Source organism: Lepidochelys kempii, chromosome 9, assembly GCF_965140265.1.
Source record: "Lepidochelys kempii isolate rLepKem1 chromosome 9, rLepKem1.hap2, whole genome shotgun sequence".
Lineage (NCBI taxonomy): Eukaryota > Metazoa > Chordata > Testudines > Cheloniidae > Lepidochelys > Lepidochelys kempii.
The window spans coordinates 67,552,124-67,624,212 of NC_133264.1; the positions used below are offsets into that span (position 1 = coordinate 67,552,124).

The 72,089-nt window shown below is 39.2% G+C and overlaps 1 pseudogene; it reads right to left on the reverse strand.

Moving 5' to 3' along the window:
* Positions 1-13,937: 13,937 nt before the first annotated feature.
* On the reverse strand, positions 13,938-15,258 carry LOC140916818 (protein FAM200C-like; annotated as a pseudogene).
* Positions 15,259-72,089: the final 56,831 nt, after the last annotated feature.

Below are 72,089 nucleotides of genomic sequence, written 5' to 3' on the forward strand. Positions count from 1 at the left end.
ACAACCTACCCAGAGACATTACTATATACCCCAAAACAAATCAAACAAAAACCAAACACCTCCCCCTAGCCCCCACCCAATACCAATGCAACAGCAAGCAAAATGCTAAGAAGCTGAGGGGTAGAGAGCAGAATCCACTCTAATTTCTATACATAACATTGTAACTCTAAACTATAGCATTAGTTGCTAAAATATTGGCAACATTTCAGAAATCTACTAAACTGACAGATGAAGTAAAAATGAAATGTGTGCTATAAAACAATCCCACTCTACATGATCTATTAACTGTGTGTCATTTTTTGTCTGCTCTTGTAAAATAGCTTTTAAAGATTTCTGCTTACTTTACCAATGACCATATACCTGTCCAATTAGTTGCTAACTCTTATTGGGGATATGACTGACTATTTAAAAACATATCTAAAGTAAGAATTCTCAAAGTGAGTGGAGAAACCACTGATATAAAAATGTATAAGAATTAAATTCAATAAACTCTCTCCTATATGGGCAAAACAAGTGGAAGATGGAGTGTGACTACTATACTCTCAGAAATTAGATCTTGTAAATGCATCCATTATTTGAACCAATTTATGACTTTTGCAAGAATATAATGTATTCTGGGCTTAAAGTTTTTTCTTCCCTATTGATATCAACTATCAGGACAGCTGTAAGTGTTGAACCAAAGGTTATGCTTGCTGTGTGTAAGATTTTCTCTAAAGAGTTGAACTTTGATTCCTCCCCCACTCCAGACCAATACCATAACTTGGTGTTAGCTTTGATTTTTTCCTTAAACCTTCACAACTGAGATTTTATTGTTGGAACACAGTACTTTAAAGAAGATATTTTTCCCTGGGAAAGGAACACTGTCTGCTGCCCTTAATCCAAATTGCTCTTTCATTTTCTTCCTCTTTATCATCTGAGGCCAACAGTTACAAGCAGGTCTAATGGTTTTTGAAAGAACCAAATAACATCTCTTCCTTCTCTATCTTCAGGTAAGTCAGCCATTAGAAAACATTTTTCATAAAGACCTATTTCACAAGTTATAATTCAACCAAAGTTCTGGAAATGGAATCTCTTTAGTTGTAGTTGATACGTTGATGTTTTATGTTTGGTCAGCTTCACTTCCATTTGGTGAGTTCTCAACTGATGAGGACTACATCTGTGTCTCTTGATTACTTCAGCTTATGGGAAACTACTTGGATTCATTACAGTAATTTGTGGCTTATAGGTTTAAAAATGCATAAATTAAGCTACTTCCCCAGTCTCACAAAAGTTAAGATGGAACTTCTGGAGATAAATGTTCACGTTGAGATCTCTGGAGGCACATAAGGTTTAAAATCTATGGAAGGGGGAATGGCAAGGTTTTTATTTTGCCCCATCTTCTAAAACATGCTGAGTTCACACTACAGAAGAATTCTATGGCTGGAGCTAAACAGAAGCTGTTCATTGTCTATGTGGCTTAGAAGATACATCAGAAAAGGAGACCGTATTAATATTTGTTGTCTGGCATCCTCAGTGTGCACCTTTGACTGTGGTAAGGAAGCTGGGGCTTAATTTTCAAAATTTAATTTGAGATATTAAATTTTAGAGCCCCAACCTCCTGATATGGGGTAAAAGAGCTGTAGGAGGAGTTATTTATGCTGAGTAGATGGCTTCCTAAATTCTTGGAATGAAATTAAGACTGAGCACTTAGTCATTAGAAGCACATAGGCATCTCTTTTTCCAAGATCTTTGTTATGAACATCTGTTCTCATAGAAACTCAAACATCTATTTAAGTTGCTTAAATAGGCTCTATCACTGTATTATCTGAGCATCTCATCATCTTTAAATGTACCTATCCTTACAATACCCATTGAGGTTGGGAATGTGGACTGAGGTCACTCCCCAAGAAGCTCAGGTGGTATCCCTGCCTTCTGTTTGCTCAGACATGAAAGAAGTACTTTGGCAAAGGGGAGGAGTTTAATTTTGTTCCTATAAACTACTGAAACATAACACTTTGGCAATGATAACCAAACCGCATGACTATGTCATGTGACCCAGTTAGAGCTGCGGAAAGTACTAATCTTCTCCAGAGAGAAATGTTATGTCAATCTGAATTTAATACTAAGAATAAAGAGTTGCCTTGGATGCCCTAGATTGTGTGTAGCTGATGAGATGGGACTATGGCAGAATTCTGATGTCAGCCAGAATTATTTCTGTACCTCCCAGAGAGCATATGTCCATGTGGTAGCTGTTATCCATTAACTGAGTGCAGCATGCCCAGTGAGTACATGGTTCCACCCTAAACCAATCTTTACGTTTCCTGTATTTATCTTTCTACTTTTTGTGCCCAAATAGGAATGTACCAGAATCAGGTCCTAACCAAACAAAGCATCAAGAGCTCTTAAGCATTTCAGAAAAGTTAAAGAACTTTGATTTGTTTGCAAACAGTAAAGCTGATTGGAAAGTTTTCATCAGAATTTCCAACTGAAAATGGGAGAATTTTTTGTCTTTCATTTGTCATTTCCCTGTTTTTCAATATAGTCTAACAAGGTAGTTATGCAGAAAGTCTGTGGAGGTCTTTCCTCTGTAATAGCATGTACTTCAATATTTTCCACATCTTTGTGGCCTTTCAATAGATCTGTGACAAATGTTGACAACAAAACCTGAAATCACATGAAAGGGTTCGGTTTGTTCTGAACAAACTTGAGATTCAGTCCAGGTTTGTCAAAAAGTTCATTAGGTTCAAAAACCTTTTCAAGTGAATGTGGATCCAGTTTTGAGCAAACCCAAGCCAATTTAGAATTTCACATCAAAACCATGAAAAAGGAGGAGTTGAGTTTTTTTGCATGGTTATGACAGAAAATTGTTGAACTAGATGGTTTTGACTGAGTCTTTTTTGCTTTGTTTTGGAACTCATTTGAACTTGAAGTTCAAAGTAAAGCTGGAAGGAAGCAATATATAACTAGGAAAAAATGTTTGCACAAACCCCCTACAGAGAGAAACTGGCAGTTTAGCATGGCTCTTTTTTTAAAAAAAATAAAATATTTTTAAGCACCATTTAACCTAACGGTCTATACACACTATAGAGGTGCTTGGTCCATGCAGAATGGTCCACCATGTTCACACTTAGAGTAGAGTACTTGGAAGGCAAATGGATAATTTATTATTTAACATGAAACATCTAAACCAATATCATACACAAGGAGCAGTCCTGTTCCCAAGTAATTATAAAGAACCACATGTCTTGGGATCTTTTCAAATACTTTGCAGGAAGTTCAGTATCATCTAAGTTGGATCACATCTTGAGTAGTGGATTTTCCAGTTCCAGTTTGAATGCATGATTATTACTAATAATGACTATTTTAATATTAGTTCCTTATAAGATAGTATGATGGAAATGTCCTTACCATTTTGCCGCAATTTGAGAATTGCTATTGCACCATTTCCTCACTACACAACAAGCCAGTAGTACCTTGATGAGATTATGTTGCCAGAGGGAAGGTTGCAGTAATTATCCCCCCAAAGTCCAAATCAAGGTTAAATAGTGCGTTCTTTTTGTAAACATTCCATATACAATTAATATGCCTTGCTTCGGTGAAGCTTGAGATTGAAGCAGCTCCAGAGGTTTACTACTGCCTGACTTGTATTTGGTTTTCAAGTATTAGCCAATTAAATATCTGTTTGACCAGACTGTAATATTCATAATGTATCAGGTATAAAGCAATCACACATTTAGAAGATACAGTATTGATGCTTTAAGTTCTAGGTCTTGATTTAAGGTACCGTCCTGAGGAAGGCATGCACCTCCCTAAAAATATCCTTGAGACTTCATAATTTGGACATCCCTTGAAGACATCCCCATCCTGGAAGAAATGGGACCATGTTGTCTAGCTGCCCTTGGCCCCCAGGATCAGAGCTGACCCCTCATGCACCCCAGAAGCTTAAGCATCTCATCTCCCAGAATTTCAAGGTTATGTCTGCACTGCACACAATGGGTGGTGGCATGTACCATATTTATAGCTACATGCTGCAGTAAAAAAACAGCCTGCATCCACACTGTGATGTATAGCTATATGTGTCAGAGAGAGGCTCTGGCAGAGGAGAAACAGCAGGGAAAGGCTTCAGTAGCAGGGAGAAGCCCTGTAGACTTTCCTCTTTGAGGGAGTCTTTTTCTGTGGGGAGAAAAGGCTCCAGCTGCAGGGAAGTAGCAGGACACACTGCTAAGCCAGGGGAGGGGGTCTGTGCATGCAGCCAAAAAAAGTGGGCTGTGTAGATCTACCCCAGCTGTGAGGCACTCTGGGTTTTTTGTATGTGGCATATGATAGTGAAGCCAACAGACACGGTGATAGACTTTTCACAGGATTCCAAACCCATTTACTCTTTATTTAGATAGCATCAGAAACACACAAATCTAGACAAAATAATACACACCCATACATATTTCCCTGCCTTAGTTTCCTCAGCACTCTGGAGAGTTCTTTGGTCTGTGGCAGAATCCTGTGGGGTGCCCAGGATATCCCTCTCCTGCACATGGCTTCTCTTCAGAATCATGGATTTTCTTGCTCTTTAAGTCACTCTCTTGGTCATGTCTTCTGTGAGGATTTATCAGGGTGCCAAGGGGTGTGAGTCACTGGTATCTCCCTGCCTCCACCATGAGGGTCTATTTCTTGTGGTAGCTGGATGTCAGCTCCCTGCCACTGCCAGCCCTTTGGCCATTCAAGCAATTTCCTCAGGGAAATTGCCAGTCCCTACTTTGCCTTGAAAGTTAACATTTGGTGCAGCCCCCACCAAGCCAAGCCTGGTCATGTCTCTGCATATAATGTTCCTCCATTTAGCCAGTGGTTGGTTTCTAGATCAGACGGACTTTGGATACATTTTCATGATTGTCTTTGACATCCTATCATCAGTTAGTTCCCACCATTTTTGACTGCAACCGATTGTATACCCTGGTTTCACATTGTATTCTCCTAACTTCTTCATTTGGTGTAAAATCATTCCAGTTTACACAATAGATATTTCACCAAAATAATTGCTGTCAGAGGGCCTGCTACTGTGACTGGGTGCAGGACTGGGCCCATAAGCAGGTGTGACTTCATTGAAATCAGTGGAATTATGCTCACTTATTCCAGCCATGAGTTTGGCCCTGTGTCTTCACAAAACACTCAGATCCTTGGATATTTGTTTGATTTGTTTATGAAGAGTAGATCTGATTGGACAGTGCAGGAGGATAATGAAAATGTTTGAGAGAAGCAATTATCCCAGATATACCATCTTTGAAGAAAGAGACACCCTGTTGGGTCTAGTGGGCATTAGATAATTAATTATATAATTTGCCCCCACAAAAGTGTCATGGCATGAATAGCAGATCAATATGTCTGAAGGTCCAGTAAATACATTTGTCTCCCAGTGCAAGTTTAAAACTTGCTCAACAAAAATGTTAATAAATAAGGGCAACACAGCTGGCAGGACTGAAGCCAGACTAATCAATAATTAAAGGATTATCTCTATTTCTTTGTAGTACACAAAGCAATAAACTGTTACCGAGATTGATTAAATGCTTCAGCTTTGCTTCGATTATTAATCAAACCCGAAAACAGTTTGTGTGTATACTACATAGCAATAGAGATTAAGGCTAGTATACAACAGCCTTATTAACAAAAAAAGAGGAAAAATATCCTTTTCTTTCATTACATTGTGCAAAATGCTGAGCTGCCTTTTTCTGAGGCTTCTTGGTGATATGTATTGGTGGTTTTATTACTGTACCATGGATAACAAATGATTCAATGCTCAAGGATGGGTCTGAAGAGTGAATTGATGGAGGGGAGAGCTTTTTAAAGTGAATAGTTCAAAGTAGCAGTTTCATTGGCTGTATACCATTAGCAGGAGTTCAAGGCTGTACCTAGAGGGATAATTGTTTTGTTAATGACTGATTCAATTTGAAATAAGTAGAGGGAAAACACAGAAAAATGTGTATTTCTACTAGAAATAGCTGACATCTCTTTTTTACGTAACAAAGAGAATTTTATTACTTAATGGCTAGATCTTTAAAAGATTTAGGCATCCCTGTGGAGTGGTCCAATTTTCAGAAGTGGTCGGCACTCAGCAGTACCTATTTGTTCTCAGGTCCATTGAAGTCAATGGGACTACTCACATGCTTGAGACTCGGCATGTACATCGGTATATTGCTGAATTGGGGCCTCAATAGCTAACTGTTTTAATGCAGTGCTATTCAGATCTCAATAGTTCAGGAGCCAAATTAGTGATCAGCATTACCCAAAAGAGTCACAGTAGTGTGAATTCATTGTTTCATTTACTATAGTACTATGTACTCATATTTAAATAGTATGATGGGAAATGTTGAGTGTATGTATATATAGATATTATTCTCACAAAATGACTGACCACATATTATTTTATCAAATACAATTGGTTAATAACATAGTAAAAAGAATCCTGATTGGTTAATAATTAAATGACACCGTGTTTTATATTGTGTGCTGTAAAGAGCCACAGGAGACATATTAAAGAGCCACTTGCGGCTCGCAAGCCTCAGTATGAGTATCAGTGTTTTATTCTATGAAATCTACATAGCATAATATCGAGCAATAAAATTTCAAATTTGAAAGACATCTTCCCCTCACATAAAAGAAAAATATTACCCAGTAGAATGTTACCACTGTCAGGATAAAGTAAGCATAAAACCACATGTACAATGTCATAGTATAATTATAATGAATCAGTTTGCTACTCCTTACCATAATGAATGAAGAAAACCATATTCTACTTCTAATAAAAGGTACATGTGCATTTTAATTGACTAATATCCTTCTTTGATGTTAACAGGAAAGTTCTACTCCAAGTATAGAGAATTTTTTCTGCCTGCAATATATATGAATTAGACCAGTTTCATTAAAAACTGCAGATTGCTCACCTATTTATATTGCCTAAATGAATTTACTTTGCTCAGTGATAGGAGAAGGAAATAGTAATTTTAACAATGGATACGGAAAAATAATTTGAGTTAGCAGAAAATAGATTTTATGTTGTAAGCTTTATGGGTGTTTGGATTTTAGGATAACTTCATTAAATGGATTGTAACCATAGAGTCTCAACTTGCTTTCAAGCTCTTTAAAATCGTCAATCTTTTATGTTGCACAGAAACATGAGAACTGATAACCCACTCTCATTGCTGTTATCCGCCGTGATTTTTTTGAAGTACCTCAGACACAGAAAAAATATCACTTTCTGTAATATGTGCCACTGAAGGGAAAGAATACAGGCTATTATTCCATTATCTGTATGTTCAGTGTTTGTTATGAAACCTGGATGCTCTCTTGGTCAGAGATGTTTCCAACAGGAAGGTAACATGCCTTATACCCTTCCTCTCAGATTACCTTGTAGAGTGGCACTAGAGTCAGTTCATTCCTTTACGGGTGCATGTGGAAACGTGCCCTACTGCGTACTAATATGAAACCTGACTTGAATCGGTGGCTTACCATGATTCTCAACGTTTGGGTGCAGTAATTTAATTAAAATAAACATTCTCTCATGTGTCTTAAAACCCATGTCTGGATTCTAGATTAGCCAAGGTCTTTTATTTTTCTTTCCTAATAAATTAAACAGATGGTTCTCTCACTTTGAAAGACAATGCAAAAAGCCAAAATTAAATTTGCCAAAATGGCAAGCTCCTGTTTGAAAGGGGAAATCTGGGATTTCCCTTTTTTGACATCTACTATTGAAAGGCTCTAAATAGACCTGTTTTACTGAAGATTATGAATCACACTGTACAAAATGGAGAATCGCATTTAGTTAAACCTTAAGCTCTAAACAATCACTTTTCATGTGAATTGGCAGTGGTTCCATTAACAAGCTAGATTCAAGGGATTTGCAAAAGGATAAAGAAGTGTCACTTCAGAAGTCACACATCTACATTTGTTATAATCCATTCTTTCAACCTACTGTAAAAAATCCAGTTCTCTATCTGACTGCAGAAGGTGGGGCTTAAGCTTGTTTTTGTCTGTTTCTGTGGCTAAATTTGTCTTGCTGAACATTTTAATGATTAGAATAACTTAATTTCTACATTACTAGCAACCTCCCAAGCAGAATTACTTGACCAGGCGTTCTCTGATAGAAGTCTTAAAAGTAGCATAATACAAAATAAAAGTGTTTTTCTGTTAACTCCCTTGTGTTAATCAAAAAAACCAAACAATACCGAAAAAGAAAGGGAATAAATGCATGATTTCTAAATTTTGAGGGTATTGCTCAGACTCCTCCATCCACCTATAATGAAGCACCCTTGGACCAAATTTGACACCGAGATGTAAGTTAACTAAAGAAATATTTACACATTCTCCAAGAAATGTCTTCATAATACTTTAAATTCCAGTAGGAAATGGTTTTAAACAGACCAACATTCCCCTGCACTGCTTGCAACCCAAAATCTGAAGTTAGTGTCTCAGAACCTAAAAGTGAAATTCACTAAAAGTCTCTTTACACAAATGACCAGTGTGAGACCATCTCAAGCAAAGAGAGATGCAAAATGTAAATACGCAGCAAAAATGGTGAAGGTAAAGTACGTGCGATTATTTACAAAACACTTAGAAATTTAAAGGGGGCTGCCACAATGTAAAAAACATACTACAGAGAAATATGTATTTCTTCTAATGCCACCTTCTAATTCCCTTTTCACCATTTAAACTCTTGGTTTACATTCTGCGTTTTGATTTCTAACAGCATTCACTGGTACTTTTGTTTTAACAAATGCAAATTCTTCCAAAGTTTGTTTTCATATTACTTTTCAGTTCAAAATTTGGTTCAAGTTTAGTGTCCCTTTAGGCTATTTAAACTATTTTGCAACACTGATACTTTTATATTTTCACACACAAGTTTTTGATACCTGGATTGAGATCTTCTGTGCTCACAAAAACGAGCAGAAATTTATGAATTGAGGAGAACATGACCCTCAAATCCATTCATTGCCTGTTGCAGGTTTTCTATATCTCACTGGTGTCCCCAGGCAGGCAAATTTTCCCCGGAAAACATACATTGATAGTGGGCTTGGTTCTCCTCCTTTTTCTTTTTTTTTAAGAAGTACTAATGGAGCTCATAGATTGAGTGGTATTGCACCTGAATAAGGCTCCACTCTACAAAAGCACTGCACCAGGTACTTAGCTTAAAGCATTTGGAGTGATCTCATAGATTTCAGTGGGACTGATAATGTTCTCAAAGTTTAGTACTTGCAGAAATGCTTTCCTGGTTTAGGCATTACAGATCTGTAGCTTTTTCCCATTTAAAAATAAGTTTTAAACAGGAGATGAAGTTCTACAAACTCTTCCCTATGCTGCAAGACTTTGTCCCCTTTCCTGAAATCTACTTATTGGATTACTCTCATAGAGAAAACACAAGAGTGTACACATTCTCCTGTAGACTGGGCAGGTTGACTTATAGCTACTTATTGATATGTGAATGAATAAAGCCCTAAAGAACAATCAGAATTAAAGGGAAAAAATCCTACTGCAGCTTCCAACTGTGACTTGTTCCTAGATGATGATTTTTAACATGGAGTTGGGTATTCAAGTTGGTAGCAAATAAATAACAAAAAATCCTGGCAAAGTTACCATTTGACAATGTGAATTTTTTCCATCCAGCTGGTCATTAGGCCTTTCCAACTGTCAATGTCTCATGCAATCTGCTTTATAGCAGCACATAATTAGTTTTATACAGATCAGAGACATTGGGGGGTAATATTCAAACCCAACTATCAAAATCCCAAGAAAGACAACTCAAAGGGACATATGTCTAAGCCAGCCTTCATGACTCTGCCTTTAGTCCTAAAGACTGTAGATGTTGATTTATGCACATCAGCTTTGAATCCTGATATGGAAATATATCAATTAAGCACCTACAGCAGTTCTGCAAGGGAAGTCCAGAAGGTTGATATAAACAGCAATATGTCATCTATGTACATGGTTATCTTTTGGGCATGCAACCTAGTTCTCATTTCAAATATGCCAGTTGCTCTTAATGTTGAGTTGAAGGCTTCTTGGAAAAGATAACAAGAGTGGGCAGTGACCATTAATTTTCTCAGCGGGAACAAAAACTTTCCAATTATACTCTTACTTGAATTGCAAAAGTAAAATCTAAATTTGTACCTTGCACACAGATGTATGTTTTAATTATTATTAAAAGATTAACTCTGTTGGGTAGATGTGTTTTAAGTTGTAAGTGTGTGAGTAGTTGGTTCCTGCCTGCAAAAGTGCTTATATTCAGGGTTATATAACTTGGGGACTGATTGATATTATTATTGTGGGTTATTAAACAATATAGTGTTAAAATGTGATTTTATTAAGTAATGTAATAAAACCCATAGTTCCATCCTATGAATCTTACCTGAGTGTATTACTTGAACTTTTCAAAGGCTATGCATTTCTTATGGTTTGGAATACCACCTGGCTAACTGATTTGTCCGTGAGTTGGGATAACTGAGTAATTCATCTGGATCTCCCACCTGCTGAAACCCTCTGCCAACAGGAGCTCCTTCCTTGACTCTCTCCCCAGGTCAGATTTTCCCATGAATCCCTAAACCCCATGATTAGTGCCCTTAACTGACTCTACACTTCAAGTTTTCCATTTCTGCAGCATCCATTCCAATAGCAAATTCCATGTGATAGGTTGTCTTTCTAGGCATAAAAACAGATCCTTACTTAGAATCAGCCTCTTCCCAGTAGATCCCTCTCTGCCCTCAGACAGCTGCCCTGCCTTACATCCCTTCAAAATAGGACTTTAAAGGGAAAAACAGAATATAAAACACCATTCTCACTTGAATAACAATCTTTGTCCAGGAGACTCTGGTTAGCCTCACATTTCTTCAATGATCATCAGCCTTTTTTTCCATAGGAAACCATAGTCCTTCTCTGTGTTGTACAACCCTATTAGCCATTTGAGGCTCCTGCCATCACTTCTTTCAGAAACTGTATTTACGTGTTAAGAATTGCAGAAGAAAAATCAGTGCTATTGTCCTTAACTAGAGGCTCGAAACCCAAAGAACAAGGCTCCCCGTAAGAAGCTTGTTTCATGTTGCAGCAGAAAAATTAACGCTTCACAGCTATCTGCTTCAAGTAATCAGTACTGTTGGCTGCACGGATTATTTTTGGCCCAGAAACCGGATTTTCCCACTGGCTCTAGCAATACCAAATGGACTACTAAAACACATGCTACTTGTGCTTGGGTAACAGGATACCAGGAGTGAACTCAGCTCTCTAAACCAAGCCTGCACTGGCAAAGGGTGGTTTCCTTTAAAGGAACATCACCTGTCAAGATCCATTGCAAGGTCCATTACTTACCTTACATCTTTAATTTCCTGCATCATTTAACCAGTGTTTTCTGTGGCAGAACTGCTTCACATCAATGCTTCTCCTCATCTTTATTGATAAAAGGCAGCTTCTCCTAAATGCAAGGTTGTGCATATAGTGGAGAATATAATCCCCAGATTTCAGATACGTGCTAGAGACTTGATTCTCAAGCCTTTTCACAAAAACAGAGCATATAATTCATGCATAAATGTTTGAAGTTCAAATGCCAGTTTTTGCTTCCTGGAAGTTGTGTGTGTGTTGGCAACTCCTTTCTTGATTTTGGCTGGTAATGTTCCCAACACCACCAGTGTCCAGCAGCCCCAGCCCAGTTCACCCTTTCAACTTTATTTCCATAAACTCCCCCAGTACAAATCCCCTTGCAACTTTCCTACCCATGCAGTGATGATTGCTTGGCTAATGCCAGGCCAGATGACTTGCGTCAAACAACTTAAAGTACAGAGAGGATTGGAATTCATTGTCTCAAATGCATTTCTTTCTTAGAATTATTTGTTCAACACTAGGGCTGGTGGACAATTTTTTTGCTTAAACTATTTTTGGTGGAAAATTAGGTTTCCGATTAAACAATATTTTTCAAAAAGCGTTTGCTCTCTGCATACAATTCTGACTTTTTGTTAAACAAAAAAACAACCCTCCAAATTTTTTAGCTGAAATCCAAAAATTGTAATTCAGAAATGCTACCTGTGACAAAACTCTGTCCTTGCCTCCGTGGGTCCTGCATTTCTTGGCGGATTTCGCTAGCCTCAGAGGCTCACTGTGATCCTCCACATAACCCTTCTTTCTCTAGAGACAATGGTCAGTCTACTGAGCCATTTTCATCATAAGCCAGCAACGGAGGTGAGGAGAAGTTATCCTTCCTTGCACAGTCTCTGTTGTCTCCCAGTCTCAGTGATTAATCAGGGGGCAAAGGTGTGGGGGGGAGCCCAGGCCCACCCTCTATTCCAGGCTCCAGCCCAGGGACCCTAATAGTATCAGCTATGGTCTCTGACCTTTTGGAAACATGACATGTACAATTCCCTGTGCTACTTCCCCCACAGCAGCCCTCACTTCCTCAAGCTCCACTTCACCCTTACCTAAGGGCCTCCTTCCTTGTGCCTGATATGGTATGTACTACTCAGCCTCTCCAACAACACAACTTGCTCCTACAGCTCCTGACATGCACACCCACCTGACTGGCTGGGAGGCTTTTAACTTGTTTCATCTAGCCCCTGATTGGCTTCAGGTGTCCCAGTCAACCTAGCATTCTCCCTGCCTTCTGGAAAGTTCTTTATTGGCTCCAGGTGTCTTAATTGACCTGGAGCAACTTCCATTTCACTTAACTTGGTACCAGGGATTTGTTTAGCCTGGAGCTAATATATCTATCTCCCACTACTTTTCTATAGCCATCTGGCCTTGCCCTATCACATACCAAAGTGCACAGGAATTCCAATGATGTGCTGCAGTAGCCCAGGAAGAGGGTAGACTGTGGTGCATCATGGGAGATGTAGTCCAGCCATGGAACTCTACTCCCAGAGAAAGGGGGGCATGAAGCACCCACTCTGCTACTCACTCAAGGCACCATACTAGTATATTTGAATCAAAATACTCTATTTTCAACCAACAATAATCAGTTTAAAAAAATTCTCCAAAAAGTCCAAAAAGTTTTCTGGGGAGAAGGGGACATTGTCTCCTCACTCTGTTCAACATTTCATGTATTTTGACCCCTAGCTCATTCTTGATGAACTTTTATGTAATATGTTAATTTGGAGTTGTTCTGTTGTGGCACATGTGTCACAAGAAGGTATGTTTCTGGTACCTGCCTGGACAAGCACAGCTTCTGTAATCTGGTGTGAATTCTCATTATGATGCATGAGAAATCTTGCTTTCTGTGAATACTGTGCAATATTCATCCAAATCAATACCCACAAATATTACTGGCTCTAAGCTCTCAATATTTACAGGAAGTACTCAGGGCTGTGAGAAGTCACAATGAATATATTTAAAAATCTAAATTAGTGCATAGAAAATATTGTGTAATATTTCTGAGCTCTCTTCTTAGTATTGCTTAACAAATATTTAGTAACTTAACTTACAAACGTTTCTGTCCCTTGAGCTCTAGTAAGTGCAATGAGCTTCCATTAGGCAGAGGAAAAATGATCCAGGAAGCAGCTGTCACACTTGCTACTAAAAATTATCTTTGCCATTCAGTTTAAATGGCTATTCTTGGTATCTTTGCAGCCTTTCTTTATCATAAAGAGAATTTTGTTTCTCATGTGGCTTGGCTTCTATAGTTTCTCACAGACTGAAACTGCTATGCCAGAAAACTAGAGATAAGGTGTGTGAGGTTATATATAATTGGTTCCCCATCTTTTCGGCATCACACCCCCTTTTAAATTTTTGAGAAACCCTCATGCGACCCACCTCTCCTTTATCATTATTGAACCCCCCTTCTAACAAATTCAATTCTTAATTTAAAATTAAAAATAAGCACAAATAATTTTCTTGGCACAAAAATTTAATAAAAATGTAATTTAAAATAAGAAATAGCATAAATACAACAATTTTAATGTGAAGGATGATACTGCATTTTCTTCACAAGTTGGGAAATCCTAGATCTGAAAGATGAGTGCGCAACGCAAATAGTTTTCGACATCCAGTCGATTCCTTTGTTTCATTTTTATTATGACTAAATGTGAAAAGCTTTTTTCACAGAGGTACATGGACAAAAATGGAAGAATAATGCATAGTGCTTCTTCTCCAACTTTTGGGTAAATTGGGAAATATTTTATCCAAAATTCCTCCAGGCTTAAGTTTTCGAAAATATCTTTCACACTTGAATTGTATTTCATTTCAAGTGCTTGTTCTTGCAATACTTCTGGAAATGAATCAACATCAACGTTCAATGGATTACATGCTAATTTATGAATGGGGTTGCCAGAAAAGTTGTCTGGAAAATAGCGGATGAATTCATCAGCAAGGCAGTCCGGATGAAACACAATTTTGTTCTTCGCATCCTCTTTGCAAAGTTCTTGGAAACCTTCATTTTCAGCGAGTGATGAAAATGTTGGAAAAGACTAAAAGTTAGGCATCTCAGCTTGCATTCGATGTTTTCAAAGCTTGATTTTATCTGTAAACACTTTGATGGCATTATGGTGTGCTATAATGTTTATTTGCCTTTGGAAGGCCGTCGTACCTCTGTGTGAAACAAAATAATTTTATGATCCGCTCCCAAATCCGTGCAAAGAGCTGCAAAAATGCTTCATATTTAAAGTGCTGTCAATTTTGTGAAGAACAACTTTGGTGGCCAAATTCATTGAGTCACATAGGTCATCTGGAAGCATTTTAGCAGCCAATGCTTGTCTATGTATAACGCAGGTTACGGCTGGATTTTTTTCTTTCACTGATGTCACGAATCCAGAGCGAGAGCCGAGCACCGTCTGTGCATACACCAACCAGTTTTTCCCATGAAAGTCCATTTTCTTCAAAAAAGTCAGAAACCATTTTCATAACATCAGAAGCCTTTGATGTGGTCATCAATTCCTTCGCAAAAAGCAATTCTTCTTTCACAGTTCATTGTTAATTAATCAAATGTAGACCAGCAACTGACAGCATTGTGCTACATCAGTGGTATTGTCGCACTGAATTACGAAAAAAAAGAGAAGCTTTCACTGCCTCCACAACTTGAAGTTTTAGATCTTTCGCCATGTCATCAATGCAACGTTTCACAGAATTGTATGAAAGCGAAATTTCCGATATTTTTTTCTTGCTTTCCACACCAAGCACAATATCACCTGCTTTCAACAAGCAAGGCTTCACAAGAGTTTGTCCTATTATGTGCGCTTTCTTGGCCTTAGCGACGAGCAATACATAAGATGCTTCTACCACTTTGGCTGACGCTTGATGAAAAGCTCCAGTCATGTCTAGCTTCATGTGTTTTAAATTTTGAAGTTTATCAGAAAAAACTCTTTTGGTTTGTCTTTCAAAGCACTGTGGTTCTTTGTCAAGTGTCGCTCAAGATGACGAGGTCTCAAAGCATCGTTGCTGAGAACTGCGTGGCATACTACACATTGAGGATGATCGATCCTGTTTTTTTCCATGACGATGAAACCATACTTAATGTAGTCTTCATCATACTTCCTTTTCTTAATCGTGGCCATAATATATTAATAAAAAAATCTATAAAAATAATTTTCCTGATTCGTGAATAATAACAGACGCAAGTTAATCTGAGTTATTGCAAATGTTTATTTACTACTACTGTTATGTACGGATGCGTGCTGCCCTATATATACTCCACCACCAGTCTGGCAAGTAGCCAATCTTGCGCGGTGAGTGGTGGAGGTAACCCATGATAGAACAGTCTTGAACATTCTCGCGAGCGAGCTAGGAAGTTTTAAAAAGTTCCATTGCTTTCTACATCATTCTTCGGCATCCCCACCGACCAAAACAGCACTCCTGCACATCGAAAGGCAAAAAAAAAAAAATATTCGCATTTTGTGTTATGAAATTTGAAAACATTACAGTTAAATAATTTTATTTATAGTTGTATTTTTATTATTATTGTATTTTATGTTACATCTTTATTCTTGTCTACTTATATTTATAATCAAAACTGAGAAGATTGTTAGTACTTAATTGTAGTTAAATAATATAGGCCTGTAATTCGACAATGTTATGAATAATTATTATTATGTATACAGAGATGTATAATTTATTGTCTGTTGGTCTGTTATAGGGGTGGGCAAACTTTTTGGTCTGTGGGCCACATCGGGGCTGCAAAATGGTATGGAGGGCTGGGTAGGGAAGGCTGTGCCTCCCCAAACAGCCTGCCCCCCACTCCCTATCTGCCCTCTCCCACTTCCCACCTCCTGACTGCTCCACTCAGAACCTCTGACCCATCCAAACCCCCCGCTCCCTATCTCCTGACTGCCCCACCCCTGATCCACACCCCCTCCCCCTGACAGGCCCCCCCGGGACTCCCACGCCTATTCAACCCCTCTGATCCCTGTCTTCTGATCACCCCAGAAACCTCTGCCCCATCCAACTGCTCCCTGTCCCCTGACTGCCCCCCGGGACCTCCTGCCCTTATCCAACCTCCTCTCTCCCCACTCCCCGCCCCCTTACCAGGCTGCTCAGAGTGGCAGGACTGGCTTATTGGAAAGCCTGGGAGGTGGGTTGGTGCAAGCTGTGCTGGCCATGCGGCAGCATAGCTGCGGGGGGGGGGGGGACAGCAAGGGAGGGGCCGGGGGGTTCAAGGGCCGGGCAGGACGATCCCGTGGGCCAGATGTGGCCCGCAAACTGTAGTTTGCCCACCTCTGGTCTATTAAATAAATTAATTAATTAAATAAAAAATGTTTACGCTGATAAAAAATTCTTTTCGATATAAAAATTTCACAGCCTTGCGCCACCCTGAAATTTCTTCATGGCCCCTGAGCGGGGTGCACCCCCCCAGTTTGGGAACCAATGTTATATATTTATTGGACCAACTTCTGTTGGTGAGAGAGACATGCTTTTGAATTACATAGAGCTCTTCTTCAGGCCTGGAAAAGGTACTCAGAGAGTGCCACAGTTGTATACAAGATTGAACAGATAGTTTAGCATAAGTAATTAGCAAATATGCTAAGGGACTGTTCAAGGTGAAGTGGCCCATTAACACCCCTGGAGTTACAGGACAAAAAGAGGGGTTAGTGGGTTACAGATTGTTGTAATAAGCCATAAATCTAGTGTCTTTATTAAGATCACAATTTTTAGTGTCTAGCAGAGTTATGACCTTGAATGGTCTGTTAGAAAATGTGCTATTTATTCCAAACTATTTATTCCATCTTGTATTTAGCTGGGACACTCAGTTCCTTTCCCAGACCTGAAGAGCTATGTGTAGCATGAAAGCTTTTCACTTTCATCAACAGAAGTTGGTCCAATAAAAGATATTACTTCCCTCACCTTGTCTCTTAGCTACAACAACACTGCAGATACCAGAAAGCTGCAGGTATCTTTCTGGTGACTCTAGTGGTGTGGAAAGAAAAAAATCATAAGTAATTGACTCAATGCTGCCACAAAACAAAACAAATGAACAAAACAAAACAAAAACACCTCAAAAACATCCAGTGGAGACTTGATGAGGATGTTGTTATAATTCTTTACTTTTACTATGGTAGTGTCTGTTGGCCAGCCAGGATCAGGACTCCATGGTGTACTGTACAGGTATAGTTAGGCAATCCCAGCCCCAAAGAGCTTACAACTAAATAGACATAAGAAACCAAGTTGGAGGAAAGGAGAAGGATACTCAAGCAAAGCGATGGCTAGATCGCCAATTTTTCAACACATCTTTGGTCAGGGTCACTTAGAAGGGGATTAGCTCAACAGAAAGGCAAATAAAAGGAGAGGGGCTAAGTGAGGGATTGCTGGAAGGAAGGGAGCATGCTGGGCAGGTGGAGTGAAGCTGAGGTGAAGAGATGGAGGCAAGGTTTGGGAATCAATGGTCAGTCAGCACAGGGAAGAGAATTTCCAGAGTAAAAACTGTGGAAAGCAGCATGTTGATACCAGAGTCTGAGGTTTCCTACTGCAGAATGTGCTGAGGCTGTTTCTGTTTCCACTGGCTTAAGAATTTGTTCCTTGGGTCCTTGCTCTTCCCTGGAACCTATCTTCCCCAAACCTGACTGGGGGAGAGGTGGGCACTATATGTTTCCTAGTACCTGCCAGGAGTGGGGAATGGGGAGAGCATCCCTGATCAATTCTGTCTGGGGTGTGCCTTGGCTGTTATGGCCCAAGGCTTCATTTTTGCGGAAAGTTAAGTTCTACACTTGCAATCAGATGGAAGAATGAAGCACTCTGATTTAAATGAAAAGAAATTGATGGGAACGTGTTGCTTGAAGCTGTTCCTATAAGAGATGGTATATTAAATAGTTTGAGCAATTGGACCACTTGCTCCCAACTGCATGTGCAAAAGATATTAAAAGTTATGGATGCGTTAAACAATTTAAAATATATTTCACTTTAAATTATCTTCATTAACTGTGTTTTAGAGTTGAGGATCTTTTTTAGCAACTATGACTATGCTTTTCACTTCAACAGCATCTATATCTGGGATAAGAGAATGACAGCCAGGCAGACACGCTGGGAGCAAGGTAAAATACGATGAGGAGGGGGCACTTGCTTGATTCCTTTGGTCAAAGTGATAGGTTTTTAACATCAGCTTGCGGTGTGACAAGCTCTGGAACAGCAGGCTGCATGAAGCTCAATTGTTCTGTGTCACAGGATAAGGGAGTTTGCTACAGAGCCTGTGTGTAGTGGTGTCACAGTGTCTGAAAGTCAACCTATTGGCTGAATAACATGAAAACCATGCTGACTATGAGAGCTGTTGACAGATGCTGTTTTTTGGTGTCCAAGCTTGGATCAGGATGTAGAATGGCATGTGCACATTGCATCTTGACAGCCTTGGAAATGGGCCCGGTCCAGGACAGATGATCCATGCTGCCCATTCCAGGCAGCCCAATAAATACTTTTAAATAATTGATTCATGTCCCAGATGGCTAGAGATAACAGCCATAAACAGGAAAACTTTCATTAGCACAATTTAAATTTTAAGATTTCCTTTTCTTTTTTATACTGTTGTGTCATGCAATGACCTTTATTTTGCTGTGTATCTGGGTCTCGGATACTCATCAAAAGCTAACTAAAGCAATTAATCAGCCACTTATTATCCTTCTTGTAACAATTTAATAGAACACTTTCTCTGAATGGTGAAAACATTAACAAAAATGCTCACCTACATGGTTATCCCATAGTGTCAAAAATATTTAAATATGTATTTATAGAGTAGATTGGTCAGGTACTGTGGAAACTGACAAAATTTTCTATAATGACCTCTTCGACTGGTTTTCTTTATAAGCACCCACAGAGAAAAAGCAATCACAAGTGAGACTATTGGACAAAAGATGAAAATGAAAAGGGAGTTTGCAGCAGGCTTTCCAGATCTAGTTTTGCAGACATACAAAATGGGACTTTTTCTTAGTAATAAAAAAGTGTAGTATATGACACTAAGGTTAAACAATGGTTGAGTGATCTATCCTGAGATACCAGTGTGAGATTATAGGGGGTAACACAGGGAAGAACGTTGAGATAAAATATATTTAGTTCAGTGTGAAAATCTAACATTTATCTTCTTAGAAAATGGGATGATGGAGTAAGAAGGATGGAAGACACCCACATGAAGCCCAGCCTACACTGCACTTGGAGTAATTCTGAGTCCTAGTCTTGTGCAAAGGGAAAATTCAACTGCATTAAACTGACTCCATTTCCCATCCTGTGCCTGCAGATCAGCCAAGTAAACAGGTATGTAGGCTGTGCAAGGCAGGTGAGATGATGACTCTCATTATGTATATAGTGTTTCCTGTACCAATTTGCAACCTTCCTGCCTGGGGCTGGTGATAAGGAGGAGGTAGTAGTGAGTGCACAGGATTATTTGATAATGAAATTGCTTTTTTTCTGGGTTTTAAACCTTAGCTTACAGACTGGAAGCTATATTCACAGAAAAAAGAGTCAATAAAATCACATTTGTCTGGAGTTTTGCTTTTAGCTGGCATATGGAGAAGGTTATTCATCCAGTGTTTGGCAAACAGCCTCACTTAATCAACACTATCATGCTGCAGGCAGGGGTGGCTCCACCAATTTTGCCACCCCAAGCAGTCGCAGCCGAATTGCCACCACCACGCCCAGAAGAGTGGCAGAGCTGCCACCGAATTGCCACCGCGGGACACGGACTGCCGCCCCATTCTGAATGCCGCCCCAAACACCTGAGGGTGGCTGACTTATGCAGTGGGTCTAATTGTTTTTAAAGCTACAGTGCCATTTCTGGGCCAGCCCCAGCAGTTCCAGGCCCTCAACACAAATTGTTAGAGTGGTGAGCCCACCCCATCCAGCTGCAAGTGATATTGAATCTACTTCTGGGGGCAGAGCCATCCTTAGGATTTATGGGGCCCTACTCAGTATTATTAAACTGGTACCCCTATGCTCCATTGAAGGTGGTCCCCAGCTGGTGCTGCTGACCCCCGTGTGTCGAGGTGGCACAGCCATCACCCCCGCCCGCGGACTCCCAGAACCACCCCCCCCCATTGCTGACACACACCGAGTTTCGTAAGCAGCAGCTGTTGCGGCGGTGGCTCAATGCAGGCTTCGAGCTGTCACATGCAGGCTGCATCTTGCCAGAGCCCCTGGCCCTTCTGCAACCCCGCACCACTCCTGGCTCACCACGAGCATTTGACAGGAAGTACCAAGCAGTAATAACAACAATAATAATACAAGTGTGTGTGTGTGTGTTTGTGTGTGTGTGTGTGTGTGTGTGAGAGAGAGAGAGAGAGCCAGTGCGTGTGAGAGAGAAAGAGAGAAAACCACTGTGTGTGTGTGTGTGTAGCACTGTGTGACTGAGTGTGTGTTGGGGGGTGAGAGACTGTGTGTGTGTGTTTGTGACAATCTGTACTGGGGAACTGTGACTTATGAGAAGCAGAGTGTATGTGGGTGTGAGAGCCAGTCTGTGTGTGAGAGAGACTGTGTGTGTGCATATGCTGCATATGCCTAGGGACGGCCCTGTCTGGGGGTAACACTCTGCTCCCACAAAATGCGGTGTATGGTCTCTTGCACTTCTCTGCTTAGTAGCTTGACTCAGTCAGCCTTGGGCAAATTGTGGGGTTGCAATGCATTAACTCCCCAAATGAGGAACTGTATCACTTTTTTAGGGAATTTGGCAGGCACACTCTAACCTTGCAACTTTGCTGCCAGAACATGCCCCATTTAGTAATGGCCGAGGCAGAGCTGTGACATTGAGAATAGCATCTGGAGCACTTCGGGCAGGCTGCTGTTTTTCTGAGTATAAACAATCAGACTGTAGACATACACAGAAAGAGAGCAAACCCAGTTGGAAAAAAGAGTAGGACTAATTGTCCACTATGCTTATTATCCCCTCTTACCTGCTTAGTTATAGCATGGATTGCCAACTTTCCAAAATAATTCACCATTTTTTGAATGTCTTACGATTGTCCCCTTTAGCAACTCCTTGGAGATATCTGGCCAACATATCCAGTTTTGATCATATTTCCCAGAAGAAACCAAGCACAGTGAATAAAACTAAATTCACTGGGCCAAATTCCTATTGCTCCTTGAGTCCTTTGCACTGAAGATAATAGTCACAGTTCTTATTTTTCCAGCTTAGTTTTTCCAACTTAGTTTATCATGGCTCAGTTTTATGTGTGCCTATATATGTAAGATATACTGTGTTGGCCCTTTAAAATTATTCCTGTAGTACAGGAAAGGAGTGGATGGTTTTCTATTTTTACAGATGCTCAATTATTCAAGGGAATTCACCTTGTGGGGGAGGAATGCTTTGCAAATGGCTGGTGAAGTTTTACGCCTCCAGGACTGTGTTTATGTAATGTATATCCCTCCCAATGGATTTACTATATCACAGCATTTATTTCCAGTTTACAAGAGGTAATATAAAATTTAATTGGATTCAAGTTATCTATCTAAAAACTTCAAATAAAATAATTACTTAACATTTTGCCTGCCAGATTTTATCAACATGAAATGATTAAATATTATTTTCACGTTTAAAAAAAGTTTAACATTTATCAGCAATTATGGATATAAAAAGAAATCTAATGATATCATAAAATCTAGTACATTAAAAACTTCAGAAATAAAAAACGGCAGTTTAATTAAAGGAGAAAGCCCATAGGTCAGAATAGTGTCACAGGATAATTGTCTTTTGGCCTAATAATGTATACGTGAAACCACTTCCTTTAAGGCTATATCTATATTTGTGTGCATATGTGAGTAATAGCTTGTGTTCATCTTGGTGTGGGCCAACCCAATCTGCACCAAGAGTCCACAGCTGTTGTGCTGTATGCGCATAGAACCCTGTGTACTCGCATCTATCTGCATCCTTACTGCTGTTCTCGGTACACCAGATTAGGGCTACCATTCCAGGGGGTGTATCCCAGGGTTCTTTGAGTCACACGGAGACACTCTAGAAACTGCTTTTTGGTGTTTTATTGTGACTGTTCCCTGCCTTTGCATGTTTGCTGCTGCTACTTCCTGATTAAGTTGCCTCTCCCTTTTATCCCTTTTGTGCAAAACTGGGTTGAAGTCCTGGATTAATGGGTGATGTGGTTCAGTTCCTTGTTGCGGGACAAATATTTATGCAGTGGAGTAGGCACATGTTGAGACCCTGGACTGCATTTTGCCAGCATCAAAGCAATCGTTATGGAGTACTTACAGTGTATTTACAACTTGGGCTGGGGTTTCTGCTGTTGATGGTTGGTGTGAAGGTGGTGTGAGGTGTTTATCATTCAATTTGTTTGTGCTTCTCAGTATTGATACTTGTGAGTAACCCATCATATCAACTGTTGTGTACTGTTAATAAGTCTTGGGGCAGGTCTGCAGAGGGCATCAGCTGCAGTCATAGTTATGTAGCATTGCTCTTCATTTTGTGTCTTTTTATTGCTGTTTACAGGTGTATGGAGCCCTACATCCCAAAACGTAGAGTGATTTTCTGTTTTGTTTATGAGCTCCTGTTTTATACAACTACTGGGTTCTGAAGTACTCTACTGAGCATAATTAACAGTTGAATGGAAACCTCTTCTCTGCCTTTGTGACAGCTGTTTAAGGTCGGGGCATATCTGGTACTTGCTACAATTCATACCACTTTAGAAGCCCACTGTTATCAGGATCACTTCAATGCTTGTAAGGTGTTGGTGAGTGATTCCTGAGGGGGAAAAGCGAAGCCATTATGTTGATTTTTAAGTTGATCGATGTCCCCATTACTAAAAGAAATTCAGAGCTGTTTTGGACCTCTTTTCACTGGTCTGCTGCACAGGTTTTCGGGTGATGGTAAGGTTTTGCTACAGTAGAGTGGCCGTGTGATTGCTAGCGTATTCTGTGGGATTCTTTTACATTTAATTCAACATGTTTCTTAATGCCAATATTGAACAAGAAAATCTGCCCTTTCATGCCTAGGTGTATGACATCTGCTATGTTGGAAAGTGGTAGAGGGTTTCTTACCATGGAGAACGTACCTGCAACTCTCTCCATCCCTGCTGTATATCCCTGAAACCCCCAATATTTGTGAATTTTGCGGGAGATTAGAAACCATTTCCAAAGTCATCCCAGCAACATTTTGCACTTGAGGTAGAAAAACTTTCCATGACTTGAGGTGAAAATTTCTCATGGTACTACAGGTGAAAATCTGAGGCATCTGCTTCAGGATTTTCAGTGTGGACAATGGCCAGCGGTAAGGGGTGGTGGTGGTGTTATGGCATAGTAAGGTCCCCAGTGTAGACATACCCTTAGTAAATCAGGAGAAAAATCACCTGGAAACATCTTCCTTTTCTAGACTATTGGTGTTAGAATATATTACTGGTGGGTTTAGTAAAGTAGCAACAGTTAATCACTTGACCAAAAAAGCAGAAATCTTCCTGTTGGAAGAGGGGCTCAGGACATGGCAGAACCACCATACTTCCAATGGACAGAGAAAGTCACATTTCAGAAAGATTGCTGTATGTGGGAGCCTGGCCAGTGGAATTGCAAATTTTGGTTTCATTGGCCCCAGATTCTTACTGCCTGTAAACTGCTGCTTCTTCCTTGCTAATTTATTCTGTTCAGCAATCCCCATTTGTCCCCTCAGCAGTAACCATCCAGGACATTTGGACCTAATCCTGCTACAACTTTGTCACACAAGACTTTGTTGTTTTCATACATACCCTCATTGCAGTCATTGACACTACTCTTTAGGTAAGTCTCCTTAAACATAGACAGTTTTTTTTTTAAACCCAACCCTTCAGTTTTTGCATGCCAAGTTTACCCACAAGGGTTAAATTTCATTACAGAGCTTGAAATTAAAGTAAGAATTTCAATTTTGAAGCCTTGATATAACCTGTTTATGTCATCCATCAAACCTTACTCGTGCAAGTAGTTCTTGCTTGCATGCATTCAAATCAATGGCATGACTCAAGGGGGTAAGGTCTAGTTGAATGAGTAAGAGTTGCCCTAAAGCTCAAACCTCTTAAAATTTCTATTCATAGCTACCTTTTTATTTTCTTTTTTGTCCAGGCTGATTAAGTATCCTAACTGGTAATGAAAGATAATGGTTAAAATAATGTTAGCACAGTAACTAGAGAGCATTGTGATCTGAATTCATTGTAAATATATTGTTGGTAAAAGTAACAGGAAGAAAAGGCAAGGGAGAAAATAAATGTAAATATTAGTGGGCTCCCTGTGGCAGTATTTTTCCCTGTGGCATTTTCCCTGTGGCAGTATTGATTTAATTCATCTTACTTGATAGATAGGATGACTAAGCAAAAAGTCCAACTTCAAAAGCATCACTAGAACAAGAAATGGGAGTGTAGCAGGGGAGATGGAAAATGATGAATGCTACTTTGTTAGAGAGGAGAAAAAAAATCTCAATCCTTCTTCATGAGAGATTCATCATTTTCCTTCTTGTTCTACAGCTATCTTAATAAGTGTTTGATAAATGCCCATTTAGCTATAACAGAAAAATCATGTTTAAAATCTTGGTTCATAGGTCATCTTTCAAAACATTCCATCTTAATAGCAAAAAACTTTATCAGGTTCTCTATGCAAATGCTTAATGTCTTCTGTTTCAAACAATTCCCAGGGGAAAGCAGTGAGGAAATTAATCATGCCACAGAATATTTATGGCAAAATAGGGAGTAATATGTATATATTCACATCAATGTCTAACTGTTTATATGAAAATTCCACTGGAGAAATTGGTCTCAGTGGAACTGCACAGTACTCCACATGCATATATTCAGGCAAAAGATTAAACGCCCCTCAGAGGGACTCTGTGATATTATATATGGGGGTTGTGAATGTTGTCAAAATGTGTGAAGGAGGGAGAGAATGCAAATATTTTTCTCTGTTAGTTCACAAGCCAACTGTAATGCTTAACCATATGGAGGTTTGAAAAGGAAAACAAAGCGGGAGTCGGGGGGCAGGAATGGTAAATGTAACTGTGTTCATTCCACATGCAATGAAACTTAATTTCTCTCATTTCAGTAGGCTAGAACTACACTACACCGGGGGGGGGGGGGGGTCAACGGGAGAGCTCTTCTTGTTGCGGGTAGAGTACAGGGGTTGACTGGAAAGCAATCTGCAGTTGATTTGGTGGGTCTTTACTAGACCCACTAAATCGACTGCCGGTGGCTCGATCTCAGAGCATTGATCCCCACTGTAGTGTAGACCTGCCCTCAGTTACCACCTGGGAGAACCATTCAAGAGACAACACTTGAAGAAGTAGTGCATCTTTCACAGGACAATTGTAAAACATGTAATCAGATGATTCTAAGACCAATCACATAAGAAGGAGTTCATTTAGGGCACAATCATAAGAGGCACTGAGTGCCAACAACACCATTATTGTTCAAACAAATGAAACAAACATAAATTGTTTTCTTTTATAATTAATAATTTCTCCATAAACACTTGTACAAGCTCATATTTTTAACAATAATGAATATTAACAGGTTGCAATGTAAATGCGGAAGGTGCTACTTAATTAAATGTAGCTAGTGACCTTGTACATAGAGATTTGTTAGAAGCATTCTCTAGAATCTAGATCATGTATATAATCTGGGGTAAACTTCACTGTGGCTGTTAGCTCCCTGAATCTCAGTTTTTCAGCTGCCTGTGCTTCAGAGGCTGTGCTCTCCTGGATATCTCCTTCTACTTCTGACCAGGCTCAAGGCACCCTTTTGGAGGGAAGGTCCTTTTCTTTGTCCTCCTTCCTGTACTCTAATGATGTCCCTCAGATAATGTCCTTGGTTTTCTGCCTTATTTTCTGCAAACAAGTTTAGTCAGGCAGCCCCACCTCATCCATTAAAATTGTTCCTAGGGTCCTCCTCATCATAGCATCTGACTCCAAAATACAGTAAATTTCATAAACACTATGAATTAAGATTAAAATAAACATCTCTTCACCTGTGACCTGTTCTAATTCCTGACCTCTCATCTTACATTCTGTCTTGCAGTCTGACTCCCGGTCTGACACACTATACTGTATGCCATGCAGTCAGCTCAGACTTAGTTGTGAAAACTAACTCCCCCTTTTACCTCCTAATGCCCCACTTCATATTTTTAATAGATTGGACAGTTACAAAACCTTCCCTGTTCTGCATACTCACAAATAAGCAGTCATCATCTACTTACCTCTTTCCACCAGTCTTCTGCCTCTCCCCAAAATGAGACATGCATATACACTTGTATAGCGAGCCTGTCACTAAATAATGTTGGAGACAAGGTTGGTCCAATAAAAGGCATTACCTCACCAATCTTGTCTCTCTCATATCCTGGGATCAACATGACTACAGCACTACCAACAATAAATCATATTGAAATTTTCCTTTCTAAAGCTCCAGAATCAGTGTGATCCCATTCTCCTTGTGATAAACTTCAGACCTTTATTTCTTCCATAGACGACTGGAACTACACCCTTTCTGGCTTCCTGGGTTCCCACATCAATTCCAACCTGAATCTATTGGTTGGATAGAAATGCATTTGCAAAAATGATCTCTCATGCTCAATGTTCTCACCATTAACAGCCCACCCCAAAACCCTTACACTGACTTCCCTGTGACTTCTGTATAACATTTAGACCTCCTGTCTTCAAGGCCCTGTATAAACTAGTTCTCAGCTACTCTTCTGCTCTTCTCTTCTTGTCCACAGCTAACAATCTCCTTACTATCTTCCCCATTTTCTTCTCCTTGCTTCCTTCCACTTGTATACTTCCTTCATACAATCTGCTGTGCCTCCAGCCTTTCCTCTTTAGAATAAATTTCTTCTAAAAGGTCAATTGCCCCTAGTTTCCCTGTCAGCTAAGTGTTGAGGAATTTGATGACAAAAATCAAATTATGGATCCAGCTTAACATGCTAACCCTCATTGCTCAGACACATGAGTTTTATTGATGCTTCAACACCCCTTCTTCATTTATACTTTGTCTATTTTGACTGTATGCTATTCAGGGAAAAGGTCTTGTGGTAGTGGTATTATACAACAAATAATCTGTGTTTAATATAAATCATTGGTTCACTGCCAGGTCCCCTACATCAGGATTCCCCAATTATGAACAGTCACTCTGGTTTTTAATAAGCCTTTCTTAATAAAGCTCTCAGCATGGGATTTCTGACTGCTTGCGATGAGCCTCGTTTCTTTCAGAGGTACCACTGATAGCACCATGTATATTAACTTATAGAAAGCTGGAAGACTTTCAGAAAAAGGTTATCATTAGGGATAGTTGTAGTGATTTGGCTAGGAAAAGGGCAGACAACATGTCTCCCATTTTAGTTTACGTTTGATTCAAGGGACTGTTATGATAATTGGGCCAACAAATTTACCCTAATTATAAGTTCAGCTGTAAAAAGTGAGTGTGACAATTTATGAACTTTCAATGACCTGTTACATAAAATTGTTTAAGAAAAGATGTAAGAAGGAGACAGACTTCATTCAGTTCATTTAAACAGAAAAACTTTTACTGCTACCACTCAAGGACTGTGTTAAGATTATGACTGGTAAGAGGAGTAGAAGACTAGAAATCAAAGAACCAAAAATATTGTGTTGGAAATTAGACCTATTGGTAGACAAAATAATGAGAGGATGGATTATTCCATCCCCACTGCTTTTTGGGTTTCTTAAAAATAAAATAAAAGACTTGTAGGAAAAATTAGCAGAAGCAGCAGCTGTCTGCCAACAACAGTTACAGCGAGCTTTATCATCTTGGGTGCAATCCCCACTGTCTCTTGGCACCTCAGACTTCCTTTATTCTAATCCTAAGAGATATCCTGACAAGACTGGGCCATAGAGAGGGATCCAGATGAAATTGCCACCTCCACTGGCTACAGTTAAATCCAGATCAACACCTGGGATACTAGAATAAGCAATACTTCATTATCTTTCCCGCATCTTTCTTCACCTCATGAGGGCTACACAACAGGCATTAATGTTGATACTGGTCCTGGTCTCTCAACCAGGCAAAGTTGCAGCTAGGACAAGTGTAAGAATGGGATTTGGGGCGGAGGGGTGTTGGCTAATTCACTGTGTAAATAATAATACTCCCCCACCAAATACAATGCAAACAGTGGAGGGACATCTCCAATCTAAAATCCATTGCTGCGGTGGATGCTTCCTCATTTCCTCCATGTCCATGGTTAAAGGATTTCTAGACCAGATTTCCACTTTGAGCACTGAGGCTTCAGACCACATGGGCTTCAGACCACATGGCATCTACTACGGTCTTTCTCTGATAGATGTTTGAATGTGTGGAATTCTATTTTCACGAGGTGAGGCACCGAAATTGTGCTCATTGGTTTGCCCAGCATGATATAAGAGCCTGATTACCTGACCCTCCTAACACCTCTGTCCATGACCTGTGAGACTTAGTACAGGAGTTAGACTCTGGAATGTTTTACTCATTGGCATCTGTCTAGAGGTTGAGAGAGTCTTGTCTCTTATAAGATGTGTGTATGTAATTATCCACCACAACTTAAAAATGTATTCTTAAAAACAAGATTATTAAAAAAAATCTACAAAACAAAACAATCCCTCTGAGTAAATGGTGGTAAAAACCAAAACTGATGGTACAATGTAGCTCATCAGAACATTCTGTACACCTCACTGAGCTAGGCTTCCCATAGTATAGTTACAAAGAAAAGCCAAGAAAATCTTACATCAAATCACTGGGCTACAGAAATTTTCTCTCTTTCTGGCGCATGACTTATAAGAAGTGCAGTAGCTTCAACAGGAGAGAAGCTAGAGACTCACACCAGAATGGCCAATAGCCCAGTGATTAAGATATTCACCAGGAACAGTTGACCTTGATTGAAGTACCTGCTCCAGAATGGGGAAGGTATTTATGAACCTCGGTCTCCCACATCTAGCCTCCCACCACTGGACTACTGAATATAAGGGATGCACTTACCCCATCACTTCCTAGCTTTTCCCCTTAGATATCTAGCCTAGAAAACTGAAATGTTTCATTTTGATAATGTTGTCATGATTAGTTTTGACATTTACAATTCTTTTCTTTTTTCATTTTGACTGAAACAATTTACTGATATTGACATGAATTTACAACCCAAATCTGTATTGTTTTAGGCAACAATAACAACAACAAAACAAAAAAAAATCAGCAGAAAAGTTGTTCCTAGTTCTAGATTTGGAACATACTTTAGTAAAGAGTCCATAGAAGAGCAACAAAAATGATAAAATGTTGAGAATACTTTGCTTACTATGAGAAAAGGTTCAAATAACGGGCGTGTTACGTCTTGCGTAAAAGAAGACTAACAACAGTCTTCAAATATGTTAAAGGCTATTATAAAGAGGATGGTGATCTACTATTTTCCATGTCCAATGAAGGTAGAACATGAAGTAATGGGCTCAATCTGCAGCAAGGGAGATTTAGGTTAGATATTAGGAAAAACTTTCTAACTATAAAGATAGTTAAATTCTGGAATGGGCTTCCAAGAGAGGTTGTGGAATCCCCGTCATTGGAGATTTTTAAGAAAAGGGTTGGCTACACACCTGTCACAGATGGTCTAGGTATACTTCATCCTGTCTCAGCACAGGGGGTTGGACTTGACCTCTTAAGGTCCCTTCTAGCCCTACTGTTCTATGATTCTATATTATCAGCATATGAAACCGGGTCTGTTGGTTAAAAAATACTTTGGTATTAATATCTTCTTTAAAGTGTACTTTGTGGGGAGAAAATACATCTTTTCTTTCAAATGGTATGTTAAGAAAAGAGAAACAGCTGCAAAAGTATATGGTACAGTGAGTCCTAAAATACTTGATCTATCTTTGCCCTAATAGCTAACTGTTTATCGACCATATGTATAATTTTCTCAGCAATTCAGTAGAGTGCTAATCTCACTGGTTTTAGACTGCAGAATTGGCTCATTCATAAATTCATTTTCTGGAAATAAACACAACTCATATAGTTATATATCTATAAACCCCTAATTGAAACTATTTATATCTAATTTGTCTTCAAATAGCTAAGCACTTGTATTTATCTTCTAGCTGCATTATTACTGACCTGGAAGATAACAAAGGCAAAAGACATTCACATCCCTTAATTGCTGGTATTAACACAATTCTTTCTTTGTTCAGTCAGGACAATATGTAGTGTCTGCCTGAACAATATCTGGATGGCATAGCTCTGATTCAAGCCAAATGTTAAGACAGGTAGAGCTGAATAAATGAGCTCTCTTCTGGAGCGTCACTAATCTATCAAAGCCTGAAGCAAGCTTTGCTGATTTTAGCATTCTGTCATTCTTTCTCATTGTCAACACATTTTCCATGAGCAAAGTTCCCTGCTCTCTGCAGAGTTCAAACTCCAGGTTTCTTATCTGCTTTTTGTGTAGAATTGATGACATTTGCTATGCTACTTTGCCTAGTCGCAGCTATGTATGCCCAAGAAATGTCAAGAAGGTATTTTTTTCTGTAAAGAGTATTTTCCAGTGGTAAAGATGGTTTTAGATAGCAGAGCAGATACCTATAAAATATAGTACTTAACTATTATGTGTTCTTTTCTTAACCTTTTTATTCATAATATAAAGAAATGCATGTAGCAAATGTATGTGTCTTCATTAACAGTCCTCTCTGTCAACTTATCTGTTTCCCCCAGGACTTGTGCTAATATCCCTACTACCTCAGAAGCTTTAAATAGCCAACAACAACCAAAAAAAAAAAGGATTGCCTTCCCTCAACCATCCAAATGTGGAATTTTCCCCTTTCCCACCATTGATTCTTGCCCGATACCCAGGGCAGTCAAGTTGGACCAGTGTTAGTTTTAAATGTCGCATCTTAAATCTAATGACACATAGTCCTGAATGCTAGAAATGGGAGCTTTGTCCCACTGGTGATTGGAGATTCCACTAGCTCTCCATTTGAGCTCTGAAAGGATTGGAAATACTGGACCTTAAACTGCTAACTACAAAACAGTGGTTTTCAGCTTGTTTTTCATTTGCAGACTCCTAAAAAATGTCAAATGGAGGTGCGGACCTGTTTGGAAATTCAACCTCTGGTCCACGGACTCCTACTATAGAAGTCTTAGGCTGAAAACTGACTGAATAGAATTCAACTATAAATTTTGCACATTTTTGGCATAGCATTTGACGCAGTATGAGAAAGGGCACTAAATTGCGGGTTTCTATGGTAATGACAATACTTCTGGGTTTTGACCTGTAGGTGAGGGTATTCACATACTTTTGGTCAGAAAAATGGAATGTCTCTTCTGGGATATGAAACTTTATTTTCTTAGTCACCTTTCGTGGACTTCCAGGGGTCTGCTGACCACAGGTTGAAAGCTACTGGTATAGAAAATGTTAATAGATTACTTTTTAGACATTGTGCAGCTCCCTGTAAGCCCTGCTATGGTACCTAGGTTCATAGACTGATACAAGAATTAGTTCCAGTTAAAACAAAACAAAACAAAAATTACAACACTCCAAAATTTTTCTGGGATACTATTTGCAACATATATGTGGCAAGTGCATATTATATGCTGGTGAGTTTTAAAGGTTTTCTTTGCTCCCCTTTGGGATGATCTGTATAAGTTATCTATAGAGCTAGGCAAATAACATATTTTTTAGGTCACTGGCAATTCCAAAAAAATTGAATGAAAAAATTGTTTGGGGTCAAACAAAACATCTCATTTGACCTGAAAGGAAACATTTCATTTTGATTTTGAGCATTTTTTTTTCACATTTAAAAAAATAAATAAAATTCAAGGAAATTTGGAAGTGAAATTGTTTTGAATTGAAACACGTTTCATTTTGAAAATGTTGAAACAAAGTTTGAATTTACAGCATTTATTTTAGTTTTTTATTGAAACAAATTGAGACAAATATGCAAAAGTTTTAGTGTAACCAAATCTGCATTTTCATCTAAAAATATTTTTAGTTGAAAATTTTTGTCCCGATCTACTCATTTGGCCTTCTCTCATCCAGATGAAACTTTTCTATCATGCTTCTCCAGGAAGCATTTGTTTATGCATGTAAAATAGATTAATGATGGGTAGATCATTGTCTTTTCCATACAAAAATATAAGTACTATGTTTCCTTACATGTGGTTCAACAATCTTTCAGTAAACCTGGCTTTTGACCTCTAAATTTACTAATTTATTTATATAAACAAGTCTTCCCAAGTAATACTTCTAAAATAAATTGACAGACTGTATTTGAAAGCATGAAAATTGAAACTGAAAAAAATGACATATTAAAATCATCAATTTATTCTGCTAAAAAGGTAAAGCTTATCTGTGGGTTATATATCCAGCATATCTGAGGCTTTCTTAGACTCTATATTTGTTATTAAGAGACTATTAAACTTCTTTTTAGTAATTCAATTACTTTATTGTTTTTTTTGTACAGAATAAGTTGAACAAAAAATGTAATGAGGAATAGTCATGCACTGAAGAAAAATTTCCATAGCAGTTAGCGATATCTAAACTCTAAGTTTCTGCAATGAAACTACTGTGCTAATTTGCAATTTGGCTTTTACACTTTATTTTTGTGGATCTATAACATAATTAAAACATGGTTTAGTTCCAGATACTTTGGCAAGATCAATTCATTTTGAAACTGAGGCACCAAAATATTATTTCCTATCCAGTGTATTGGACTTTAGTAGAAGTGGAACTATAGATTTGTGTATTAATATTAAATTTATGTTGCCTTATTGGTGATTACAATAATTTTTAAAAATTATGTATTCCAATATTTTTGGGGTGAAACCATGGAAAATAATAAATTGGGAAGAATGGCTTGGATGATATTGGCAAATTTTCAGAAGTTGGGCAGTATATTTAAATGTTTTGATATAAACCCCCAAAAGTCCCTATGATAGGGTGTGTACCCCACACAGTTGCTGAAGGGATTAATGTGGGCCTGAGAGGCCAATTAACATACCTGGAAACACCTGCAAGTGACAGAGAAAATCAGGCTTAATTGATAATGAGGTCCCGCTGAGGTGGGACTGGATAGTGATTATAAAGTTGGGACGTGTTTAGCGATAAGGGATTATCACTTTCTGAGGGACAGAAGAGGTAGGAAGCAATCCAGGGAGGAAGTAAGGAGTCTGGGGGAGCCAGCTGTCAGTTACAGGGGACTTGGGCTGGAGCCCAGAGCTGAAGGAGGGTTCCCCTACAAGCTGCCAAGGAAGTTGGGATGAAACCCCCTGAGGTAAGGAGTATAAGGCCCATGGAGCCCTGAGACAGATGGAAGGACTGGCTGTAAGGTCATTGGGCTATAGATTGAACTCTGTGTTATCCCAGAAGGGATGGACTAAAGTGTGACCTGGCCAGGAGGGCAAGTTGCAGGAAGAGAGACCACCAGAGCGACATAGCAGAGCAGCCATTGGCAGGGTGGCAACATAGGGGGAGACAGCTGCTACACCGGGCCTGGCTATAAGGAAGTGCTCCTGCAATGGGTGAACCCCCTCACAGTCCCTAAGCCCCTCTATGAATGTATTAGTTATTTCTTTTGTTGGCAATTCTCTCATACGAAACTGCTTCAGTTAAACCTCATAGCCATTTGTTTTCTTCAGGCTTTGTTTCAACTGACCAATGACTGAGCAAGATTTCCCCCCCACCCCACCCCATCTTTATGCCTAAAGTTAATCCCAGGAATATTCCCCTTGATTATATTTTGATACCTGTATTAATTATGCAGAAGAAATACTCTGCTATAAGTACAAGCCATACTATGCTGCTGATGTATTATGGATTACTTGAATTATGTGTTCTCAAAAAGATAAAGTAAAAGGTCTGGTTCTGATTGTTTCATCAGAAGACACTGCTTGAGTTTCCACCAATACATTTTAGTGATAAGGCTTCAAACTAAATTCCATTTGTTTTTGCAAGATAACATGCTGGTCATCTGATCTTATCAGCCAATCAAGGGACATGTTTACTTACAGTTTATATATTTCATCATGTGATAATTGAATTTTATCATTTGTGCCCTTCAGCTGCAATATAACAAGGTTTGATGTCTACAAAGAAGTGTTTTGGCTCTGCCATGTGTAAAAGTGATAAATGATCAAAACAAACAAACAACCCCCCCCAGGTTGGGGGGGGATTTTTTTTTTAATTCTTCAGAAGACCGAGTTATAAATATTGCTTTGGGGTCATATGAAACTTACAAATTTGTTGAATTTGAGTGTCTGTTTATGAAGGTGACTAATACCTAGAGCCAGTAGAGGCATGTGATTTGAAATCTTCCAGATCTACCAGCACACCTCTGTCTTGCAGCTAGGTCCAGATCTTTGTGAAAATGGTTTAAACCTGGGACAGTTCTGCTGAAATAATCTGAATTACTTCAAATGTATAGTTTTGTTGTAATCATGTTGGTCCAGGGTATATGAGACAGAAGATGGATGAGATTATATCTTTTTATTGAACCAACTTCTATTGGTGGAAAGTACAAGATTTTGAGCTATCAATAAAAGATATTATATCACCTACCTTGTCTCTTTCAAATTTACACTGGTGTAATGAGATGTGGTTCTCTAATTTTCAGCACTTCTGCTAATCTAATGTTGTGGACTCCTTGAACAGCAAATGTAGCTTCTTAAGCTATGTGGTTATTTTGATGTAAAAGAGTATTGATTGAGAGACCTAGAAATTAATTTTGGTGTTATCTAATTAGGATCTGCACATGTGAATCATAAGGATAAAAAACAGCAATAGTTCATTCCTCTAGCCTGGTCTAATTTAAAATTTTCTTTCTCTGCATCTACATAGCCTATTCAAATATGTAGTTTTACTTGTATCATTTACATCACTGAATTTATTTTGCATAACAGAAGAAGATATAAAATCCTTGGTTGAACAATGTCATTCAATACTTATGTACGTAAGAGGTACCAATATCTTTCATACCTCAGTAATATTAAAATCCTTAATATAATATCTTCATAGGCCAGAAAGCAGCCAGGGGAGTTGTACTGATGTCAGTCACCACATGTAATCAGTATATCATGAACCACTGTCGACTTCATCAGCAGAAGGGGTAGTCAAGCTGGTGCCAATGGTCCAAATATCAATTTGTGATTGGTGAATTATGACAGAACAGAACATTTTTGTATGTTGCTGCATATGCAAATGATTGGTTAGTTGTATTCATGGACTACAAAGCAGACCTTAAGTTATTTAATGGATGCTGAATGAGCCAGACCCTGTAGTTTATGCTTTGTATTCATTTCAGCTCTCAGTTTAATCAACTTTTATGTTGTTTCTATCAGATTGGAATCACTGAGAATTTTGGGAGTATATATTATATTTTGGATTGGAAACTGGGTTCATGACATACTTGCTAGGTACACTACAGAAACTTTGATCACAACCTTTGGAGCAGAAATAAATTGACATAATTCAGCAGAAGGTACTGAGAAACTCTGTGGCATCATGTGACATTGATTGTAACAAGTATTGACTGGTTACTTTCGGCTCATGAGTTATCCACTGCTGATGTGCTCTGTATTGCATTTTTCAAAAGTCCCTTCCTATAAGCAAACAGACTGGTGACATGCATCTGTTGCAGCAGTACAGGACTTACTACTTAGGACTGCCCTGTGTGTGTTAGGAATGGAGTCCAGGATAAATGTAGGGAGGCAAGGTGAGTGAGGCAAAATATTTTATTGGATCAGCTTCCTGAATATAGTATAAATCTACTCCTTTAAGGTAAAGAGTTCAGGTGTAGCAACTGTCTGTGCTCAGCAGGCTCAGTTTACTTTTGCAAATGAATAGTAATTCTGCTGAAGAGAGAACAGCTAAGCAATAGCCTTCCCAAAAAGGAGATGAATGTGGTTGATACTCATTTTCATGTTCTTCTACGGATACTTTAGACTATATCACAAAGTAAGTCTTCACTATTTCCTGAAATCCTGGATAACTTTAAAAGAGAAAATAAAACAAAAATTCTTAATTTTTCTTGATGAAGTTGAGAGTGTACGTGTTTGTCATGTTCCACTGTCCTTCAGTGGTTACCTTGTACATTAGATGCTGATTTGTCACTTCCAGAAGAGCAGTAATCTGACAATCCATACCCAGTTGACTTTGTTCATTTGGCTGTGTTCTCACACTGTTGCAGCTGGCTGCCTGCTCTGTACAATACGTATGTATTCATAAGGACAAAAATGGCCAGAATGTACCATTTGATAATCTACTGTGAGCACCTATGTATTAGAGGCCATTAAGTTTCCCCCAGTTACCTCCAGATTGAGCCTAATAACTGATGTCTGATTAAAGTATATCTTCAGCTATGCTTCTGGCCTTGATTTTCAGACTTCAAGAAATGAATAATCTACTACTTTCCTCGGTAGTTTGTTCCAATGGTTAATCATCCTCTGTGTTAAAAATTTGTGCCTGATATTTAATTTGAATTTATCTGGCTTTAGCTTCCCACCTTTGGTTCTTGTTATGCCTTTCTTTGCTAGTTTAAAGAACTCCTTAGTATCCAGTATCTCTTCCCGTGAAGGTTCTTATACAATGTAATCAAGTGACCCCTAAATCTTCTTTTTCATGAGCTAAACTTATAGATTTAAGTTTCTTCTTGTAAGGCATTTTCTCCAGCCCTCAAATAATTTTTGTCTCTTTTCTGCGTCTTCTCCATTTTTCAACTTCCTTTAAAAACGTGACCACCAGAAATATGCACAATATTCAAGTGTCAGTCCCACCAATGAGGTATACACAGGTAAAAGGACCTCACTACTCCTACTCACTACTTACTTATTCTTACATTTGAAGGATTGCATTAGCCCTTCTTGCTCCATTACCACACTGGGAGCCCATGTTGAGTTGCTTGTCCATTATGACCCCTAAATCCCTTTCGGAGTCATTGCTTTCCAGGACACAGTCCCCATTCTGTAGGTATGGCGTGAATTCCTTTTTCCTACATACATAACACTGCATTTGATTGAATTGAAACACATTTTGTATGAATGGTCCCATTTTACTAAATCATCCAGATCACTCTGTATTACTGTCATTATTTATCACTCCACCAATCTTTGTATCATCTGCAAATTTTCTCACTAGTGGTTTTAGATTTACCTCTAGATCATTGAATCAAAAGTTTTGTAGTGTTGGGTCTACTACACATCTCTCTAAAACCCCACTAGAAACACCTCCATGCAATGATGATTTCCCATTAACAACTGCTTTTTATGATCTGCCAGTTAGCTGGTTCTTAATTCATTAATGTGAGTTTTATTTGTATTGTATCGTGCTAATTTTTTAATCAGAGGATCATGCCATATTAACTCAAATGCCTTAAAGTCTAAGTATAGTACATCTAGAGAGACTAGGAGGGCAAGGTAATATCTTTTATAGTACATCTATATAGTTACTTTTATCAACAATTTTTAATCTCTAAGAATGAAATCAGGTTTGTTTGTCTGGCATTTTTCCATAGAACATATTGAGTGGCATTAAATATATTCCCATCCTTCAATTATTTATTAATTGAGTTCTGTGTCAGCTTTTCCATTATTTTGTCTTGGATGGATATCAGGCTAACAGGCCTATAATTATCTTGGTCATCCCTCTTACCCTCTTTGAATATTGGCTCAGTATTATCATTCTTCCACTTTTCATGATTTGTGTGTATAAAAACAAGCATCTGTATTTTCCACAGTATGCATCCGATGAAGTGAGCTGTAGCTCACGAAAGCTTATGCTCAAATAAATTGGTTAGTCTGTAAGGTGCCACAAGTACTCCTTTTTCTTTTTGCGAATACAACTAACACGGCTGTTACTCTGAAACCTGTCTTCTGAAAGAGTTGTCTGAGAGAAATTCCAGGACTCCTGCGCATAAGTTACCCAGGCCTGTTGATTTAAAAATGTTTATCCCTAGTAAGTGCTGTTGAACATCCTCCCTTCATTATTAATGGACTTAGTTACAAACGTCCTCAATTAATATGACTATATCATCCTATTTCTTTCCAAATACAGAACAGAAATATTTATTAAACACTTCTGCCTTTTCTGCCTCTGTACATGGTGGTTCTAAGAAGAGTCTTAGAATGTGTCAACTTATTTGCACATCCTTACACTCAAGATAAAAAAATATTGTGTGTACAAAGTCATGGATAATTATTGGTTTTTAAAAACAAGAGATGTGTGGAATTCTTGATTTGTATCATAAAAGTAAATCAGTATCCATTTCTGTGTGATAACAAACCTTTTTGCAGTCATGCTGCCCCAAAACACTACTGTGATGAAGTGATCCATTTTGATACCCATGAAATTTTGTATGGCTATCCCTTAAAAAGAAAACCAAGAGAGACTGGTCTCAATGAAAACTCTGTGTTCATGCCAAAAAGGATTTTGCATTCACTTGACCAGTCAGAAAACTTGGCCCAATTTTTGTGTTTCGAAAAAAAAAAAACAGTTTAAACTATAAGTTCACTGGGTTAAAAATTATAATTATTGAAGTTATTTTATGTGCAAAACAGTCCCTTTTAATATGGATTTAAAATAAATACACAATTGTGACCCATATATGCCAACTGGTAAATAATATTTTGGGGGAGATTTTGGAAGGATCAACTGGGAGTTCAGCACCCAAATTCCACTGACTTTCAATAGCTTGTGTGGAGTTGGGATTTTATTTACAGTGTGTCAGGCACCTAAGTGCCTTGTGTGCCTTTTGAAAATCTCCCCTTTGTTCCAGTATCCTCTCAAAAAAACAATCAACCAAACAAAAAAACCCCAGTTATGTCCAAGTGACACTATGAACCTATCAAATAATACTTACGATAAGTTCAGAATAATTGAGTTGACAGTTCAAAAGAACTCAAAGTTCTGGGTTTCAGCATAACCTAGATCACTCGGAACAGAAGTGGGAAGGAGAATTCAATAATCAAACCTGACAAGATGATTGGAAAGACATAATTAACATGCACAGGAACCACAAGTGCCCTCTCTGAAAGATATTGGGCCAGATCTTTAGCTGCTTTAAACTGGCATAGCTCCACTGACTTATGGTTGAGATGCATTGATATCAGCAGCGGATGTTGCCAAGTACCCAGGGGAGAAAAAAAATACAGATATTTTGCTTAACTGCTTTGCAGAACAGATCATTTGGAATTTTGCAGTTGAGTGCTGGAGAAAAAGCTATCACTCAGGAAATAACTTGCATGTTTTCTACATTGTCCTAAATTAATTTTGTTTTGATATTTTTTTCAAGACAAAATGTGTTTAAAAGCTTTATTCCATTGTATCTAAGGTCTTGGGTGCTGGACAGTTGCCCAGAAACTCTGAAAATACATAAATAAATAAATAAATATACCTTTCCTGGAACTGCAGCAAATAGATGTATTTCAGTCATTGTCTCTGTCTCTGTATGCAGGTTCACTTTGTGCAGATCATGCAGCCTTGGCTTAAACCCATGAATATTTTCTGCTTCCACTTGTGCTTTCAGCAGACAGTTCCAAATTCTAATAAGTCTCCTTGTATCTATATTCAAAACTATCCATGTTCTTGCTAGGCACAGCCATTTCCTAAGGTGGTGAAGGCTAGCAGATTTCAATATAACATTGTGGACAGTGTCTTAACTATAAGGATATATTTCAATCAAGCATCTTTGCTACTATCATAAATCTTAGAGCACATCTTCTACAAATAATGGCAGCAGAAGATTGAATTGCAACCTTGGTATTTATTTGTTATTGATTGTAAAGGAATCATCCATTTATGGAAAAGATTTGCTGGAAAATCTGGCAAGTTCAGTGCAATGCTTTTGTGGAAGGCATTACTATTTTTCATCACATACATTTTAAATGTTTTCTGCCTAGAAAGCTGAATGGTGCTATTCTGTAAATCTTATCAAAATGCTAGAGGATTTGTTTGGAGAAGGTGGAGGGTGGGTATCATGGTCAACAGAAACTTTACTTTTTACCAAACCACAGCAGAGCTGAATAATTGGTATCTGACATTAATCTTTCTTTATTTGTTCAGAAATTTAATTGACCAAAGAAGCTCAGCTAGCTATTCAGTTTTAAGCCAGATGGTTGACAATGAAAATTGAAGGAGCAGGTGAAAAACAGCACAAACACAGCTTCCCCACTCCCCTTCAAAACAGAAAGATGCACATATCCGTTAACACAATAGTACTTTCAGGGGCTAATTGCCATGCTATTAAACGTAACAAATGCAACTTTGTTCATGTAGGGAAAAATCATCACTGGGAGACCATTTTTCATGACTTGTTCGATTCTGGATACTTTACCTTAGAGTTGGGATTTTATTTACAGTGTGTCAAGCTCTCTAACTGTTCTGTTGTACATAATGTTGAATAGGGGCAGGTGTAAAATGTTGTGTGAAACTTTCAAACAATATTTTTGAGCTAGCAATCTACCTTGAATTCGCAAACCTTCCTTGCACAGACTTTCCAACCTAAGGAGTATGCTTCTTAGTATAGAATAAACATTCTCCCCAAAAGCTAGTTTGGGGCCAGTGAGTGTCCCGTATATGGTACAACATGCACTGTACTGTTTTTTCCCCCTTAACGTTTGCTCTATTTTTAATCTTACTTTACTTCTTCTTGTACTCTACCTCTCCTCTGTTTGATTTTTTTTTATTACGTTTCCAAGTGGGTCTTTCTTTTTGCCCTCTCCTCTCACGCTCTCTGGAAGTAGAACAGACCCCATGGAAATAGACTCCAAGTCAGAAATTCATGATGTTTCCTTGGGCTTGAAACTGAGTGAAGGACTTGGCCTATATCTAATGTAATTTACTGCTGTCTCTATTTAATATTATTTAACCTTAGGCAGAAGTGACTATGCCAGGAGTTGACAGGCAAGTTACAGATAGAAACTCTCTCTGCTCTTTCAGTGTGTGTATTACATAAATAAAGAGTTTTGGAATTTTGGATAATTTTGTAGTAAGTATCTTTGGCCTGCTTCCTTTGGTTGGAAGACCTGAGCACTTGCAGTACAGCAGTGGTGATGCAATACAGCAGCTGTAACTTGTTTTTCTTTCCTTCTAGATTCCTATTTCTATGGTGACCATGCTGTCACTGGTTCCTGCAGTGTTAAACTTTCTAATTTTTGTGACAAATTCAGCTGATCTGGTACAGCAGGATTTTCAAGACAAATGATCAGAATTTAACCCCTTGGTGCAGTGAGAAGTAGTGTTGGAAAGCTATATACATGAAAGGTATACACATGGAAAGCTGGATGCATGAAATGTATTATTGTCTGAGAAAATGCAAGATATTCTTCTGACACAGGAAATGTTGTCTTTTCTCGACAATGTGGCATTCTTTTATGTTAATTTCTACCTGTACAGCAAGAGAGAGATTAAAAAAGTCTTAAAGGCATAATTGTTCCTAATTCTGTGTATATAAGTACATAATGCTTATGAAGGAAGTTACTGTAATATATCATGGGTGTTGTAAAATTTAATTAATACTTTTAATGTGTGAGATCCTAACACAAACATGTTATCAGTGCTCGTTACTGCTCCTATTAAAATGGTTGATGGAAGGGCTCTATTCTGCTCTATTTAAAGCATAAATTAATATTAGATTATCAATAAAACTGTGTGTAATACAACATCTAGCTCTGAAGAAGTCTCTGGTGTTTTTAGAGAGTGATAATATGTACACAGCTCTATAGATTCTGTAACACCCTGTTCCTAGAATTTTCCATTCTCCTATGGGAGCTGAAAATCAGTCTTTTGATTTCTCAAACCGTTGGCAATAGGCACCCCTGCATTAATTTGCTGAGTCGATATGTAGCTTTCTGATTTGACTCTCTGCTATTGAGGAGGGAGCTGTTTTTTGTGAAACTATTCTGTAACAGACCTGATTGCCTTTCTCAATTAATGACTGGTTGTTTTGTATCTAATATTTTAAAAATTTCATGGGGGACAATCCTTCCACATTACATAGACATAACTTGTTTGGGTTGCTCATATCCTTGCCAGGGCTATTACTTTTCTATAGTTATCTGACTACAACTATTCACTGTATAGACACTAGACGTATAAAAACACGTCCACCTGACACACAAACTAAAATCCAGCTGACTGTAAGATCGTAAATCTATTCCTTATAAATATCTTTAGCCTTTATAACATATAGAGCAAAACCAGAATTAGTATAACTTATGAACAGCACAAAGTAGGGAAGCTTCCCACAGGCAAATTAGAAGTGGTCTAGAGATTAAATGTGACATGCATATTCTTACCTGGGCTTGTGGAGGTAGCATTTATCACCTAATAGATATAACAGAAATACAGTAACAAACTCTCAACATGGAATGTATTCATTCTGTGTGCACAAACAGTACGCTTACTTACAAATTTCATCCTGCAGGAGCCCTGGCCAGTTTACCAAGTGTGGCATATCTACTGTTTTCTGCATGGAGGGCATGAAACACATGGAAATGCTACCCAAATTCTGTCTTGGAGGACATGAGAAAAGGTGGAGGAGAGAGGAACTATACTAACTTTTTCCCCGACTGTGCAACTGTCACAAACAGCTCTACATCACTTTAAATTATAGAGCTGGTGTGTAGCCTGGCCATTGGGGTGGAAGAACTAGTTTCTGAACGTAACTACTTTCACTTCACGATGTCCTTAAGTGAAATTATGTCAGACTGCAGTAACTCTCCTTCCATAGCTTTGAGACTGCATGAAGTGGCCTTGGGTACACATCAGTTTGAAGGTCAACTAATGACATCTCCACAGGCTAAACAGCCATGCTGTGGCGTGTCTGGGAGGAGTATGGACAGTGAGATGGGACCTAGGTAGTGGTACTTTTGTTACTCTGTTTGGGTAGCTTGTTGGGAACAGAGCCAAAATCCCTTTCTTTTGGAGATGCTGATCCATCTAAACCAAAGGTTTGTGCTCTAATGTACCAGTTTTGACAAAACTGTCAGGGAAGGTTTCTCAGTCAAGAATGAACTTTTTGGTTAAAATCAGAGTGCACGAGAGAATCATTCCTGAAGAGCAGATAGCCCAGGGGTTTGGACGTAAATCTGGGATTTAGGTGACTCACATTCAAGTCTCAGGACTGACTCAGGCAGAGCAGGGATATTAGCTATTCTGGGGCCTTGATAGTTTTTTTTAGTCCAAATGATTTAAAAGGACTTGGGTTTGTCCTGCTTTAGAATGGGAACCTTTTTGAAATCTCAGAACCCTTTTGCACCCAGCTGTAGTTGGGAACTCCCTGCCAGTTCTCTCTAGTAGCTTTGCCTTAAAGAAGACAGTATTTTGTGGATTTTGCCAGTCCCAAAAGCCATGCATTTTCATATGCAAGTCCTTCCTTTGCATGTGAAGGGGAAGGAGTATATAGAACAATACATATAGTTTGCAGACCGCTGAAGCAGCACAACTGGAACTCCAATCCTGATGAGGTCTCCAGGTACTACTGTATTATTAAGTTACTGCAACCACCACTGAAATAAAACAGTTGAGGTAAAATGCAGTCTTACTACATAGCAAATTCGGGTAGGAAACAATATCTACATAGTGGACAGATGCACTATTTTTTAATTTTTAAAATCTTTACCTTGCATAATAGATAAATTGGAAATATACTGATAAACTAAGGACCATATGATGTCCTAATGTGAGAATATTGATCCGTGATTAAAGCTAAGCAATTTGAAACATTTGGAATTACCTGTATGCCCACATCTATGATTTTTCCCCTAGCATCTCATTAAACTTTTATGTATGTAATTTGAACAGTACTCCCAGGTTCCCCATAATGTAGCCCTTGCAAGGTTAGTCCTAATTACTGGCTGTCTCTCTGCTTCCCTTGAGCTGCTACTGTGCTTCTGCTTTTTAGTACTATGGTTTATCTCCACAGTGTTAATATGTGACTATGCTGTGCACTCAAACTTGGGTGTTTCCAGTTCCATCGACCAGTTTCATATTCCAAGTACTACTAAGGTAACTGATCTGCCCATGTTAGGGAAAATCTCCCTTTGTTGCACCAGTTATATGAAGCCTCCTGTTTGTGTGTGCAAGACACACATGCGTGTGTGCAAGACAAGTTCATATTGTGTGTCATCCATCATGTTTAGTGTTCCATTTCATGTCAAGATTAAACAAGAAAAAGTTGATGCTAAACCTGTCTGATGAGCTATTACTGTTTATTTCCAAGATGTCTCCTGGTTTTGATTAATCTTTTGAGCAGTTATGTTCTATTTTTCACTATCCATATACTGAATGTGAGCTACTAAGATTAAGACTTAGAATTGTGAATACTGTTTTAGTATCACAGGAAGATTTCAGATGTTTATACCAGAAGCTGACCTTAAATTTACCTCTATTTTATTGGGTTAGTAAAAGGGCATGAAGATGAGAAGCTTTTTCTCCAGTAGTCTACATTCAGCAACACACAGTATTTAAGGGTTGTATTTCTGTATATTGTTAGCTATTACATCATTTGTAATGTTACAGTAAAGTAAATTTGGATTGTTGCTATCAAATTTATGAAAAAGATTATATATACTTTTCCCTTTCAATAAGCACAGAATTATAATTGTATTTACTATCTATTTTTTGACATATAACCAACAAGGGGGAAAGCCTTTACAACTGCATTTCTGGTAACATCATAAATTGTAAATTGTAAATATGGCCCTGCTTATTCAAACAAACTATAAATTCTCTTTCCAAATCTAATGCTAAAAGGTCAAGCAGCATTACTGGTTGCATATGAAATAAAATATTCAAGGCTTTTGAAAAAATGTCCTGTTTATGGGTCAAGCCCAGGCTAATGCTGTCTGGAGCTGTAAATATTTACTCAGATAATCATAAACATTATTATATACTAATACAAGCTTCTAGTATGTTTGTTTATTCCCATAGGTGTAAACTAGAAATCTAGCTGAACTAATGCGAAGTCCCGCTTCTTTCACGATAGGAATTAATTTACCTTTAAACTAACCCACTCTTTCCTACTTCTGGTTCTCGGCCTCTGCATCAGTCTCTGAGACATAATTTGACTTCTCTCTTCCCACAAATAATGGAGGCAAGTCAAACGTGTCCTGTGGAATTTTGGGCCCTCGACCACATTCTGCCTGTCCTTACGCCAGCTTCTGTCTTCCAGCAGCGTAAATGCAGCAGTGTTTGGTGATTCCATTTTATCCATCAACAACTTCAGTTTGAAAGCTTCATTTCAGACAAAATAGCAAAATTTCTGTGTTTCAGTCCCATAAATGGGACTATTTGCCAAGCTCACCTTTTGCCACCTCCTCCACCATGGCAGATTAGGCTATTAAGAGCATGCTCAAGGCCAGCCTTCCTCATCCCAGTAATCTGAGTAAAATGTTACTGCTTAGATTTATCTGTTAATATGAACTGAGTGTATCTATACAGCTTTGGACATACTCATTTGGCAACAGCAGAAGCGCATGGTAGAAGGGTAAGCCACCTGCCATATTTGCAGACAAACCATCTCCAAAAGCCCATATGTCTCTCTTTTGGAGTAGCGCTCAGGCCAAGAAAGGAAATCAGCAGGTTATAACTCTTCCATTGAGTTCTTACATTTCAGAAACACCGATATAGATGTGACAGGAAAAACTAAAGTCAGATAATGCAGAACATGAATGTTTTCTTTAAGATTAGGATGGTATTAGTTTTCAGAAAGAGAACACTTCACAATTAATATGTACCCTACATCAGAGAAGATGATGATGAAATAATTGATAAACTCTAAACTTGCTAGTACCATGGCAACTATAATTTACATTTGCTGCACACTGATAGACATATTAAATTAATTATTCTGTCTGAGTATTTCCGAAAGACTGTAAGCCTGATCCCACTGCAGTGTAATGTGCAATTCATTGTGTGATAGCAACCTCTGGATTAGAATTTAGGCAGACCCTGTTAAGCCCCTCAGTTTATGAGCTTAGACTGGGAACTACTGGGCCTGTGAGATATATTGTAAATAATGTCTACCCAGCATTTACTGTGTACCCCAAACTCTTGTAGAGTTCAGTGAATGTCTTTTGTGGGTGCAAATAATGAATAATCTCCAAAAGACTTTCATTTAGAAAGGTATTTGAACTCATCTGTCTAAGCACATGAGTAGTCCCATTGAACTCTTCATGACCCAGGCAGTAGTAAAAACAAAATTCAGGGTATTGTGAAAAATGTATTTAGATTCCTTTCACTTCTAAGTTTGTTAGAACCTTCAACATTCAGTGCTCCTTGTTTCCACTCATTTAGTTCCTTTCATTGTAATATGCAACACAATTACAAATTGACAGTTTCATTTTGTAATTTAGTTTCTATTGGCTTGTATTAACAGAATTTTCTCTTCACATCATAGATTGTTTGCAACAGTGGCCCCCATAGACGTGTGCTGACTTTCTCATGAGATTGCTATGCATTATTTATGTTGTAAAGCTTGAAATGACACTCTCCTCATGTACTACTATTGCAAAATTGTTTTACGTTTTTGGGGTTTAACAAATGTGTAAATTGGATATACATTTTCCTAGAAACACAATCTTTCTAATGGGAACAAATTTCACAAACCACAATTCAAAACAGACATGTGACATCAAGAGCAGCTCATGTGGAAAGAGACATAACTCAAGAAAATGGAATCCATATATTGTGCTTCAATCCACACCTTGCTAAGACTGGTAACAGCATCAATAGGAAAACAAGACTGTATAGCGCAGCACAGAAGAGATTTGACTTTCATCCCTCAAAATGTCAGCCCTTTTCCAGGTTGCAAAAAAAGTGAGGCTCAGATTGATAGACTTCTACTTTCTCCATAGCCCTTCAGCTAGATAGACTATCTTCCTCAGCCTTCACTTCTTCAGTTCCCCTACCACTCCACCTTTTTTCTCTGCAGAATAAGTGAGTTGCTTAATCCTACCAGAGGCTACACGAACTCCTCCATATGCTGATAGCCGTCAATCAGCATGTCCAGCAGCTCTAATCGACTGCCTTTCCACAGCATGCAAGGAATAGGGCAAGGGCAGCCCGACAGGTAGGGATTTTACTGTTGAGTACCGCTTTTTGCCACAAGAAGGTGTGAAAACAAAGTATAAAGAGAACCTGTAGAATTGGCATTTGCTTGGATAAATATCTATTAATTGCTGTGGCTTGCTGCTCGTTGATGTCTTTGGCCAAAGTACTGTATTACACTGAAATCAGTCACTTTTTACTGACACAAAATGGGAATAGCACAGTGGTGAATTGGGCCGAAGTGCCATGTAGCTATCCTGGATTTTGTTCAGAGTAACATGGGTGCATTATCTCTTTTACATTAGTTCTACTTATAAGGTCTCTGCCTTTAATTTTCAGATTATAATCTAACATGTACTATTTGATTTACATGTTTATGCTTTCCCCCTTATCAGATTAGGTAAATGGCTTCTCTATTTCATAGTACTGTGAATGAGCATAGTGTATAGTTTATTTTGAATCTTTTTACAGCCTTTTTTTATTATTGCACCTTGAATATGCTGTAACTTTTATTGTGAATAACCTGTACAAAATGGTAGTAAAAATGGTATGTGTGACACCTTTTACCATACTTTTATCTCCCATTGTAAACTAGATGCCATTCAGCAGTGCAGTTAAAGGAAAATGAATGCACTAAGTATTTAGGGATAAGATATTAACTATTGCAATGGTTTCTATTCTTAGAAACGTTAACCATGCAAGGTTCAGTCAGGGGTATGCACAAGTGGGGGCAAGCTGGGGCACGCCCCCCAATAATTTGTAGGGGCAGGGTACTTCTTTGACCCCAAGGTCCTGGCAGGTAGACTGAGCTCCTTCAGCCCTGGGGCGTGGCAGGGACCCAGAAGGTGCTCCTCCAAAAGAGGTGAAATTTAAATTCCTGCACATGTTCCTGAGTCCAGTATCTAAAATTCCTGTCTATAATTATGCACTATTTAATGCATAGTATGTTATAACTTAATTCACACCCCAAAGTATTAATGTGTAAGTTTCTAGATTAATAATAATCTTATGGCATTCAAAGTCAGACTAATTTCCCTAGTGACATATGGATGCTATATATATTTTGTGCATGAAAAAATAAAATGTTTCAATCACAGTATAAGTTGTACAGTAATCCTCAACTGTACAGTATATTGTGCTGTTCTCACCCTTTTTTTAACCATTATTTTTCATTTTTGTGCAGTCGTTTAACTCTAAAAACCTGTAGAAAAAATTTGTCCTGTGAAATATGATTCAGGAGACTAGTGTAGTCTGCAACTGTAGTAAGAGTGTCAGTTTGAATCTTTGGTGTGGCAGTAAGACATTCTCTAAATCTATAATTCCCATGTCACTTGCAATTATGATTTCATACCTGTGGACTGATGGAAACTGTCATGGCTTTGTGTTATGAAATTCCTGAGTTTTCTTTGACTTGGTAAAGGATTTCTATTATTTAGAAAAATTGAGTGTAAAAATTCATTATTTGCTCACTTTTTGAACTGAGGATAGGATGCTTATAGACTATGCCATCTCCTAATCTTAATGCTTCTCTCTGTTGAACTTATTTCTTCAAGTGTTGAATGAGTAACTCATACCTGTATTAAGTAGAGATGTTAGTCTTTGCTGCATGCTGATGATCATTAATGGTGTAACAAATGCTGTCTTGATTTTGCTTACAATACTAATTATAATTCTAACATATTTTGGCAGATATAGACATTAAAGCATCAGAGCCCAGACGTTCTGCCACAAAATCATTATTTTTACTTACTAAATTTGCTAAAAATGATGCTGAATTTGAGTGTTTACATGAGATACGTGTCTACCAGGAGAATTCCAAGAGATGCCATACCTGATAGAAAACAAGATCTTCTTGGGATTGCAACTATTTCTTAGTTAAAAAAACAAAATCTTTAAAAAGCAAGAGAGCTGCTAATCATGGGAGCATCTTCTTAATGGTTGCCTGGGAACAAGCAGAAGGTGAGCCAGCATGTCATAAAGAGCCAAGTGACAAAACATACCCGTTAAAAGCATGGGGAGAAAAAGGTTACAAAGAAGCTGGCTGACACAACTTAAAAAGTACTCCTTCAATTTCCTTTCATATGTTAAGCTCTCTGCTGCTCTCTCTCTCCTTTTGGCTATAACTGAAACGTGGGTCGTTTAATATTTTCTCAGGTCTAATGACTGTTAAGTTTTTGAGTAGCGCAGTAAACACATTTCTCCTTCAACAGTGAGGGCTACACCACTGGAGGCTGCTGCATTCTGGGGAATTTGACTCTGATGGAGTAAGAGATCTTTACACTACCACCCAGGGAAAAGGCAGCTTTATATATACCAAGAGCTCTGTTGGCGGGGGCTGTAATAGGGATGTATTGAATTGGTACCCCTATTCCAGCTGTCCTGATGATGGCTCCTTTGACAATATGACCCACTTCTGGGGTTGTGTGGGCTGCACTTGTCCTTCAGAAGAATGGAGGATGCCACAACCATCCTTGCAAAAGTTACCTTCTGTCAGCTCTAGGTTGGCTTCTGCCAGCTTATGTCCTGGAGTGAACTGGGGCTAATACTTTTAAGAGGTTCCAGTATTTCGATCAGTCACACAAAATATGTTCCTTAGTGGTTTTACGCAAGTAACAGGACAGAAACATATAACACCAAATTGTGCTCCCATTGAGATTCAATACAAAACTCCCGCTTTAGTGGGACCTACATTTAGCTATTAGCAGGGATATAAGTAAAGGGTAGCATGGTGGCATTGCAGCTCCCCTTCTTCTGCTAAAAGGAAAGAGTATTCGCCCCTTCTCCGTTTTGCCAGCTCTGCTTCCCTTTGTCCTGGCTGCACACACTCAAACATGAGCATTTTAATTTGGCTATGGAGCTGCTTAGGGGACAAGAACTCTTACAAGAGTCTAGATAAATCTAGAGGCTTAAGGGCACTGTCGTGCAACTTAAATATTTGTGTATCTCAGAAGCAATATTTTACACAGTTGTTGCTCAAATATATGCACTGTTCAGAATTACTTTCAAAAATATTCTTAATTGAAGGGTGATCCTTCTGCTTTTTAGGCCTTGTGCATCCAGGGGGCAAATTAAGTAGGGAGCAGCAATTGGTCCTTGTAAGATGTCCTTTGTTAGGGCACAAACAATTAAAAATATTTATTAAAATACATTAAAACAAGAATGAATCTGTAATTATCAATTTTGGGCATTAACATTAATCCTTCTGCAATGAACCAAAAAATCCAATAGACTAACCTAAAATATATACATCTCATTCAAAATCTTATCACACAACACAAGACACAGAGAGAGAAATAAGACAGTGATAGAGTTTAGACCCATCTGACAAAGGCTTGGCCAAAAGTAAGCATCTTGCAGACTGCTCAGAAGATGAACAAACCCTGGTTCTGTTGGAACAAAATTCATAATTACTTCAATAGTTAGGTACGCTTCACCATGCACACCCTCATTTCACTCTTCTTGAGTGTACAGCTGATGTTAGTTGCAAAGCAGCCTGATATTCAAAACAGTTGAGTACCCACAGCTCCTGTTAACTTTACATGCAAGTGTTGCATACTCTGAAAATCAAGCCCATGGTGCATATGGAGAAAGGCAATCCTCTAAAGAAGCTTCAGCCCCAAAATCTACAGAGCTGATAAAACAAATTTGTTTGTGCATGCAGTATTATTCAACAGTAGAAATGCATAACGTATGATGTAAGAGAAAGCTTGCCTGAGAAAATCACATAAGTGTCCCAGAACTATAGCAGTCTTGTCTAAGGAAAAGAGAAGCTTTAAGCCAATTACCTGCTTTCCTTGGGAGTTACAACTTTTTAAAAGAAGAACTTTCATGTCAAGTAAAAACATTTTTTTATAACTGTCATATTTAAATCCTCACTACCTTTCATGTTCTCTTTGTGTGTTCAAACTGCTCATTAGGATTTTAAAACAAATAATAATAATAAAAAGATAACCAGCACAGAAGAAAGCACCGTGTAGGGAAGCAAAGCGCAGAATAAAGAAAAAGAGAAATGTGGTACATGACCTAGGTTTTCATATGGTTTTAAAAATTCTTCCTGACACTTTTGTTTTGCTAATTATCATTTTAAATTATAATTGCTTTTAAACAAGGCTTTTTGCCCAGGCAGCCTGTCTCCTTGATGGCACAATAATGTCAAAGCCAAATGTCTGACTATGTAGTTCATTGTCAGAATAAAATACAGATTTTCAAAAATACAGGACTGAGCTGAGCTAAAAAGTGGACCAGAAGGGAGGAATTTTGCTCATTCTCAAAGATAGTGGGGATGGGAAATTTTCGTTAGCTGCAGCCTTAATTTTTCACCCCTATTCTTAGTGTCTTTAAACTAATCCTCACTATGGGCTTAGTTTAAAAAGTCTTTGAAAGGAGGGTGAGGGGAAACAAACATGATATTTGGAAATCACTGCAATTTACCATCAAAACCACACTGAACTTGTGCTGTACATTACTTTGATTTTCCTCAATGAATTAATTATAACTGCCACTTTCTACATGTTACATTATCTGATTGCTGACTTTCTCTGCTGTGGAGTCATCCCGGCCTTTTCATCATCATCTTGATGGAATGATTGTTAACTCAGAGTCTTTGTATCTGCAGCAAGATTCCAAGGAGTATCTAGCAGTGGAGAAACTTGGCTATTTATGGGCTTGACTCTGGCTAGCTTAAAAAATACATTAAAATGAGGGCAGCTGAACATTAAAATGTATGTGAAGCTGTGGCATGATAGTTGCCTGGGAACAAGTGAACAGTGAGCCAGAGTCACACACAGCCAAATGACTGAATTGAAGTGTTACATTTTAAATTGACAAAGTTAATGCAAATATGGCTAGCCAACTGCTTGAAATTTTGTAATGTTCTTTTGGTTTATGTCTTCTCCGATCCCCCCACCCACATCTCAACTTTCCTTCTCTCCTAGAACTGGAAAAAATATTTTTTCCTCACTCATGCTTGCAGGGATATGTCTCTGCAAATCTTCCCCCACTTTTTGAGATCAAGGGACCAGATCCTCAGCTCTGTAAACCTGCATAAATCCATTGGCTTCACTAGAGCTATCTAAATTGACACTGGCTAATCTAACCCCCAAATCTCTGTAGCGCATGAAGTGTCTATGACCTAATGTGTTAAGTCATGCTGAGAGTTTGATCCTTTACGCATTCCAATTTTTCTTTCAGCCCAGATGTGAAGTCTGAGCCAGCAGTCTACCTGTATATCTATTACCCTTTGGCTCTGCTGAATCTATGATTTACCCTGGTGAAGAAAAGTGTGACCTTGCTTCTGATCTTACACCAGTTTTAAACCAGTGTAATACCACTGATTTCAATGGAGATATTCCTAATTTGCACTAGTAGAAATGAGTAGAATCATGCCCCTGAAAAATGCCTTTGTTGCTGTTAGGTACAGTTAAATAAATGTTGTAATCTCTAATACCATTTGGTGTAGCTGAGCCCAGTGAGGTAAATGTTGTATTAGGTAGTTTAGAGTAAAAACTTTCCTTACGAGTTAAATTCTTCATCTTCACCAACTCCATATTAACCATGACTTATTTGTAGCCAGTTAATTTCCAAAAATATATCCCCGGTTCCCTTAAAGATAATGGAGAAAGGGAATTTTTTTTAAAGACAACTGCATTCTTTTCCCCCACTGTGCTGATACTAATCCTGATGTTGCACCCTATCAGTTTTAAGTCATTCTCTATATGCTTGTATACATTCATCCTTGTTGGTAAGCTGTTTCACAAATCTGTATTTCTGTGGGGAAATGTCTGAGAAGGGTGTGGAAACCTGTACCTCTCTTCTTCAGGTGCCTAAATATAGCTCCAGTCAAAAATGTGTGTCCCTATCAACTTCTGAGTGCAGATGACCAGCCTCCTACCTTCAATCAGATGCTGATTTGTCTGCTCTTCCACTAAGCCAATGGGAAGAGGTGGAAGGCACAGTCAGCCTCATTCCTTGTGTTAGATCTTGTTTGTTTCTAGTCTCAGATGTGTTTGGTAAGGATTATTTAAAATATTCTGAAGTTTTCTCCTGTCATGGTTTTTAAAGACATGTGGAAAGTACAGATCGGGTATCTGGGCCAGCATCAGATGTAGATGCAGCCTCAGTTTGTCCTCTGGCTTTACCTGAGTTTCCCCTCAATTTCTGGGTAGTTCAGCCCTCCAATCAGACATAAAAATACACTCCTTCCAGTACAGAAGAGTCAACGCCAAAACAGTTTTTGTTCCTCCTTGGTCCATGACTTTCTTTCCAATATCTGAAATATTCTACCTTGATGCAAGGAAATGAAAGGACTTCCTCCCGTTCTCCCTAGATTTCCACAATGCCTGGTTACACTCTCTCGGCAGCAGTTATATTCTGCTTTGCCTTTCTCTGCCTATTACTGACATTTTTCCTGCCTGCATAGCACAGTTAGTTCAGCCCAGTCTTTCCAGCTACAACCCACCACTCTGCCTCTGTTTGGTATGGCAAATGATATCACTATGGATGTGTGACTAAAACCTGGAATAGAACTTGTAACAGGTATGTGGCCCTAGCCTTTTGTCTGTTCCATTGCCGAGCTTTAGTTGATTAATCAATTCATTTTTCAAATTATCTCCTTGAGTCAGGAAATCTTTGAATTCATCCTCTTTTGTCTCAGGTTGCAGATGTCTTCAGAAATACATTTGGTAAGTGTAATGCATCTGACCACATACAGCTGGGTTAAACTGTCAGCCAGATTTCTCTCTGCATCAGATGAAGGGGTTGAATATGCTATTAGCAGCACATTGGGTTTCTTTTGCTTTGTATTGGATGTAGATGAAAAGTCTTCCAAATGGTCTTCCTTTTGAATATAGTTCTTCCCTGTGGATCACACCTAATACAAATTCCTGGATGGGTTTAACTGAGAGATACAATGTTGGATTGTATTGCTGGATCTGTCTGTTGGTTTTATTGTTGCTGATAATGGCTCCAGCATAGAGAAAAAGCATTGTGCACATCTCCTGCTTTGCCCACAGCTTGAACTTGATTGTGTACTCTGTCATGAGAAAGTCAGGGGAAATAGAAGCTCTTACTTGTGAAACAAACTCTATATAATATACACACTCAACTCCGCTATTCCAGCAAGAAATGAGTGTTTGCAGAAATTTAAAAAGGAATTGGGTTAGTCTTTATACCCTCTTGTACCCTTTACAGGTACCAATGCATTTTCTGTTAAGAGTGAAAACTATTTATAAAAGCAACGCATTCTGGAAAATAATATTGGTGACAACCCTCCTCCATGCTGTTCTCGGCTGCTTTTTTTCAGGGAGAAAGTGCAGACCCGTTCCTCTGTGAGATAAATCCCTACGGGAATGTAGGGTAATTCACTTGATTAAGAGCCTCAGATTCATACAGAATTTAATCAGCATGAAATTGCAGGAAAGCAGACTCCCAACCACTTGGCGGTAAAAGCGCAGAACAAAAAATAGACTTACATTGTATCTTCCATCTCGGTGAGGTATGCAATGAGTTAACTATCTGTGAAGTAATTCTTGTCTTAAAACAAAAGCATGACTCACAGCTCAGAAGAAATGAAAAATAAAATACCTTGCTGTAATTTTTCTTTATTACTGGAAGGCATTCAATATTAACTGTGATGTCAATGCATGTGGAGAATGCTATAGTCAGGCAAGATTTTAAGAGATTAAATTACTGTTTGGGAAAGGTTTAGAGAGAACTGAAATGTTAGTATGCTGGGTATTTCTCTTTGTATTTCACAGGGTTACAGAGCTTACAGATCAGGTATCCAGCCTGGGTAAACAAGACAGAGTATTTTAATGTCTATCTTGACAGAGAGCAAGAGAAGCTGCTGAGCCTGAATAGGAGATAAGCAGTTTTTAATTCTTATAAGCAGCTAAACTTCCCTTCCTTTCCCCTCTCCACAACACCTGCTCTTATTAACTGACTTGCATAACATAAGGTGTTTTTGCTTAATATTTCATTAATACTGTCACAGTTTCAGTGTTAGCTTCACCTTTGATCTCCCCCTCCCCATCTTCCTCTTAAGGTTTCCTGCTCTCAGCCAACGTCTCTCCACTTCACCATGGGTTTCCCTGGGAGGTCTGACACAAGTCTGGCACATGTGGTTTACCTCTCAGGGGCTAAAACAGTGAACACTGTTAGGTCAAAGTCTTTCCAACCCTTCCATAAGGATTTGGGCAACCTGTCTGCTGCTGGATCAGGAGATGGCCCATACTCAGTTTAAGCATGGGCTATGTATTCAAAAGTCCTTTGTATTTCTGTTTGGTCTCCAGAGAATTCAGTTTGAACCGGAATATGTGAGCCTCCCCCACCTCTCTGAAGGTGTTAGAATCTGAGTGATTTGCCTTAATTATCCCCTACTCTTTCACTTCCTGGAGGACCTTTACTCTGCCCCTGTGGAGTGCATACAATTCCTGGCAAATAATGATACATAAACTAGTCATACACTTCAAACAAAATGGTCTCCCAAAGATACTGCAGAAAGTTGTCCTATTGGTCACAAATACAAGCAGGAAATAACTTTTTTTCAATTTAATAGTAAGAATAAAGGCAATGAATGAGTTGCAAATTTTGCTATTGGTCGCATATGGGCAACTCCCATTGAGGTCAGTGGGAATTAATGCATGTAGCCACAGGCTGAATGTGACCCAAGTAGTCTGTATTATACTGTGTTACTGCACTCACTGGGCCAGATTCTGTTCTCCTTTATAGCAGTGTAAATCTGGAGTAACTAAATCAGTAGAGCAATTAATTCCCAATTTATGCTAAATTAATTGTGAGCAAAATCTGGCCTTCAGGCCTATTGTCCAGGCTATCCCTCTGGCACAGGTTAGGGTAACATTGTATTAATTGTCCTATCATAGTCTGAACAAACCTTAACTGCAGGTTCATTGTCTTGGTCTGAAGGGTTGTGGTGTTGGTACAGGAAAAAGGGAGGAGATAGAATAGCAGAGGAACAAAAGTGTCGGTCTGTTACTTTAAATTGAAAGCTGTATGTACCCTTCAACTCCTAATACTCACTGGATTTTCATAATCCATCCTTAAAAAGGAGGAAAAGCACTTGTATTTCTCTCAAAGCCATGAAGACCACTTTTTCCATGCTTTGCTGTAACTTCCTTCCCTAAGTAACAAATAACCATTTTCCAGCTTCCCAGGGAAGGTCAGCAGCAAGAATCCCAGTTGAAAACATTTTTGTTGAAGTGGTGCCTCTCTGAGGTTAAAAGGAAATGGTAAGCATAGACAAGGCAGCTGTTAATTTCCCTTTCTTTCTGTGTCAATTCCAGTTAGAAAGCAGCAAAGGCTGAACAACTCAGCTCCTGCTGAGACCCTAGAGAAAACAACTGAGGATGAAGGGAAACTATATGTATTTCCTCTCAGTTTCCCTTGGGTTTGCTTGCACTTCCCCTACACAGCTTAACTCCACCTTGCCGACACCAACCTTGCATTATGATAGGGAGGAGGAAAACACCTTTCCTCATTCAGCAAGCACGGCTATTGTTTCTAGATTTCAGCCACATATGAGCCAGAAAATAGTACCTGAGCTAGATTTAGGTTCTACCCGGAATCAAAATAATAAGGTTATATCTGGGGACCTTAATCCAAACATATATATTCCGCACAGGTTGAAGGAATTCAGATTCTAGGTGGTTCTTAGGCCCAACTCCATGTGAAATCTTGCTCAGTCCTCATTAGGGTCAGTGAAATGGTACGCCTGGAACTCTCTGACACAGATCCTTCTCCTTCTCTCTGCATCCAAATTCCTCCCCCCCTCCGCACTGTTTCATCCACCCAGGAGATCACTACAACTGACATAAGATGGAAGCAGAGCTAAAATGAGAGTGGTTGAGCAAGAGATCAAGGCACCAATTTGAAAAGAAACATAAACAGACAGATGCTATTGCTTATCTTTAATAGTAATGAACTTCAAGGTGCCTATCATTAATCTCTGCTTGATGGAATTAGAACTGTGTATTTGTGTTTCATAGGCTCTGTATGGCTGGCAGCAAATGGGCCTGTGCTGTGCATCACAAGGGTAGAATTCTGTCTATGTAGAGTTCTAAATAACTGTGGTGTGCATTACAGTGACAACCATGAAGTCCTAGGTGGCCACAGGTTTCTGGCAAATGTCATGGTGGACACATTTTAATGTCAAGAAGATTTGAAGAGTCAAGTAGGATAATATATTTCTGTGCCTGGATGGAGACAAATTAAAGTGTAACAGCCCGTGTTGGGCTCTGTCCATATAAAATGAATCTACCCCAAAGGAGAATACCACTCACCAAAAAAGAAGAGAGAAAATAATTCCCAGCTCCTAGTTTTTCTAACTAAGAAAGTTAGCATAGAAGAATACACATCCTCTCCACTTTCTCTGTTAGTCCTTCTCAGCATTGCACTCAGCTGGTGGGGGATCCAGTAAAAAGAACTGTCAGATTGGATCACTTGTATGATAACTTAACAGAAAATATAAGTGTTCAATCTTCTTTTTAGTGTCTTTGCCTTTCAGTGGAATGAAGATCCTGTGAAGTGCAGACAAGTTTGTGCAGGTGGTTCTAAAATATATTTTGTATTGTGTGTTTCAAATAAAATAAAATATTCTATACTTGAGATAACCTACTGTAGTGCCAGAAACTTTACCAAGTCTGTATGTTTCCTGACAGTGGCTTGGGTTTATTTATGAATATCTCTACTGTGTATAATTAGCAATAAAATAGGAAGCATCCAAAGTGAGTCTGATGCAGCACAAAATTTTAGAACTCCAATTCCCATTTTAATGCAGCAAAATATTTTGCTAAATTAACCAAACATTTACAAATTTGCCTTACAACTTTTTCATGCATTCAAAGGAGACCTGAATTTTCTGAATCCTAATCTACATAATCAGGCTGGGGCTCATGTTGTGAAGTGTCAGGAAGATGACAGCTTCAACTGAAAGACAACTCATAGATGTGACCCTAGTGAGAAAGCGACAGTATTTGTAAACACAATGATTTTTTAAAAATTCTAATATAAGTTCATAAGGAGTAGATATTTAATATTCTGTGGCATTATAGCTAGCTTTTTAAAAGTACTGGTTAAAAATAAAAATTACATATTTAAATTTATATAATGTTTTATATATTTATAAGTATATTTTAAAATATATATATATAGAATAGTCAGGGAGTCAGTAAAAATTCATCATTGGGTATAAAATGGTATAACAAAAGATCCATTACTAGGGTAACTTTTGTTTTTGTCCCACTCCCAACAGCAGTTGCTCAATTTTTACATTTCAACTTTTATTTAGTATCTCCAACAAACAAGGCAGACTGCATCTAGTAACCATGTATTACTGTAAACTGCATAATAACTTAATGACTATAAACTCATTGGTAGTGGACACTTAGAAGGTTGTCAGAGTACCACTTAATGGCACTTTTGCATCTTACTTTTTCTCTACTATCACTTGGGCATTTGCTGATGACTCTCAGTCAGGAGGACCTGTTAGTAGAGTAGGATGAATTACTAATTGGCTACCTCCCAACTTCCCTGTGCCTTCCAATTTCATTTTGATAGAGTTTGTTCATTATAATTCTCTTGAATTTGATGCCTCAGCTTCCCCTTTGATAGGATCTTCCCTATCAAAACAAAGTATTGATAATATGAGCATAAAAAGGAGGACTTAAAAGCATGAAAGTAAAATTTTGTTGTCCCAGGTTGATGGGAGCTTCTTGAATCCAAGTGCAAAGACTCTCAATTATAGTACTTAGATATGAGCATGACTGAACAGGTAGTGACATAATACTGACTGAAATCTATGGGCCAGATTCCTAGCAGGTGTAAACTGGCATAATTTCAGCTGAAGATCTGGCTACATAATTTTGTACCTACATAAACAAGGCTCCATGAAAAGCTTGTCATGGATTCTTGGAGGTGGTCTCTTCTCCAATTGTTCCAAATTCTTGGTCAAGTAATCTGTTTAGGACATGATGACAAATGCTTGCTTGTTTTTGATGAATATTTAATTTTACTTTTTAGATTTCCCCCTTTAAGTTAATGCTGTCTTTTTCCTTTTCTAAGTTTCCTGGTCAAGGTGAGTACTGCTGACCAAACAGGGAAATTTTGATGGTCCCTATTTCTTTTTGTGAAGTGTTGCAGAGCTGTAAAAAGAAAAAACCTGATGAACAAAGAAGCCAAAAGAAAAATAAATGTTGGATCTAATGAAGTGGCAAATCATGCTCATCTTACTTGTGTGATCAGCAGCACTGATGTAGAGAGAGCAGTGTCAGGCCTTTGATGTAATTAGGATAAGTTCCAAGGTACAAATAATCTCAATTTTGGTAGTGATAGAAATATAAAACTTTCAGTTCACCATCATTACAGCAACCAAAAATCTAATCACCATATGTTTTTGGTGTGTTGGTCTGAAATCCAGATATGTATTTGAGTTGTAAGACCATCACTAAGGGCTTGTCTACATGAACATCAGTTTGCGACAAGTTGAGGTATGAATCTACCCCACACTAGCTTGCTAGGAATAACTGTGTGTGTGGACCCTGCTAATGTGTATTAACAGTTTGTTAATATGCTTGTATCTAGTCATCTTTGAAACAGGCTTAAGTTACACATTGATGACTCTGTTCAAGATCTAGTTCTTTGGGGCAGGGGCTATCTTTGAATGCACTTGATGACCATCCAGCACAATGGGCGGCGGGGGAGGGGGTGGTGGTGTCCTAATTCTACTCAAAGCATCTGGGGACTAATGTAATATAAATACTTGTAGTAATAATCTAACCACCTCCAGAAAAGGAAAAAGGCAGAGAGATGGTATGTTGGTCTCTAGACAGCTGGTGGAAAAGAAGCTGGAGGGAAATGTTGAGCAAGAATGGGCTTTCCTTGAGCTGAATGTGAAAATTCTTTAAAGTGCCTAGACTGCAGGTGCCTCTATGATTCTATGGGGTACTGGAGTACCTTGTCCAGATGGTGATGGATTTGTACAATGAATCCATGACAAAAGTGCAATACCCTTCAGTGGTGGGCTCCCCAGTGGACCAACGCTTAGTCCATTATTATTAATAATTACAATGGACTTCACAAGTAAGCAAATCAACATGGAAGATGGTACAAAGTTGGTCTATTGCTAATGTGGTCTGTGCTAATGGCCAATAGAAAGATATGGTCCAGGCAACCAATATCTGGAATAGGGAACTAATAAACTATGGCCTCAAATGAGGAAATAAAGGACTGACACCATGTAAATGATTCATATGAAACCAAGACAGATGAATATCAACATAGAGGGCCAGCAGCTGGGCTTCTGTGTTTAAGTATCTTGAGGGCTGGATAGCAGAAAATTGAGACATTGACAGAGAACACCAAGCAAGACTGCTGACTGTGTGGGAATATTGGTGCAAGGTAAGTTTAGTGATTTATGATAAATGGATGCTCAGACTGCTTAATGGACAGCTTTTACAAATCCATGATAATATGAGCTATTCTTCATGGACCAGAGCCATGGGTGACCAAAGTGAGGCACTTAAGAAAACTCAAAGACACTGAAAAGAAATGTTTGAGGTCAGTGAATCTGGTAATGTTGGTGGATCACATGAGGGTTGATGTCATCAGGAGTGAGCCCAAGGTCTGTGGTATCAGAGAAGCTGCAAGAGAGGATGCTGAGATGGTATGGTACAAAAGATGGATGAAGGGAATCCTGTGTAGGAGGAACTTGAGACTAGAGTTTGTGGGCAGAAGAACAAGAGGACGTCAAAAAAACTGTGGATAGACTGTGTATGGAGGATGGAATGGATATGGAGGGGGCATTGGTTTGGCAAGCCTGTAAAAGAGTGATCCAGCATCCTGACCCCAGCTAGTTGGGAAAAGGGGAAGAATAAAAATCTAACAATTCTCTGAACAGAAAATAACGCCTAATAATACAAATAAGTTGGAGCATTCTAAAGAGATCACAATGTGGGTATGCTCATTGTCAGCTACAGTGCAGAGAAGCTAAATCATTGTGCTGCATACTTTGAAATTAATAATGTTGGCTGTCTTGCTGATTGCATTTTTTTTCTTTGTTGAATAAAAATATATTGTACATAATAGATATTGGAGGAGGTCTGAATTGGTTCATAAAACTTTGTAGGCTTGAAAATTGTTAGGGTATTTTAACTGTCCAGTGCTGGTAGCTGCAAGATATCTTGAATTACATTCTTCCCTGAAATAGTGCCTTAGACGTCTGGATACCCAGTGCTGATGCTGACAACTGACAATTTAGCGTAGAAAGACTGGGTAGCCCATGTAGTATATGTGAAATACTGTTGGTGAAATTCTGGCTGTGATGAAGTCAGTGGCAAAACTCCCATTCGTTTCAATAGGGCCAGGTCAACTGCCGCCTCGTGGCATCTGCAATAAAGAACTCTTATTGTCCCAAGTCTTCTCTACCTGCCAACTTTGCCATGTTCAGGACAATAAGAGCAAGGGTATACTTGCAAGGTGATGATTTTATGAAATGGTATTTAAATATTGATTGTGGGTGCTTCTCAAGTCTCTTCCAAAAGATATCCAGCTGTCTTGAGTACCCAGTATTGTCTTGAGAGGTGCAGGGCTTCCAGTGTATGTGTTTGTATATAATATTTAAAACCTATACAGTTCAACATGGCACTGATTATTTTGAGACGATAGTTCTGATTAGGAGGGAAGTTAGATTATTTCTAATAATCTTAAACCTGCTTTTAACTCTGTCATTCTTGGGCATGTCTCCTAACTTCTGCTTCCTTTTTTGGACCTGTAAAATGGTCTAATAAAATCTCTTGAGGGTGTGTCAATATTTGCAAAGCATTGGAAAATTTAAAATGCTATTTGACTACTATTAACAAAAATATGCATTAGTAAACCTATCAATATTTACTCATTAGTATTATTGTTTACGTCTTTGTAAATATTGTTACTTACCATGTATGCCTGATAAAATTCCTCTGAAGTATCTGCCACTGTCAGACAGGATATTAGACTCGATGGACCAATTTTTTTTGATCTTGTATGGCACTTTCTATGTATTATATATATACTGTTTATGTGAAAGTGAGATGTTAAATCTCTCAAAAAACATCAGTCTTTGAAAGATCTTATTTTTGGGGCTTAGTTTTTAGTAGTGATCATGTAAGCTGTTTTTATAGTCTCATACATTAGTAATTTAACACTACTTAGTATAGATTGGCCTAACAATTTACACATGGGCATGGGGAATAACACTCATGATTTTTCTGCTTCCAAAATGTATCACTTGCAACAGAGACCTGGTCTACACTAGGAAATTAGGTCAGTATAACTGCATTACTCAGGGGTGTGAAAAATCCACACCCTCTGAGTGACACAATTAAGCTCTGGTGTAGACAGCTCTAGGTTGATGGGAGAATTCTCCTGTTGACCTAGCTACTGCTTCTCAGGCAGGTGGAGTACCTGTGCCAGTGGGAAAAGCCCTCCTATTGCCATAGGTAGCATCTTCACTGAAGCACTACAGCTGTGCCACTGTAGCATTTTAAGTGTAGACAAGCCCTGAGAAAAGTCTTTGTTGGTGATTAATGCACAATAATAGCAGCTGTATGTTGTCTACATGGCAGCCAATCACTTTTGAGCAGGTCTGACACACTGCAGCTGGTGGGCTGTGATACATACTGCAGGAACTAATTCTGCTCTGTTAAATTGGGTCTGCAGAGGTATAACTGGGAGCAAAAAACACACAAGCTAGTGCAATACCATGACTCCTTAAGGAGCTTGAAACTTAAGCTTCACAAAAGGTTTCACTGGTGATAATTAGAATGTTATGTTAACCCCGTGAAATAATTGTTGATTATCTCCAGAGAGATGAAGCATAGCTTCTGCACTAATGTGTGTCTTCTCTTTATTGAGGTTTGTTCATATTAAAATTCATGTCCCTTACCAGTTTCCCCCATTTTTTTGTCCTTTGAGTGGCCATAATGAAAAGTACAAATTGCCTAATCAAGCTTTATAGTACTAAGAACAGAGGGCATCTTTTTGAAGTCATTCTAGGCATACATCCTATGCCATCAAAATCAGCAGTATTGTTAATGAAAATTGCTTTACACAGCACTGTCACTTGAAAGAGCTGCTCTTTTCTTCCTTCACCCGCCCATCCCAATGACAATCATTCAAAAATGTGGAAATAAAGATACAGAGTATGTGGATTGTCAGCACCTGTCCAATTGAAATGGCATGGCCAAAATGGTACATTTTGCATTCAAAGCTATAAATATGAGACATAGCTCTGCATTTGATAAATCATGGCTTCTTACAGAAAAACTGGATTGAGAGGCTGTCAGCTGGTATTGCAGTCTAGTGTTATGGGCTCAGAGGTTGCAATTTGTTCTCTTCTAAGGCACAATTGTATGCCATCTGGCAAGGGTCTGCATGGGAACAAAGTGTCCATAATATGCTATCAATATGAATAAAAGATAATAAAAGACTTTCAAAACAATAACCCTCCCCAAACACACAGACATAAAACCCCCACTCCAGTAACTATTTCAACATATCTGTGATAATTCAATCATTCTGTTACATTTCATCACCTATTTCCTCTCTTCTGTGCAGCTCCTTGACTGAAAATATGTATTGCTAGCTGGTGGTATTGGTCAACATGTATCTTCTCAACATGAAAGTTGCTCAGTTTTTCAAATTACGGTAGATTAATTATTTCATATTCACTAAATTAATTACATGCTCAAGAAGTCTTCTCTTGATCCCTGTTTATTTTTGTCTCTTCAGGTACAGTGGGTGTTTTTTTTTTAAAGGGGCATTCACCACACACTTTGGACTTGACTCTAGATTTGCAGATTGTCTCCTGTTAAATGCAGATAATATCTCAAGTACAGTGGTAACAGTAAGAAACACTGTGCAATCAACATTGACAGGGAGATTTGAATAATACTGCAGGGGATTTAGCCACTCACATTCTATTTAGGACCCTCCCACCCATAGGCTCCGACTCCAGGGTTGGAGCACCCATGGAAAAAAATTAGTGAGTGCTTAGCAGTCACCGGCAACCAACTTCCTCCCTTTCCCCCAGCACCTCCTATTCACTGGCAGCCCCACCGATCAACTCCCCTCCCAGCGCCTCCCACCTGCTGTGATCAGCTGTTCTGTGGCATGCAGGAGGAACTGAGGGGATGGGGAGGAATGGAGATAGGGTGTGCTTGAGGGAGGGGGTGGAACTGGGTGGGAAGAGGTGGGCCCGGGGTAGAGCAGAGGTGGAAAGGAGCAGGGCCTGGGGAAGGCAGCGGGTGGGGCGTGGCCTGGGGCAGAGTGCGGGGTTGAGCACCCCTGTGGACCGGAGGAAGCCACCGCCTGTGCTCCTACCTCTCAGGGTCCTAGAACTTGGACTCCATCCTGAGCCCAAACATCTACTCCGCAATTAAACATCCCTTTAGCCCAAGTGCCATAAGCCCCAGTCAGCTGGTACAGGCCAGCCCTGGGTGTCTAATTGTAGTGTCAAACTAACCTAACTCTTATATCCCCTGCACGGTTTTGAAAAGCTCTTCTGCAGTGTTGAATGTCTCCCATGTATCTAATTGTCTGTGCTACACTGGGCCTAAATCTCAGCTGCTATGTTCCTGTGTTTGTGGTGGGAAGGGTTTGGAAAAGGTTGTTTTAACCTAACTTTGTGCTCCTTATGCTATGAGGTGATGACAAGGCCTGTCTAGCTTCTGGTGTAAGACAGAGTACCCTGAGGGTTGCTTTAATTGGTGCACTACTTTCTATGGCCCCGGGAAACAGGATAGCTGCAGTGCAGTGCATGCAGGCTATTGCTGATTCAGATGGGCTCTCATGCTTGGTTGCTCCAGAGATAACAGAGCAGAAAAGCTCCAGCTGGGGAGGGCAGGAGAGGAAGCTCACGTGGGTGAGCCATAACTGAGCCATAATTGTGACAGTCAGTTTGGATTCCATTTCCACCTCAGCATCCACCCACCTCCCAGCATCTTATACATTGTCTGCATGACTTTCCCCACACTGCCACAGCCTGGTTTCTGTTGAATGTCAGTACTGTACATCCACGCTCTCCCTGGAGGTTGCCATCTCATCTGACACATAAACTGTTTTTTCCTTTCCTCTCTGCCAAGAGTACGAAGGAAGCCCACAGCAGAGCCACCATTGCTCACTCAGTCGCCATGATGAACCCCTCTAACAGAGCCGGCACTGACTCATGGCTCGGGCATCCAGCAATAAGTCTTCTGCACTCTCTCATCCAGTAGGTGGAGCCTGCAGAGACTCAGCACTCAGGCATGCTGCAATAGTCTCTCCTAGGGCAGGGCCTGGGTCTGGGTCAGATGACCCCCAGGCATAGGTATTTCACTGACCACACCAGAGCTGCAGGTTAGTCTGTGCACCAGCACTACTTGGCTAGGAAACCTCGTGCTGCCTCGTGGTGTTACAGACTCTGTAGGCTTCCAGCCACCTCTTGATCCAGTCCCTGTTCTTGCCTGCTTTAGCCTTGCCTATCCCCTACTCAACCGTGCTCTAGCCCTATTTAATGATCCCCACCAGCCTGCACTGCCTCCTCACTCCCCAGACTCTTGGAATGAATCTCACCCAGCTTCGACCTTTGGCCTGCATCTGGACTCCAATTATGATCCTGATCTGGCAGTCTACAGACACTGAGTTCAATTCAACACCACCAGACCTCAGTTTCAACGGTGCTCTCAGCCCAGTCCCAACTCTACAGCTGGCTTTGACTCTTATACGAGCACTTGACTATGTCTTTAACCACTAGGCTTGACTGCCTTGAACTTAGAACCTGACAAACAGCTTGACAGCTAAGGAGTTACTTCACACAAAGAATTCTTTGCTTTCCCTGCAGGACAAAACTAAGTTCAACTTCTTACCTTCTCTACCAATCAGATCTCTCTACTGCTCTCTTCAAATCTTGTCTCTGGCTTCTTCCTAACTTCCATATAGAATTCAAGCTTCTCCTTTTTGCTTTCCAAGTGCTGAAAAGTCTTTAGTTTCTGTTCTTCTTTCTTACTAGTTCCTTCTTTTTCCACAATGGATTAACAGTCTATAGAAGAACCAAGTATCACCAAATTCTAATAGAATTGAAAAAAAAGAACAGTCATAAGAAGTCAGCTGCTAAACTGCCTACCGTAGCCCATAGGCTCACCTTTACTATATTCACTGCCTTGCCTTCTTTATATTTAGCTGCTTTCATTACATTCAACTGTAACACAAGAAACCCACAGGTCTCTGGTAAAACATTAACTGAAGCATAAGTTAGCATAAGTGTGGTTAAGCAGGCTGTAACCCTTGGCATAGATCAGTGGTTACCTTTAGATTTTAAGAACTAAGGAGAGTTTGCTCAAAAGTAGATATAGAACAGTTCCTACAGTGTGCGTGTTGCAACTGAGCACATTGAGGTTCCCAACTATATAGTAAATTTAATAATACTGAGCCTGATCTTGGGACAAGAACCTGTCAACCCCCCAAAATGATTGCTGGGAATTCTTAGGTAATCAAAGTAATTAATACATAATCTATAGATCTGGCTGAACTACACAGACAATGCTGTGTCCCAGACATATATCAACAAAATTCTGAGGTAGATGTCAAAGCTACCACCTTTGCTGGGGCTACACATACCTTGGGGACTCCACTAAGCACGATGCACGTTGGAGTCCTATAACTGTCTGAATGCCAACTGAATATATTAGCCATACTTTGCAATATTAACTTCTCTTCTGATTCTATTCGTAAAGGTGAAGAAAGGCTGGTGAAAACAAATCAAGTTAAATAACTTCAGAATAAAAAAAAATTATGTGGCTGCTGCCTTGCTCACTATTCCAAACTGAATCACTGTCACAAGAAAAATACAGTACAGTCCAATGAGAGGACTAAGGAATTTAAAAGATACCATTGAATTTGACCATTCCATTTATATCACTTATTAATTGCATGGCACTTTTATTAACATCTATAAATTCCAGCTGCAAATGTTTACCAAACCTTATCAGCCAATTACAATTATATGCAATCTCACTATATATGTCATTAATATGGGTTTGATGAATATTGAGTGGCTGCAAAATTTGAGGATTTCTTTCACCTGGTTTTGCAAATGTATGCCAGGCCTCCTGCTGGCTCTTTTCCAACACTGGCAATCCTACACAACCCATGTTGATTTATCAACACTTGGGGATAGTCATGATTGGTGGTGGGTGAACCTCATGTACTGATGGAATTCAGGTTTTGGTTTAGTTAAGTATCTAAAACAGTGGTGGGCAACCTGTGGCCCGACAGGGCAATCTGCTGGCGGGGCACGAGACAGTGTTTACATCGACTGTCCGCAGGTACGGCCTCCCACAGCTTCCAGTAGCTGCGGTTCGCCGCTCCCATCCAATGGAAGCTGCAGGAAGTGGCAGCCAGCATGTCCATGCAGCCCATGCCACTTCCTGCAGTTCCCATTGGCTGGAAATGGTGAACACGGGTGGCTGTGCCTACTCACAGTTGATGTAAACGCTGTCTCGCGGCCCGCCAGCGGATTACCTTGACAGGCCGCAGGTTGCCCACCACTGATCTAAAAGATACTCATCTACCTAACTTATTCATTCAAGATTATTTAGTCTTGAACTTTCATGTCACAAGATTACTGGCACATAAAAACTTCTGATCTCAAATGGAAATATCACAAAACCTTGTTTCTTAATTGCTTCCAATTCTGGTGCCATCTGGAAAGTGAAGGAACTTATTTGAACATTTTAACATCTTAACATTTTTTTGATCTTGAGATTGGTCATTGAAAAGGGTCAAGGTATGGAATGAGTGGGAGCGCTGGAGAGAGCTTTTTCCAACCAATTTGTCCTGCCTTAATTTAGGTGCTCTGTATCTCCTTTTCGTTTGTTAATTGAGTGGTACTGGGCTATCCATTTGCCCTGTATGAAAGACAATGCGGAAAGGTCAAGAACAAATGCTGAGGCAGATTTAGATACAATTTACAGAAAGCATTTGAGCTGAAATTAGCTAATCTATATCCCCAGTTGCAGAGAAGGGAAAGAGAGTGACAGTGATGCTCAGGGAAAGCAGGGAAAATAATGGCTATAGCTGGGCTGTTTGATGAGTGATCATTATTAGTCTCATAGAGGTGTTCAGTCTTCTAGATTTCTAAAAGAAAATAGGATTATCTTGCCTCCATTCCACCAAAATAAATGATATCATTGCTGGAACATTAGCTGGAAGATAAAAGCTTAAATCTGTGCACTCTGTGCATGTGTGTGTATAGGGAGAGAATCTATGTGGCTTTATTGGCAAGTGATTGGGATGGCTGCATTACTCATGATTGGCAACATCTCAAATGAGTTACGTAAGTCATCTCAGATGAGTGCAAAGAAGGCTATGTCTACACTATGTGCCACTGGCAGCAGTGTCCATGCTGTGGTGTGGCTGCAGGGGTCAGTGAAAGGCTTTGGCAGCGGGGAAAGGTTTCAGGAGTCCACACTTGCAGCACCCTTTGTTGTGGCAAGGACAGGCTCTGACAGCAGGGAGGCAGCAGGGAAAAGTGGCCCAGAGCCTTTTCCCCACAGAGTGGAAATGCTTCAGCAATGGGGAGCTGGTGGAGTCTCTCCCCCATGCTGCATGAATCTTTCCCTGCAGTGAGGAAGGGCTTTGGCGGCAGGCAGCTGGAGGCAACTGAGCAGGGGGTTGGACTAGATGACCTCCTGAGGTCCCCTCCACACCTGATTTTCTCTGATTCTTCCCCTTGCCAGAGTCTTTCTGTAAGATGGAGAAAGGTGCCACAGCAGGGAGCTGCCCAAATCTTTTCCTGCTGTGTCTTCCCTGCCAGAACCTTTCCCCACTGGGGCAGTCTTTTGCTGTGGAGGGGAAAGGCTCTGGCAGTAAAGAGGCAGGGGGACACTAGTTATTTTGTAGTTGGTTTGTTCACATTTTGAATCTCCAGTCCTTTACACTTCTTGAGGTGCCACTGGCTACTATATAGATGTCCATCATTGACTCCTGGGCAGTCAAGAGGGTGAGCATTTCACTCATTGTCCTATAAACTGCCTTGTAGATGTCACAGAAGTGAAGGCTTCACAGAAGACTCCAGATAATGGCACAAATTTAACAGTCCTTATTCAGACCAAACTCCCACTAAAATCAGTGGGAGTTGTGTCTGAACAAGAACTGCAGGACCTGGCTCCAGACCCAAGGTGTGACATGTAAAGGAAATGGTGGGACTCTTTTGTTTTGCTTTGTTAAGCTAAATATGCTTGTCATTTTACCTTTTTAACAGCACCCTGCCTTGTGTCTTTATAGTTTCATTTCTTTTATAAGATTCGTATTTAAAATATTTTCTTAATGATTCTGTCACTGGATGTATGATCCTCCTAGTATTGGGGTCAACTAGGCAAAATAGTTAATGATGCATGGGTTGCTGGCTGTGCTGTACAACATTAGACTATTGCTGTTTGACTGCAGTTCCATTGACGTTATACCAAATTGATAATAAATGGAGCACTGCCATCTTTTGGTCAGAAAGAAAAGATATGAGATTAGAGAAGAACATTACTTCAAGTCAGAGATGCTGCTGCCGCAGAAGTCGTTAACAATATATTTGGCTGCAATGTAAATGCTCAGCAAAGATAGCCTTTTTCAGTGGGGTTTGTAGGCAGACTCTGCTTTGACTGTGTGCATTTCATACCACAGCGACGTTTTAAGAAAGAATGTATTATGTTACTTACTAATTTTGTTTTCCTGCGGAATGAATTACGTATTTCATTGTGCAGATACTAAGAAAGCTACCATGGTTACCATTGTGCACCCAGCAACTTATTTTATACAGTACCAATTAATCTGAGGTAATACTTGAGACAGAAGAATGTTGAATAAGGAATGTTAATGCCTCAACTGAAAGATGGAAACTGGATTTAAAGTGCAGCATTTGTTCAGGATTAGGTTTCAGGGTTAGCCATTTATAAATTAAGCTAACTCCTATTTCAAGGTTTAAACCAAAAAATATCTTTCCTACATGAGAATATTTCACACTGAGCCTAATTGTCACACAGCATACTCTGCTGCTTAACAAAGGATGTTCTCTGAATAAGAGTGGTCCCGTAAAATAATATTAGTATCATCCCTTACTTAACTCGGCTTGGCGACAGAGTGTAGATCCAGTGGTCTTGGTTCTCCATTATGGCTGAGTGTGGGGATTGCAAGGGTGATTGTGGTGATTACAGCACCATGATTCAGAATTGCCCAGGTCCATTACAAATTAAGGTTGCACAGGAACAGCTCTTGCTTATACCACTGACATAAAGTACTTTAGGATTGTGGGATTATTGGCATAGCAGAGCTCTGCCCGCTCCCTTTTCCTGCCTGTCACACGCTTACCTTGCTCACAGAATGCTGCTGACATGGCCTCTCCTTCATCTGATCTCAAAATTGAGAGGTAATTGGCATAGGAGGCAGTGAAGCCACCCTGCCAGTTGTACACCTGCACAGGCAGACTGCTCCAGTTCCCATCTCCATATGCTTTAAGCACACTTTGCACGGCTTATGCAGTGCAAGTGGACCTTAGTAGATTAAAGAATCCAGCCCACAGAGTTCAGATCTAGACTGCTCCTTGCAAGACCATGCTGCTGTCATTTCCAGATATGGTTTTGGGGTTAGGGAACACATGAGAATACTGAGGAAGGACAGTATCCTAGTTAAGGCAAAGGGGACTGGGCAACAGGAGTCATTTACTTGCAATACTACAAACTTCATGATGAACTGATATTTGATTTTCTGTAAAAAAGAAAAGGCGTACTCCTTTTCTTTTTGCGGATACAGACCAACACAGCTGCCACTCTGAAACTTGATTTTCTGTGTCTGCAATATCGAGATAGTGTCAAGGAACTGCAAATGCCTGCAATCTTGGGCTGTATGCTGTTATATCCATCTTTCCTTGGTGTTGCTCCTGCTGATGTGAAAGTCATTGGGAGTTTCCCATTGACTTTAATGGGAGCACCATTAGGCCCTGGACCAAGAACGCTCTAACTTAGCACTACTGAGGCAAATGACGTAAAGACTGATGTGGCTGGATTTTAAAAAATATTTTAAGTATCTAAAGATGCAGTTAGGCACCTAGGTGTTTTGAAAATCTTACTGGTGCCTGTCCGCATCATTTAAGCACCTGGATACCTTTAAAAATCTGGTCTGTAATAATTACTTTGCAACAACAACAAAAAAGCACACAAAATGTATCACATATTTGCAGGCACAATTACCGCTCTTGGCTTTGAGGCAGCAAATCGCTTAAGCACCTGCCTAAGACGCACTGAAACCATTTTCTTTCAGGTAAGCATGTAAATATTTTGTTGAATTGTGGCCATTGTGTGTGGCACTGAGGATTTGCACTGAAGTTACACATCTGTTATATTGTCCTGTTGTACCTAGTACACTAAACTGTGTTCCTAATTAAATATATATCATCTGAAAATGATGTTTATATTGTATTTCTCAAGTTCCTATTCCTGAAAATGTCATATTTTCACAGTGAGCAACATTTTCAAAAATGCCTAAGTGATTTAGGTGACTAAATCTCATTGGGTTTCCTACATTTTGTTTAAAAATGGAATCTGGGCTCCCTAGTCACTTACGCACTTTTGAAAATTTTGCTAGTTAACACAGTATATTTGCATACGTTACTTGTAATTACATTTTCACTATCCATTGAAACCTGGATTTGCCATTGATAGTAGTTAAATTTA